The sequence below is a fragment of the Vicia villosa genome, linkage group LG6, assembly GCF_029867415.1.
Source record: "Vicia villosa cultivar HV-30 ecotype Madison, WI linkage group LG6, Vvil1.0, whole genome shotgun sequence".
Classification (NCBI taxonomy): Eukaryota; Viridiplantae; Streptophyta; class Magnoliopsida; order Fabales; family Fabaceae; genus Vicia; species Vicia villosa.
The window spans coordinates 130,406,740-130,478,828 of record NC_081185.1 but is presented as its reverse complement, the minus strand read 5'-3'; the positions used below and the strand labels follow the sequence as shown (position 1 = coordinate 130,478,828).

General features: G+C 30.8%; 3 protein-coding genes across 6 annotated transcripts; 1 reads left to right on the top strand and 2 right to left on the bottom strand.

Moving 5' to 3' along the window:
• Positions 1-23,948: 23,948 nt before the first annotated feature.
• Positions 23,949-26,838, bottom strand: LOC131610007 (probable auxin efflux carrier component 1b). The gene is made up of 6 exons (XM_058881858.1): positions 25,503-26,838; positions 24,986-25,262; positions 24,812-24,897; positions 24,566-24,723; positions 24,408-24,484; positions 23,949-24,307 (listed from the first exon to the last, which is right to left on the bottom strand). Exons 1-6 carry the CDS (start codon positions 26,620-26,622, stop codon positions 24,241-24,243), a joined length of 1,785 nt encoding a protein of 594 aa, XP_058737841.1. The 5' UTR covers positions 26,623-26,838; the 3' UTR covers positions 23,949-24,240.
• A 15,303-nt stretch (positions 26,839-42,141) lies between these two features.
• On the top strand, positions 42,142-43,362 carry LOC131614665 (uncharacterized mitochondrial protein AtMg00810-like). The gene has a single exon (XM_058886225.1). The coding sequence runs from the start codon at positions 42,142-42,144 to the stop codon at positions 43,360-43,362; it is 1,221 nt and encodes a 406-aa protein (XP_058742208.1).
• Positions 43,363-59,817: 16,455 nt separating this feature from the next.
• On the bottom strand, positions 59,818-61,681 carry LOC131612382 (receptor-like kinase TMK3). 4 transcript variants are annotated; one of them, XM_058884180.1, is made up of 3 exons: positions 61,275-61,681; positions 60,648-60,993; positions 59,818-60,555 (listed from the first exon to the last, which is right to left on the bottom strand). In XM_058884180.1, the coding sequence occupies exon 3, from the start codon at positions 60,500-60,502 to the stop codon at positions 60,047-60,049; it is 456 nt and encodes a 151-aa protein (XP_058740163.1). In that variant the 5' UTR covers positions 60,503-60,555; positions 60,648-60,993; positions 61,275-61,681; the 3' UTR covers positions 59,818-60,046. The 4 variants fall into 3 exon arrangements, 3 of the variants coding, with proteins under 3 accessions (XP_058740163.1, XP_058740164.1, XP_058740162.1); XM_058884181.1 differs by having other exon boundaries at positions 61,430-61,681; XR_009287362.1 differs by lacking the exon at positions 61,275-61,681 and having other exon boundaries at positions 60,648-61,268.
• Positions 61,682-72,089: the final 10,408 nt, after the last annotated feature.

Sequence of the window (72,089 nt, the reverse complement as noted above, 5' to 3'; positions counted from 1 at the left end):
GAAATGCGGAAGATATCGCCTTGTGAAAACCTAATCTGCAAGTTCTTCCACACACCAGAGGCATTATCGATCCATAACACTGATTTAGCAATTTGCTCTGAAATCGATCGTGGAATCCATGCAAGAACCATCGTATTACATCGAATCCATGGTGAGTACAAAGGATCGGATACTGGTGGCTTGGGAAATGTACCGTCGATGAACTTCTCCTTGTTCTTGGAGATCAGAGCGATCTGCATCGATCGCGCCCAGGTATGATAATTTTTGTCCGTGAGAAGAGGTGAAACAAGAACGAGTGAAGGATTCTCGTTCGGATGTAGATAAAACGGATTCGCAGAATTGGTAGTATAGTCGGCGTAGCTCTGGTTCGCCATGAATGAAAGGAAGAAGAAGAAGTGTGATTCAAAAGAGAAAAAAAGAGAAAACGAAAGGAAAGAATCAAAGAGAAGAAAGAATCAATGGCTACCAGAGCTATATATGCTCTGATACCATGTCAATAATGGCCATGAGAACACACCAGCAAGGTGAAGAAGCCATGAACATCCAAGAAAGGTTCATTGAACAAGATGAAAGAAAGAGTAAAGTTTTCTGTTATTCAATGAATCAAGTAGTTACAGATAAGAGAGTGTGAACTCTATATATACAACCAATGACTAAATGCCAGCAAGGCATAAAGTACTAACTAACTAACTAACTTATCTAAGCTGACTCATGTATATACATCAATAAAATAAGCTATATACAAATAGTATGCTAATAACACCCTATAAACTAAAATTCTAATTGAAACAGTTAGCTGCAGCATGCGCAGAATCAAGAAAGCCAACAAACCAAATCGAGTAGCATCACCCTGCGCACTATTTTAGTCGGAGTACACAGTACACATATGCGGTACACATCCTTCAAGAAAAAAACCCAGAAAAATGGTTACATATTATCTTCTCAGGCTAGGCTCAAGCTCATGAAAGCATATCAAAGATACTCATTTGTAAACTGAATTAATTGGATAATGAAGAAGTTGTGGAAGAGTGTCTTAAGGTTATCATTGTTGAGAAGAAAATCAACTCTAATTTTGAATGTCCTCAAGTTCCTCTACACCGATACTAGAGCTGTCAAAATGGGCTACCCGGCCTTAAACGGGCCGACTCTGATGGCCCTGGATTTTTTAGGGCTGATACCCTATGTTAAATGGGCTCGAGTATTACTACCCGAGTCTGGCCCTAGATGAGTTTCGGGCTACCCGGCCTTAAATGGATTTTTTTATTTAAAAAAATTAAAATAAAAACTTCATAATATTTATTATAAATTAAATTAAAATTATATTATTTTAATCATAATACATTTTTAAGTTCTATATTATCTGTTATAAATACTATAATGTGTTTCTAAATACAATATATGTTTAAATTGTATGAAATAATACTTGAATAGTTAACATAAGAGGGAAACTAATATAATACGATGAAAGAATGTTTATTATACTAATGTTTAATATTTAAAAGAGAAAGATTTAATAGAATAAAGATAAAATTTAGTGAGGTGGAAAAAATGAATGTGCTATTTGGAATAAGACAATATAAATATTAATATATATTTTTTAAACTTTCTAATTATGCGGGTCTGATGGGCTACCCACGGTCCATATGGGCTAGCCCTAATGTGCAGCGGGCATTTTAGGGCTGGGCTAAAAAGGCCCTGAAAAATATGGGCTCTAATTTTAAGGCTCGAGCCCTGTGATTTTACGGGCTTGGCGAGCCGGTCCATACGGGCTAGCCCATTTTGACAGCTCTAACCGATACCATCCAATCCAATATTAACAAGAGAATAAGTCGATAAGGTTGACGTGACAACTAGGAATTTGGGTTGCGTCGTGTTGGACCTAATTCGTTTTGATTTTAATGGGGCTGTTCTTTGTTCAATTCACAATTTCATTATCAAAATTGAACTTAACCAACTCGCTCATTTATAATTTGAGTTGGATTCATGGATTGTGTGAAAACTAAAAATAAATAAATAAAATCTAATTCTAAAAAAATGTAACAAAATTTAATACAATTGCACAAATTTCTGATATTTAAATTAGATAAAAACACATAATATAATATGATTTCTAATAAATTTATCCATATACCAACACTTAATAGTAGTAGCAAAATTTACAAAACACATAATTTCATAAAAAATTAAAAGTTGGAAATGATACAACAAAAAATAAGCAATAATATTGTCTTTAATTTGCATAAATTTACTAACCCAATATTAATCTAGTAGTATTGGTAGTGAATGACAAATTAAGAAAAAAAAATACTAGTTAGTATTAATTTTTCTTTTTCATTTAAATAATAGTAAGAAAATAAATAAAATTACAAAAAGTTACTAATGTCACATTAAGGAATTGAATGAGATGGCAGGCAGACCCAAACCCGCGGGGTCCACCTGCACCCGATTCCGAGTCAACGGATGAAAATTCAAGTTGATTGGATTCAGGTGCCAACCAATATTTCAGGTGCGGGTTTGGGTAGTGTGAAACCCGCACCCGAAACCCGTAACCACACCCGCTTAGACCTGAAATTATATAAGTGCCCCTAACTGTATATATAATTCTACGTTGTATTTTAATGTTGTTGTTGTATTTTATGCTCCAAAATATATTTTAATTCTACGGTGTTTTTTCACCCGTTTGGATTGATGGAAAATTTCAATGTTGTCGTATTTTATGTGTTTTGCTGCGGGTTCGGGTTCAGATGAAAAAACTCGAACCCAACGGGTGTGGGCGTAGGTACTATTTTTCCACACAAATAGCCTTTGGATTTGAGTTCGGGTGGTGATTTCGGGTGCGCGTTTGGGTAGTGTAAAACCCGCACCCAACCCTACCCGTTGTCATTCCTAGAATTGGGTCAAAGGGTCTACGAATTCAAACTCAATATCTTAACCAAAGCAATATCTTAAACTAAATAAAAAAACTAACATCTTCATGCTTTCATTTTGTGTCTTTGTGCACTTTTCTTTTAAAACCTTTTTAGAAAGGAAGAACAGGAGTCCATATTCTTGCAGTGATCCAAACCTTAAGATGATGCAAATAAACACTCCCTCAACTTGTGGATGGCAATTGGTGTTTTTCACTCAAATGGGACAAAATGTCTTTTCTATTAAAAACTAACAAAACAAACTTCTACGTTTCCTTTTGACCAGAACTACAAATACTCTGACTTCCCTATTGCGCAGAAGGGGTATGTAGGTACAAGATGCAATGTCTTGCCAAGCACACAAAAATATTAAAAATAATTTATTTTCTCATGTCATCAATCTTTTTGCAAATTTTAACCCTTTAGCTAAAAACGCAAATTTTCAAAAGGTTTACATGGAGTACCATGGATGTGAGGGGTGTTAATACCTTCCCCTTGCATAACCAACCTCTGTATCCAGGTCCTTTCCATTGTTGAATTTTATCGATATTTTCCCTTTCCCTTGGAAACAATAAAGTTTAGTGGCAACTCTTGCTTTGTGAGTTAAGTTAATCAATAGCTTAATCTCAAACCCCCCGACAGAAGATAGATTGTATAGTCAAAGTTTATATGTTTTTTCGCTGAATTGTTGTAACATGTTAACATAGTGGAAGATACAAAATTTTGATTATTTATCATCGAATACAGGAGTATAAGCCTGCAAGGACGATAACATCAAACCAGTATTTATCCTAGTGCTCTCTCTCTCTCTCTCTTATTTAGAATTGCATGCTTGTGTTCGTTGTTGATATTCATCGTTTAATCTAGATCGCTACTTCATAAGTTTAATGCAATCATAGTCTTAATTTGTAAAAATTTAGATTTGATTAGAATTGGATTTATAAACAACCGATTTATTGATTAATCTGTAAATACTTGATATTAGTTTGGCTTTTAATTTGATGAATTATAAAGTGCATCAAACAGCTTGTTTGAAGCTTTGACTTTTATTCAATATATAGTATATATCTACATTCCTTGCCTTTTGTATTTATGTGAGGGTCGGCCCAATTAATTTAGAGGTCATGTTTTATTTTTAAAAATGGACGTAAATTTTGAAAATAAAATAAAATTTTAATAATTAAAAAATAACACATAAAAAATACAATTGTATTTTAATCAAACAAAATACTAAAAAAATTCAAACTATTGTTTAATTTATAAATGTTTTTATATAAATTTTGTGTTTCAAATTTTTTTTATTTTTAAATATTTTTTACTTAATTATAAAAAAAAAAAGTGGGCCCCCTAAAATTTTAGGTTTGGTGTGGTAGTGCTCTGTGGGGTCAGTATAGTTTATGTAATACGCAATCGTCTTCCAATATATAAAAACCATCTCAAAATAAGTTTTCGCCATAATCTTTTCCGCTTGCATAATCTAATTTTTTAAATAAAAAAGGACGAAATTTTTTAATTGTCAATTCAACCCCCTTCTAGACAAATTACTCCATATTCAAACAAACAAATCTTACCGTTGAAGATGTTTTACTTGTTGAAGGTTTAAATCACAATTTACTTAGTATTGGGTGACAAAGTTAAAAAAAATAGTGTTTGACTATTCTATATACATTATTGTAAATTTTGAAAATATACAAACTAGTTGTATTTGTAAAAAAAATTGGAAATACTTATATATATGATGCTCACAGAAAGTAACTAAGAAAGTCTTAATAAGACGTTTTATAAAAATATAACAGAATGTTCTTTAGGTGTACCTACGAAACATTTTGTTTTTAACATGTTCCGTAGATATATCTACAGAACATTTCCTGAATTGAATTAATTTGAATTTTTCCAACGTTCATTGTGTTTTTAATGCTTCCGTAGATAAGGCTCAAAACTTAGCAAAAAGATATGTGTTTCTTGAAATGCATCTCCATAATTAGGAGGCATAATTGGAATTTTGGCAGGTGTCTAAGCATATCAAGGGGTGGATTGAGATATTTCCTTAGTAAAATAGCTCGAGTAGTAAGGGTCTGTATGGTAAAAATAGCAGTTGACTGATAAGTTAGCTGATAGCTTATAGCTTATAGCTGATGGCTAATGACTGATAACTTATAGCTTATGATTGATGGTTGAGACTGATAACTCATAAGCTAATTGAAGTGTTTGGTAAAATTAACGGTTTCAAATAACTTATAAATGTAAAATGACATAAAAGATATTTAATAAATAATTATTTAATTTAAAATTAAAATAAATTATAAAGGTTAAAAATGAGTTTACGCTAAAATAATAAGGAGAAAAAAGAAAAGAAAAATAATAAGTTATAAGCTAAAACGTTATTTGAAACAGCACCTGGAAAATAAACTATAAGTTAGTAAAATAAACTATAAGTTAGTGATAAAAAGATCGTTACTAAATAAGTCTAAATTGTCGTGTGAGCTTATGAGCTTTAACATATAAGACATAAGCTCAAAATTATGCCTTTTCAAACATAACCTAAATTTAAATCTTTTAGTTTTGTTTGTAGCCCAATGTTTCATTATCCTCTTCTTTCTCGAAGGATAGTTGCAATAGGCTTTTTTTTTTTCTTTTCCAATAATTACACTATTAAATGATTCTTACATGTTCATCAAAATATCACACTTGCGACTGAATCTTGATTTACTCTAATATTTTGGTAAAGTTTTCTCTATTTAAGGAAAGAGAAAAAAGTGCAAGAGAAGTGTGATACTTCTTTTGTTTGGTCATAAAAAAGAAAAGAGAAGAGAGATGCAAAAAAAATTTATATATATATATATATATATATATATATATATATATATATATATATATATATATATATATATATATATATATATATATATATATATATATATATGAGGAGGGATCAAATTACACCCGAAGAGTTACACCACGAGTTACACTCGTTCAATAACTACATCTCGAAATAATATTTTTTAAATTCAACCGTTGGATTGAAACATAATATCATATAGATCATACCTATAAAGTTTGAGCTTAATCTATAATGATTTACTATATCATCAAGATATCCAAAGATTAACGTCAAAATGAGCTTTCCTATAACGTTAATTTTGATGTTATTCAATGACATAGTAAATCATTATAGATTAAGCTCAAACTTTATAGGTATGATCTATATGATATTATGTTTCAATCCAACGGTTGAATTTAAAAAATATTATTTCGAGATGTAGTTATTGAACGAGTGTAACTCGTGGTGTAACTCTTCGGGTGTAATTTGATCTCTCCTCTATATATATATATATATATATATATATATATATATATATGTATATATATATATGTATATATATATATGTATATATATATATGTATATATATATATATATATATATATATATATATATATATATATATATATATATATATATATATATATATATATATATATATATATATATATATATATATATGAGGAGCTGGGATCAAATTACACCAATATATTACACTGATAGTTACACATATTTATAACCTTTGATACTATTTCCACTCTAATAAATCATAATTCCCTATTCTCATAAATAAAATAGATTTTTCACATTTTTTATAACTATCAAATTATTATACTTCATTTAAAAAAATTATAATGCTAAATATTTTTGAAAAAAAATCATGATTCTAAGTTTGAAATTTTTTTTTTAAAAATTTCTATTTTTTTAATTTTATTAAAAAAAATTAAAAAACTTTGAATCATGATTTTTTTACACTTATAATTACACTCATTTATAATCTTTCATATTATTTTAATCCAATGGTTAGAAACAACTAGTTGGTGACTCATGATTCTTACTTAAAATAGTTTTTTCTACTTTTGGTAATAAATAATTTTTATCTTATCAAATCACAATTATTTTTATAAAATTAAATAAATCTCTCCAACTTTTTCTAACACATAGATAAATTTTATTTTTATAAAAAATACGTGATTCTAAATATTTCTAAAAAATAAGATTAATCTTTATAAAAAATAACATATTCTTATTTTAAAACAAAATTCACGTTTTTATTTTCTTTAAAAAAATCATATTCAAGTAATTAAAGTAAATAATAAAACTGTTTCAATTTTAAATAGAATAAAAAATAATGTTCAAAATGTGCATAAATAATTAAATAATGAATAATGAGCACATAAATATGTAAAAATCAAAAATATATATAATATTTTTTAAATGTTTAAAAACGATTACAAAAGTTTATCAATTTCATTGTTCACTTTATATAATATTTTTGGGTTAATCATTAATCCTTGCTTGTTTTTATATTTATTGTTTATATAGTGTATATAAAGTATATATAATATAAGTTTGTTTAAATAAAAAAATTGTTTAAAGATTAGAAAAAATATTTTTTTTATTTAAACATAACGTTTATTATTTATAACTATTAAAAAATGTATAATTTGAAAATAAAAAATAAAAAAAGTTAATAGAATATAATTTTTCTTTATTATCAAAATTTTAATTTTTTTAAAATTGAGATAAACCAATATTTAATAAAAAATAACATTTCCTACAAATAAATATTAAAAATCACGTATTATTAAGAAAAATTAATATAAATTACGTGATTTTTATTAATATTTATTATAATACATTATTTTAATTATTTATGAAGAAAAATATAATTTTTTAATCCAAGAAAAGTGTATTCATTATTTGAAATAAATTTCACAATTATTTAAAATACGATTATATTTTTTTTCACAATAAAATTATTATGCTAATTATTAATTTTTAATTTTTGTATATTTTTCATACACACTATGTGAATTATTTTATATTATATTTAAAAATGAAACAACTTTATTATTTATATTAAGTGAATTCAATATGATTAAATTGAAATAAAATTAAAAAAAATAGCAATTTTTTTAAAAAAAATTTCAAACTTTGAATCATGATTTTTTTTTAAAAATATTTAGCATTATGATTTTTTTAAATGAAGTATAATTTGATAGTTATAAAAAATGTGAAAATCTATTTTATTTATAAGAATAGGGAATTATGATTTATCAGAGTAGAAATTATATATTACCAAAAATAGGAGAAAACTATTTTAAGTAAGAATCATGAGTCACTCACTAGTTGTTTCTAACCATTATATATATATATATATATATATATATATATATATATATATATATATATATATATATATATATATATATATATATATATATATATATATATATATATATATATATATATATATATATATATATGAGGAGTTGGGATCAAATTACACCAATATGTTACACTAATAGTTACACATAATTATAACCTTTGATACTATTTTGATCTAATGGTTAGAAACAACTAGTGAGTCACTCATGATTCTTACTTAAAATAGTTTTCTCCTATTTTTGGTAATATATAATTTCCACTCTAATAAATCATAATTCCCTATTCTCATAAATAAAATAGATTTTTCACATTTTTTATAACTATCAAATTATACTTCATTTAAAAAAATTATAATGCTAAATATTTTTGAAAAAAAATCATGATTCAAAGTTTGAAATTTTTTTAAAAACATTCTATTTTTTTAATTTTATTAAAAAATATTAAAAACTTTGAATCATGATTTTTTTACACTTATAATTACACTCATTTATAACCTTTCATATTATTTTAATCCAATGGTTAGAAACAACTAGTTGGTGATTCATGATTCTTACTTAAAATAGTTTTTTCTACTTTTGGTAATAAATAGTTTTTATCTTATCAAATCACAATTCATTTTTATAAAATTAAATAAATCTCTCCAACTTTTTCTAACACATAGATAAATTTTATTTTTATAAAAAATACGTGATTCTAAATATTTCTAAAAAATCAAGATTAATCTTTATAAAAAATAACATATTCTTATTTTAAAACAAAATTCACGTTTTTATTTTCTTTAAAAAAAATCATATTCAAGTAATTAAAGTAAATAATAAAACTGTTTCAATTTTAAATAGAATAAAAAATAATGTTCAAAATGTGCATAAATAATTAAATAATGAATTATGAGCACATAAAGATGTAAAAATAAAAAATATATATAATATTTTTTTTTAACTGTTTAAAAACGATTACAAAAATTTATCAATTTCATTGTTCACTTTATATAATATTTTTGGGTTAATCATTAATCCTTGCTAGTTTTTATATTTATTGTTTATATAGTGTATATAAAGTATATATAATATAAGTTTGTTTAAATAAAAAAATTGTTTAAAGGTTAGAAAAAATATTTTTTATTTAAATATAACGTTTATTATTTATAAATATTAAAAAATGTATAGTTTGAAAATAAAAAAATAAAAAAGTTAATAGAATATAATTTTTCTTTTTTATCAAAATTGTCATTTTTTTAAAATTGTGATAAACCATTATTTAATAAAAAATAACATTTCCTACAAATAAATATTAAAAATCACGTATTATTAAGAAAAATTAATATAAATTACATGATTTTTATTAATATTTATTATAATACATTATTTTTATTATTTATGAAGAAAAATATAATTTTTTAATCAAAGAAACGTGTATCATTATTTGAAACAAATTTCACAATTATTTAAAATACGATTATATTTTTTTTCACAATAAAATTATTATGCTAATTATTAATTTTTAAGTTTTTGTATATTTTTTATACACACTATGTGAATTATTTTATATTATATTTAAAAGTGAAACAACTTTATTATTTATATTAAGTGAATTCAATATGATTAAATTGAAATAAAATTAAAAAAAATAGAAATTTTTTATAAAAAAATTTCAAACTTTGAATCATGATTTTTTTTTAAAAATATTTAGCATTATGATTTTTTTAAATGAAGTATAATTTGATAGTTATAAAAAATGTGAAAATCTATTTTATTTATAAGAATAGGGAATTATGATTTATTAGAGTGGAAATTATATATTACCAAAAATAGGAGAAAACTATATTAAGTTATAATAACTTACTCCACATCTTGACCATTAATTCTTTTCAATCTAATGGTTAAAAATAATAAGGAATAGTTTTCTCTTTCCACATTTAATGACTTATTATTTTTAACCATTAGATTAAAAAGAATTAATGGTCAAGATGTGGAGTAAGTTATTATCACTTACTCTTGGAGTCAATATAACCCTCCTCATATATTTCAAACTATTTGATGACCCTGTGTTATTATATGACTAGTATTTTCGACAGAATTGGCGGAAGAATTAGCAAAAATCAAATAAATATGTGTGAAAAAATTGAACGAAGTTGGAATTCATTGAATTTTAGACACGGTTTTTGCAGCATTTAAAAAATTTGCCTACTTTTTGAGGGGTTCCGATTTTGAGCTAGAAAATGATGGACAAGAGCTTTTGGGGTACGATTTTGAAGAGTATTAGAATCATTGGAGAGCTTATTTTCCATAGATTTTGATGAAGAATTCTTATCAATTCATGGTAATTGTTAAATTCTCTATGCATAGCGAAGTTATTTTAGATTAGGTCTTTTGAGATGAATTTTTATTTACTTTGTTGGATCATATGACTGTTTGAGATTAATTTAAAACATTTTATGTTATTATCATTATTTAATTGTTGTTGATCTTAATGTTTTTTGTGTGTTGATGAACACCCAAACTGATATCAGATGAGTAGCGATTATTGACCGTATAACTCTACTGATCTAATGTAGCGCAGATATTCAACTTTGTAATTAACTAGGAATAGGTAATTATAAGTTGTGGCTATTGAATTAAAGAACGTAGCACACTTTATTTAACTCTGAATTGCTCTAAGAAATTAGGGAATTATTGTGTAAATTAGTTAGTTGTACACCAAAGAATTGGGTACAATGGTCTAGTTAATTCGTCGTAAGATGATAATGTAATGGCAACTCATTTAATACACAGTTCATCAACAAGTATAATTAAAGGGTTCGACATAAAAGATCTTATCGTCTTTCATTATCGAACTTTACTCCGACAAAATTCTCATCTTATTTTTGTAATTGAATCATTGTTAAAACCCCTTCTTTGCTATTACTTTTGCATCGCATTGTTGTTACCTCGTGAAATTTTCAATCCATGTGAAGACGAATTAATTTTATTACTCGACGAGACTAGTGCACTTACTAGAATTGTCATTACTATCCAACTTTCAAACAAAAAAATGGACTAGTTTCGTTAATTGGCGCTTACTCCTATATTTAAATAGGAAACGCTAGTTGAATTGGCAACTTTTTTTTTTTGTTAAGTGTGGATTTCAGATTTGATATTACTTGCAGATTTTCCTACATAAAATTATATATTTTTTAGTAGATAACACTATGTGTAGGTAAATTCGCAGGTAATATCAAACTTATAAGAAAATCCACAAGTAAATTAGTTGGAAAATTCAAGAGTAATGTCAAATATGTAAGAAAATCTACCTATAATATAAATAAAATTAAAAATAAATAAATACATAGTGTCAATTCAATTGGTGACTCGTCTCCTATTTAAATATAGAAGCAATGTCAATTGATGTATTTACTTCAATTCTTTTGTTTGACAGTTGATAGTTTGAGATATATGAAAAAATTTATTATTTTAAAATATAAATTGAAAAAAATGAATATTAAGATTAAAAAAATTAGATATTAAATTTGTTTATAGTAACCTAAACCATGATTTTATCTCAAATTATTTCCATTCTACCGTATAAGTGGCAATCAAAGATTTGATTTATTTCAAAACTATAAATTAAAATTAATTTAAAAATTAAAAGTAATTAACATATTTAATTAAATGAATAAAAAAGATAATTATGTAATTGAAATAAAAATGAGTATAAATTATATTAAATTTTAGGGTTAATAGTAGTTTATCCCGTGTAATATGAGTGTGTTTCAGTTTACCCCACCGTTGTCAAAGGTAGAGCTGTCAAAATGGGCTAGCTCATATGGGCCGGTCCGCCAAGCCCGAAAAATCATAGGTCTCGGGCCTTAAAATTAGAGCCCATATTTTTCAGAGCCTTTTTAGCCCAACCCTAGAAAACCCGCTACCCATTAGGGCTAGCCCATATGGACCGTGGGTAGCCCATTAGACCAGCATAATTAGAAAATTAAAAAGTATATATTAATATTTATATTGTCTTATTCCAAATAGCACATTCATTTTTCCCACCTCACTAAATTTTATCTCTATTCTATTAAATCTTTCTCTTTTAAATATTAAACATTAATATAATAAACATTCTTTCATCGTATTATATTAGTTTTCCTCTTATGTTAACTATTCAAGTATTATTTCATACAATTTAGACATATATTGTATTTAGAAACACATTATAGTATTTATAACAGATAATATAGTACTTAAAAATGTATTATGGTTAAAATAATATAATTTTTAATTTAATTTATAATAAATATTATGAAGTTTTTATTTTAATTTTTTTAAATAAAAAAGTCTATTTAGGGCCGGGTAGCCCGAAACCCATCTAGGTCCGGGCTCTAGTAGTAATTCTCGAGCCCATTTAACACAGGGTCTTTTTGGCTCAGCTCTAAAAAGCTCAGGATCCATCAGGGTCGGCCCATTTAGGGTCGGATAGCCCATTTTAACAGCTCTAGTCAAACGCAGGTTTTGGCAACGGTTTTTTTGAAAAAACCGTTGTCAAAAGGTAGGGAGGGAGAAAAGCAACATTCGCTAACATTACAGAGGTGAATTATTATTAACCCTAAATTTTATGAGTCTTTTTTAATCTAGTGATATATTTTATTTTTAAAATTATCAATATTTTTTTATTTATGTTATTTTTTTATATTAAATCATATATAAATATATTTTATTTTATATATATTTCTCTCTTTGCATTCTATTTTTCATTTTTTCTTCTCTCTTCGCATTCTCTTTTTCATTTCTTTCTCTTTTCATAATTTTTCTATTTTTATGTAGTTTAATAACTAAAATTTCATCTTTTAAAAATAAATAAATAAAATGTTGCATATTCAAAACCACATTTCTACGATCGGATGTTTATGTCTAGTTATCAACTATCTGACTTAACGAACACTACACTGTTAAAAAATTATATGTAATATTATTCGAAACTTAATTTTAATTCACAACTGAACACTTCCTCAAAAAGTATGTGCATTATTATAGAACAAAAATATTGTAACCTTATGCGAAGAGAGAAATATATAAAAACTAACCATGGTGACTCAAGGATGTGGAAAGAGATTGTCAAGTTGTTGCCAGAACTACAGCAGTGGGTCTTTTGGGACATTAGCAATGGAAATAGTGTCAACATTTGGCAGGACTCGTGGGTGAAGTCGGGTTGTGTCAATTAGACCATGATTACAGATTTGCAAATTCCTCATTTGAGTTATGTTGCGAATCTGCTGAACAATTACCAAGAGTGGAATATTGGCCTCATGCGAAACATCTTTAGCAAGGATACCGTGGAGGAAATTATTGCTATTCATCCACCTAGAAGCTGCCATGGTGGTGATGTCTGCTTATGGAATGGAACTCATAATGAGAGCTTTTCGATTTCCAGCGCTTACAACATTCCTAGTGGTGATTTGCAGGTGGATATAGTTGATAAAGATTGGAAGAACATTTGGAGTCTTAAGGTGCCAGAAAGAATTAAATCCTTAATTTGGATGGCCAAACACGAAAAGCTCTTGACCAACGCCTATCTCATCCGTCTCTCTCTAGCCGGTCCTAGTTGCGATGTTTGTCTTGGTTTTTCAGAAGATATTTCTCATGCCTTGCGGGACTGCAGCGTGGCTATAGAAGTCTGGGTTCAGCTGGTTAGTAATTGTCATCTAGCTGAATTTTTTGGCAGCAACTTTCGGGATTGGATTACCAGTAACTTGAATAATAAATTTCTCTCGAAAGAGTACACTTTTGCGAGGGAATTGTGGGCTACCACTAGCCACTCGCTATGGTTTTGGAGAAATCAAAGGAAGCATGACGAGCATTTTGGTATGCCTAGCAATCTCCCTATTATGTTGTGCAACAAAGTTAAGATCTACCTTGCAGCGATTGATCTTGGCTGGGAAATTAGTGCGAAGAATCAAGAGGTGAAACACATAAGGTGGAATATGCCCCCTGTTGGTTGCATTTGTGTTAACGTCGATGTGGCAGTCAATGGTTCGCTTCAAGCCTCTCATGGAGGTATCCTCAGGAGTCACAATGACACGCGGCGTAGAGGTTTTTCTAAATTCCTTGGCAAGTGTAGCATAGAAGTTGCTGAAACCTAGGGGGTTATAAAAGGTATCAAAGTCGCTATTAGCAAAGGATTCAGAAGATTAGAAATTCAATCAAATAGTAAACTTGTTATAGACAAAATGAAGAGGAAGAAGTGCCTCGTGAGAGCTATGACATGATTGTTTTTCCAAATTATAAGATTGTTGGTGGATGAGATTGTGATCTTCATATTTATGATGATTACCCGAAAAAAAATTATAATTACTTTGTTAATAATTTATCAGGGATTTCTACCCCGCATTTTGTTTTCTTGTAATAAAAAAAATTATAACATTTCAAAATATAACTTTAACCTAACTGACTCACCTTAACTCTGACCATCACACCACAAATTCAAATTTGGCACATGATGTGATACACATCATTGAAAACACACTATAAAATATTTGGGAAATAAAAATGGTTTCATCATTATTTTCACAAACCTATGATAGTTTATTCAGCCTTTCTCACTTGAGCTAATCACAAAAAAAGGCAAAAAAAAGTTTAAAGGCACTTTAAATTTAAATATATGTCCTTGTCAAATATATATAGTAGTAGTATATATGTAGCAGCACGACAGACAATATATACTAGTTGCTTTGATTTCGATTGGTGTCATATGCCCATATAAAAAGCACTTTTTATTTGATCACTTTCAGCTATCATTGACTGAATTTGCGGGTTTGAGGTGGAATTACATAATTGAATATTGCTCTATACTATTGTTGTTTCTTGAATTCAGCCTTGCTTTAACACAGAAAATGCGGCATTTTAAAATGATGCCTCATCATTTAAGTGTGGCCACCGTGACCTTACTCAAGAGGGCGAATTGAGAATTTTCTTACCAATTAATAATCATCTTACCGACCTTTATTTATAGTGTCTTGCTAACCAGTGCCCTTGTCCCTTAGGGTAATGGTTAAGCATTTTAAAAAAAGAAAATATTTTATAAAAAATTTAATATTTCAATTTTCGAGACATTAAATATGCAGATTATCGAAATAAATTTACTATTTTGAAATGCTTAACAATTGTCCTAAGGACACTATTTAACATTTTTCTTATTTATATTATTATAATTGTAAATTGGGTCGGGTCACTCCAACCCACTTCGACTGGTTAACCAAAATTATTTAGGAAATTTCCTTTTTCCACTCTAATATATTAACTCTAGATGAAAATTTAAAATGTCATATATTTTTGAACGTATACTTTCTCTATTTTATTTAATTTTAATTTAGAGATAGATCTTTAAAATTAAGTTTAGTATGATATATATATATATATATATATATATATATATATATATATATATATATATATATATATATATATATATATATATATTACTTCAAATAAAAACATAAATAGACACGACTAAAAATTCACGTTTTTCTTGTAGAAAATAATATCCAGAAATACCTGTGGATTTTTCTGTTAAAATATTCAACGAAAATTTATTTCTTGCGGATAAACTATTGGCAACAAAATCCGTAAGAATTTCTGTAGTTTTAACTGCGGAAATTACGTGTGAGTAAAACCGCGAAAAATTTCGCTTAAAACCAATTTTCAATTATGTGCTTAAGACTCAGAAATACTAGTACCTGGGAATTTTGCTACAATTTTACCTGAAGATTTTACTCCGACATTTGTTGCAGATTTATCTACGAGATATATTTAATTATTTTTTGTAAAGATTTATTAAAAAAATATATATTAAAAATAATTATAACATGTCCCTCAACATTTTCTAATTTGTATTACCTAATCTCTTTCTGAATCAAGTATATATAATTCATATAAAAATTTTAAATTTCGTATAAATATTTCACCAAAATTTTCAACAATTATATTTTCGAAAACTATAAATACTTTTTCCTTAATACAATACTTTATAACTTTGTAATAAGAAATAACATATATTTATAGATTTTCCTATAAATTCTTCAATAGATTTTCCACTATGTTAAAAAAATTAGGTTAAGAAATTACAATGCTTTTCTATATTTCTTATGAACTAGATCGTAAACCCGTGCGATGCGCGGGTGTTTGAAAATTAAAATTTCTAATATTTATTAAAATTTGATATTTAGTTTATTATTTATTTGATAATTTTTGTAGATTTATTTTATTTACATATTAAATTGTATAAGATATTATATTATATAAGATAAATAATTTATTTGACATTTTTTGTAGGTTTTTTTTATATTAAATTGTATAATTGTAAAAGATATTATATTATATTAAATTTAAATATATAATTATATTACTTTAACTCAAATCTGCGGGTAAATCTGCAGGAAAATCGTGTATTTGTAGTAGTAAAAGGCATTAAATAGATGCATTGATAATCATAACAACTTGATATTACATTTAAACACACAAAATTACATAGGTAATTGATAATCGAAAAATTAACATTACACATTGTTATAAACAGGTAGTTTCGGACGTTGCAACATGTTGATAATATCTTTGGAGGATCTTGAAACTTTCCACCCACTTCAATCAGACCCTTTATTTTATATCAACAAAAAGTACTTCACATAACCTCTAATTTTGCATCTGTCTTCATTTTGAAGTTGGTGAATTGTAACTTCTTATCGTTGTCAAACGAGGGTGAACGATACTCTATCTTGACAACGCGTCGATTTTCTAGATATCGCATGAGCGTGTTCAATTTGGATATCAGATCGGCGCGAGTTATGTCCTCGCAAACTCTAAACTGAAGTGGCGGCTTCTCACCATTGAAATACACAAATGCAAGGTGATGTATTCATTTTCTGATATCGGGTGTTTTTGTAGAAAAAATGAGATGAGAAACACCCTATTTATACAAGGCTTATATCACTTTGGACATTAGAAACCTTATCCTATCATCAGAGAAATTTTCGAAGAAGCATTTTTGGGTAAACCCTTTTATTTTACAAAAAAAAAGGTTAATTCGGATATACACATCCGAAAATATCGTTGGGTTGTTTTAATTACATTAGGGTTTATCTGAATATGCATATCAGAAATAAACCACACACCATAAACAAACAAGAAACTTCAAAATATAAATCGAAGTTGCAAATCTTAAAAAGAGTAAAAAACTGTCACCATTTGCGCCATAATTACGGAAAATATATTACTTATGTATTAAATCGTATCAAGATAACATCGTTGACGATAATACATTCAAAAAAAATGAATCGATTACAATCTAAAATGCATCAGCGCATATATCTACGACTGATTCCTCATTCGACTTTTCCTTATTGGATTCTCTTTCAAGTTTGCTCAAATTGGTGAATTCTTCCATCCTTTCCAAAAATTGATTCGGCCAAGTTTCTGCCTCTTTTGTGGAATGTGTCTTCCACTCAACAATGTACTTGGTATAGGACACCCCAGTTTCAAATAAACCTTAACAAAATGTAGCAATTTCGAAAGCCACCCTATACACATGATGCGTCCGGAAGGATCTTTGGATGGACCACTACGAAGTGGAAAAAATGTCTCTGAGAAACCATATCTTATCAGATCATTACACATTATGTCATATGCATTTGCTATTAGGTGGCTCATTTCACGGAAGCGCGTCCATTTTGAAACGGTGCGGGACCGCTAACACAAGGAGTAAGATCATCTTGAAGTGCATCAAAATGTTTTTTTTTCGTATAACATTGTGTAGAATTCCCTATTCGACGTCAAGTCTTTCAAAAGAGTTTGGCGGACAAGAAAGTGATTCTCCTCTCCTTTACCAAGCAAGCTGGGTACGACCTAAAAAACGCAATTACCATCATCCTTTACATTTACAATATGCTCAATGTGTTTCTACTTAAAAAGCTGCATTTCTTCAATGAAGAGGCATCGACGACGAAGGAGGTGGTTTGCTAATGCAAGCACCCTTGTACACATTTTTTTTGAGATTTTGGAGTTGGAGAATCCGGGAAATGTGAATCAACGTGTTCAAAGTATGAAGGAGACCGTTTTGTTGAATGGCCATCTTGTGTCGATTTGACTTTTTTAGGGGCACCTTTGGTTTTAACCGGTTTCGAAGGAGGTTTCAAATTTGTAGTTTCTGAATAAGAATCTTCCTCAGCGGCTCTTTGATGTGCAGTTTCATGGTGTCATCAGCTTTATCAAATCTGTCTTGGATTATTTCTTATTCATTCGTAATAGTTATACCTGCTTTACCACTTTTCGTCACACTATCGTCATCAAATCGATGTCTTTTCCAGTGATTGTAGATTTCATCCATACTTATCGAGAATGAAGCTTCAAAAAAATTTGAAATGTGACAAGCACATGGAAGACCGTAAGTCTTCCTGAGTGTACATCCACACTTAAAACTATTTGAACCTATCTTCTCAACTCACTTCGCTTCGTGAAAAATGAAATTCAATTTCGCCCAAGATACGTTGTCAACCAGCTGCGAATAGAGGGTGTTATATTTGAATCTGTGTTCTAACACGGTAATGCTCCGACAAAAAGTTGTTTTTATTTCATTATGTTGGTTTTGGAGCATTTGGTTCACGTTGTCCCGCTCTCTTCAAAAATCACACTTACTATCACCCAACCATTTCTTCAATGGCGAATATGCAGACTCCACTCTGTTGGTCGTTGTGTTAACGAGGTGTCTGACATGTTCGGTACAAGAAGAGTACTCTCAATGTATTTTAGGAAATCTGGATATTGGAATACACTCCGAAATTGCATTACAGAGGCAACATACAAGTGTTTCGTGGATGAATTTAATATATTATTCCATGCATCCATTATATTTTCCACCACCATATTTGGTTTGACCATTTTTCCGTCTTCACCCTTTATTTGTTTGGTGCCAACCGCGGGTTTGAGCTGACTTCTCGCATTTTTTTATGTGATATCAGAAAAGTAATGCATAAGATGTCGAAACACCTTTGTCACTGATTTCATCAATGTGGTGTCTTGATTAGTGACAATTAACTTCGCTGTATTTTCTTGGTCCTTCAATAAGGTCTTGTACATTTAAAATGCCCATGTAGCGTTGTCCTCTTTTTCGGATTCCAAAATTGCAAATCCCAACAAAAAGTCTTACTTGTTGATGTAACACCAACAATTTCCAAAACCGTGATCCTTTACTTGTTGGTTTTATATGTTGAGTCAATTATGAGAATGGTGTGAAATGTGTTGATAAACTTGATACTTTTAGGATGAGGCCAAAATATTTCACGAATAGTGACTTTATCATCACAAACCTTGTACGTAGAAACATAGTGGTTGCCATCCAATAGCTTCAAAAGTTGTTGCATTTTGGATCTCAGACCTCTTATCGCCATATTATTTTGATAATGAGTATAGCACACTTGCTTGATATTTGAAGCACTTCAGGTCGTGTCTGTCAGATCAGCTAGTATGTTTTTAGGTGCCACGCTAATTAAAGACATATCCTAAACATTTTCCTTCTCCACCGGTTTAAGGCAATATATGATGGGATGAGCGACTAGCTTGGATTGTAATGCTTGATTATGTAAACCAGAAATCACATTAAATTTCCATGTATCATTTGCCTTACGGTATCCACACAATTTAAATGGGCACTCACATTTCCTTGATCATGTGCCATCTCGTTTCAAACATACATACCACTTCTCTCGCATCTCAAGGTAACAAATGCTTGCCTTCGGCTAGAACCGTGTCGGACCTTCCGATTACAATGCCAAACCCCAATTTCCCGGCCACCATACGGATCCATTAAAGCATATGTTCACGAGCAGTATACAGTTGTTCATTTGTAAAGTGTTGACCAACATCTATCTTGACGTCAACTGGTCTAACATCGTCCATCACCTCATTCGATTTAACATCGATCGGAACAGGTACGTAGCAGGTGAATTATGAGATGCATCTCTGGACTCAATGAATATTTTTTCAGCTCAAAAATAAGATTAATACAATCAATCAGGAATAAATGAGTAAATTTTACCTTAAATTGCAATTTCTCTTCAGCTCCCTTTAATTGAGAATGAAAGTTTTTTAAGGGTTTTGAGTGATGATCATGCAAGGTGGTGATATATTCATTTTTCCACTTGATATTTTCGAAGAGAGTACTCATTATAAACTTAGTTAAGTGTTGTTTAAGATATGTGATATTGCATCTCGAATTGGGTGGATTAATGTAGACTTTATCTCTGGGTCGATATTTTTGAACATTTGTTTCGTTTTAATCATGTTTTGCAAGATAGGTTGAGGCCTAGTTTAGAATAATAATTTGGTTGTTGTTCAAAATGTTTGATTTACTTGTAATGATATCCTCTTTGATGATGGATGAAAGGGGTTTCAGGAAATGTCTTAGTGATTAAATTGTTTTCTTAAGATTGGTTTAAAGTTAGATTTAAGAACATTCTTTTTTGTTGAAAGGAAAATTGATTATAAAATCTTATATTGTCATAATTGAGTATTCTTTATAACTCTTTATAACTCGTTTTTAATAGTATTTTGCTTATTAAAAAAAAAACTCCCTCTGTCCCAAAATAAGTGTCGCATTTGATAAAATTATTTGTCCCAAAATAAGTGTCGCTTTAAGTTTCCAATGCAATTTTAATTTTTATCTTTCAATTATGCCCTCTAATTAATACTCTTAATTTATTGTTCTTTCACTTTACATTTATGATCATTCAAATACACCAATAATAAACGGGGATAGTTTTGTAAAAACATTACTCTCTCTTTTATTTATCACATTTTCTTAATGAGCAGTGCTATATGTCGCGAGAGTTATATGCCGCGAATTTCACGAATACGATTAATTTGTCGTGCTACATGATAATGCACTATGTTTACAATTTATCCACACTACACAACTATTACTATCTACATAGAATATGTATTACTTTTAGACTCACTTGTTTCATCTTGAGGCTGAAACATAGAAAATAATATACTTTGAAATATACTATCATTATTTATTAGCTAAAATATGACATATGCATAAGATTTATGGTGGTATCATCCTATACAAGAAATACAATGAACAATCACATAAACATACATTGCAGTTATTCGCGATGAAATCACGAATTTTTATTCGTGATATTTAGCATTTTCCTTTCTTAATATGTGTGAAATGATCAACTATGACATATATTATAGGACGGAGAGAGTACTATTTAACCACATAATAGAGCAATACAAGTCTTACCCCATAGAATATATAGTCACGATAAAGATGTCAACACACATGAAAAATATACTTTTCATCCAATATTTAGTAAATCAAAATTGTATGAGTCATTTAATATAGAGCAGAAGTCCGTAGGCGTGTAGCAGAAGAAGTAACAGCATCACAGAAGCATTAGCGAGATAGGTTTAGATTAGACAAATATGAAAGCTTGTTTGAAAAAAGGGAAACACAGCCCAAATTTCAGTATTTATTGATGCAGTGCAATAAGTGCTCCTTCCTAGTAGTCTCTACTCTATCAAAGCCAAAGTGGTTGGGCAAAAAGGTGAACACAGCACCTATTTGTATCGTAACCAATGAATGAAAACCCAAATTTAAGAACAAGTAACGTGTGATTGTACCCTAAATCAAAGAGCGGCTGCGCATTACTGTAGTTGCTTGCTGCTGCCACCAATTCCTTAATAATGACTTCCTTACACATTACACTAGCTTTGTGCTATTGCTTCAATTCCCAATCATGCTATAAATAAATTAAGGAAACCTTAACAATGTCCCTAAGGTCAATTATACTTCTAAGATAGAGTATGTTTATTTTGCTTCTCCTCTAATTATGTAATTATAGTGTCTTAAAACATTGTATTTTTATTATATGTTTATAAAAATTTGAAAGTAATATAGAGAATAATAATTAAATGATATAATTGAAAAAATTGTAATTTTTAGTAGTATATTGAAAAGATTTCAAAATAATTTTTATTTGTTAAAATAACACTATTTTGAAAGGGATAGAGTATATTTTAATATTATTTTTCTTTTTTAAAATCTTTTCTATTGAAGTTTTATTAGTTGCATTGATCTTTGAGAATTTTCTATATTGCTTTATTGTGGTAAAGTATATCTTTCAATATGCTTATGATATTCTTTGTTAGATTTTTTTGAATATTCTTAGTCGGATCTTATCTGTGCTTCTATTTATTCTCTTCTCGCAAATAATAGTTCACTCAATTTAAAATATATTTGCAAACAGTTTGAGGCTTAAGTCAGTGATTGTCGTATATAAGAGATATAAAATTTTAGAAAATTTTATGTGTATCTTGATTTGATATTTGTGGTCATTTATGTAGAGACTTTATTAGATTTTTGCAGACGTTTAACCCTTAATTCAACTATTATCGTCATGGCAAACAAATATTGAAATATAATTTATTCTATTATTTAGCAATCTTGCTTCAATTATTTTTCTAGATTATCTGCTTTTCTATGGTGGAAATTAATATCTTTCTAATTTCCCATCATTTTAACTAAAGGGTGTGAAAATTAACTCCTTACCTTCCATCCTAGAAAAAAAACATTAGACACATTATTCCACCTATTCACCCGAAACATATTTACGATATAAAACCTTAAACCACAATATCTTGATCAACTTTTAATATTTAATTGCATTTCTCTAAGATAATTCCTCATCCTACGCATCTCTAGTCCTTCTTAATAATGATTGAAGCTAACCACGAATGCACATAATGAATCCTTTTTTTTTATATATAACTTATGCACATAATAAATCTTACAATGCTCACAATTCACATGCACTCTTTTTTCAAAAAAAAAAATATAGAATGAATTAACTAAATAAATGATATGCATGGGAGCCTTGAAGAAAGAGAAAGAAATCAATTACACCAATATAATCGACAAGGATAACTTGAACAAAATATGACTACCCTTTAAAGACATTTCTAACAAAATAACATTTTTCATTCAAATTATCATTTGATTGAGTCTAAAAAGAAAATCTACTAAGATTTCTATCGATATAGAGAGATCAAGATATTTTAAATGACCTGATCAACCCTACAATGAAGAATATTAGTCGTCTCATTCAGCCAAGAGTCTAATACATTAACACCCGACAATAAACTGATTTATAAGCTCAAAGAGAAGTAGATTTTATTGCACTAAACCCTTGAAGCATTTCAAATGATTCCACCAAAGCCAATTCATATTGGAATGCCATTGCAACTCTTATCTACATTAATAGTAGTGCAAAGGTTTGCTAAGTTGAGATGGTTAATGTATTTGTGAATGGATAAAGCAAGTGTCTAATGGTTTGCTAAGTTGAGTGAGTTAATGTAATTGTGAATAGATTTGCTTAAGCAAGTTTGTAGTCGAGGTTTGATCTACTAGTCATTAAAATTTTATAATTTTTTATCACAAAAGAGTAAATGAAAGGAAAAAGATATTAAAAAGACATCTACAATCTATTTATTATTTGTACATATTTGTTTTTAAATTATATTAACAAAGGAGTTTACTTTTTTATCATTCATCATAACATGTGTATATAATTAATATAGACTGATAGACAGAAAGAAAAAAACAATGTGGAGGACAGCTAGTGCCCTCTACTAGCTAGTAGTACTAGTACTCATGTTAAAAACAAAAAACATCAAAGGGGACAACCCAACATAAGTTCCTGTTTGGTTTCCCCACTTTCTTACTTTCCATTGAGTTAATATTTGAGATTCACACTCACCTTTGTGCTCCTTTTGCCCTATAAAATATAAAAAGTGTCGACAACTATAAAACAACTTTCACTTTCCTCTTTTCTCATTAATCCAAGCAAAACATGCAAAAGTTGGGTTCACAGTAAAAAAAAGGCTTTAAAAAACCATTACAACTTTTTTTCCCTCTTTCTAGTACTACCTAACTAGCTTTAGCACTAAAGATACTTCTCTTCCCAACTTCCAAATTTCTACATTGTTAGATCATAAATACCCCCAAAAAACACTAAAATAAAGTTATATTTATGTAACATCCTAATCCACTTCAATATTAGTCTTCTTTTCTTCAAACTTCAAATTCTTCATACTTCAAAGTCCCAACAAAATGTAGTAAACTAGTGTAATTGGAAGAGCAATTAGCATTCCAAATATAACCCTGCAAAAACATAATAAAATATTCAACATAAAAAAACAATACTTTGACAACATTTATGAAGCTAAGTGCATAAAGTGAAGAGAAGAATAAGAATTCAAACCCAGTGCTAAGAATGTCAGGATGAACATTGTATTCCTTGGCAAACACAAAAGGGACAATTCCTTGGGGAAGAGCAGCCTAGAAAAACACAACATAAACATAAATTCATTGAATCAAAAAATTTAAGAACAAGAAAATTTTAGGTTTTGTTTTTAGTACCTGTACAATTGCAATGTGTAACAGTACTCCCCTGAGACCTACAATAATGGAAGAAACAGCCATGACAGCCGGGCCGGTAAGGAAACGAACCGCCATTGCGAAAGAAGCAACCGTGTTTCCACACGCAATAATCCGTGGCTGCAACGCCATGAACAACCCTACAAATCAACCAAGAATTTCAAATCATCAATCACTAAACACACAACTAGTCCTCAAAAACTTATGTAGGTTAAATACGAAACATACCGAGACTAAACATAGCCATTCCGAGACCAGCATCAGATAAAATTGCTATTGATTTAGCAACAATAGCAGGCATCACAACATTCCACCTGCAACAAACAAACATGAAAGGTCAAAACTTGCACAACAAATGAACAAAACAAATCAAAAAACATAAAAGTGAATGTTACTACATACTTGAAACAGACCAAAGACCAAATGAGACCAATTAAGCTTGAATAAGTATTAGGATTCCGAATCAATTTTCTCCACACCATAATCAAAATGAGTCTTGTCATAACACTTGTAGGAGGCATGTTTGTAGGCTTAGATTCAACTTGAGATCCATCTTTTGGATGAAGCTCAGTAGTTGAGCTTGAACCAAGCTTGGATAACACAGGTCCATCTTTGTCCACACCATTAGCAACAGTTCTATTTCCGAAGCTAAACTCATCATGACCAAATTCTTCATAATCTAACAACAACCATTCAAAAAACATGAGTAAAATAAAAATGACACATTATTGAATGTAGATACAAACAAAAAAACATATAACCCCACTTAGGCTAAGGTAAATCCAACAACAACCCATATTTAGAAGAGACAATAATTCATTAGGAACAAGCAATAACAACTAAGAAAAACATGTCAAAAAACAAACCACCTAAACATTAAAAAAGTCAAAAGAGGGAAATTTGAGTCTAAAAACCAAACCTTTTTGGTGAGCTACCCCATTAAGATGTTCATTCCCATACTCTCCAGCACCTCTAAAGACATGAATTCCACCTTCAGAAACAGGTGAAGCACTTGAACTCCAAACAAACATATGAAGATCTTTTCCACCATCACCACCACCACCATGGCCCTTTTTCTTATTAGCCACAGGTGAAAAAATTCCAGCACTATGAGGAGTAGGGTACCCATTTCCACCATTCACATTATTACCACCACCATTGACTCTACCAACACCACTTTCCTCATCAAAACCCAAACTTCCAAAGTTAGATTGCCTGGGACTCACGTTTCTCCCATTCACCATTGAGTAAAAATCAGTATGGTTAAAACTAGACCCTCTTGGTGTAGGATTTCTAGAAGATTGAAGAGAGTAAATCTCAGCATTTGTTAGATTAGAAGGCCTTGGTGTCAAAGAAACACCAGAGTTAACACCATGAGAACGCCTAGAGAAAATCTCACTCCTTGAACTTGTTGATTTTCTTACTTTAACATGAAGCTTCCCATCTTCACCAACTTCAGCTTCAGTCTGAAGAGGCTCTTTCCCATCCAAAGAAAGAACATCAGAATCAACTTTGAAGGAGATAATAGACCCAGCTGTATCAGGAAACTGTTCTCCAATGAGAATCCTAGCACCCCTATACTCAAACAGAAACAACATCAATGTATACCAAATGATACATTGAAGAACAACGATTTGAACCATGAGGGTGCCAGAATCATCACCATACATTCCTTTCAACAAAGGAATCCCCATGACAAGAGTGTTTGGAAGAGTAGACAGTGAGAAGAGTGTTATGGACCATTCTAACGACCCTCTTGAGCTTACTCTTGACCAAATGAATAAGATGGTTAAGATGATGAGTTTCTGAAGTGAATCAGCTGCTATGAATTTGTAGTTCATGGCGTAAGGATTGTTGGTTGAGATGAAGTGGAATGAGAGAAGTGGAACTGCGAAAAGTGCTACAAAACGGTTTATTCCTGAACATTGGTCTGGTGTGAAGATTTTCCACCATTTTACTGAACCGTAAGCAAGGATCATGGCTACATAGAGTGGAACTACAGCTGTGAGGACATGGTATAAGTCTAAAGCGCTTATCATTTTGATGTTGGTGTGAAGTTTTAGATGAAGCTCTATGAGTTGAAAAAGAGAGAAGGTGAGAAAGTACAAATGATTCTTTGAGTTGAAGTTCTATGAGGTAATAAGAAACATTGTTTGTAGTTGTGTGAAGAAGAAGCAGAAGAGGATGAAGGGGTTTTGGTTTTGTGGGATTGTGATGGAAGAGGACAAGGATATGGTAAAAAGGTTGGGACTTTTTATAAGTCTTTTCAGTTGTTGTAAAGACTGAAACAACCTCTACCTTTCTTCAATTTTATATTTTTTATTCTGAATGCATTTAAGGGTATCATTAAATTCATGGAGTATGTATGATGGAATGTAATAAAATGAACTAGGTGTCTATTGTCGTCTATTGAATATACATATGTATACATAACAAAATTTTGTTGTTTCTGTTTACGTTTTAGGGATACTGTTTTTTTCCAAAGCTCCTCAATTCTCACCAAATATATGAAATCTTTCATAGTTGGTATGTTCTTTCTATTTTGTTTTATCATTTAATTATGTTTGTTTACTTATTCTTCATTCTTAGTGCATGTTTGATTTGGCTTTTGAAAAGGCCAAAAGCAATTCTAGAGGTGTAGAATTAATTCTGTGTGATTTTAAGATGTTTGGTTTGACAAAAGTAGAATTGATTCTGTCTCCAGAATTGATTCTACTTGAAGCTAGAATTTGTAGCTTCTGCCTCCAGAATTGATTCTGGATGATTTTTACAGTGTAATTTATTATTCAACTCACTTTTACAAAAATGTATCCAAACATAAATCAATTCTGTTAAACTCAATTCTGCTAGAATCAATTCTACCAAACTCAATTCTACTAGAATCAATTATGTCCACCGCCAATCCAAACACACCCTAATTGTAGTGGTATTATTTTTACGACATTGGTGATGCTTTACAAGACAAATTATCTCTTTTTAAGTTACTTTGCCCAATTTTCTCTCCATCATTATTAGTTTATCGGAGGGAAGATATAACAAACTTTATCGATTGTCTCTAAGAGATCATTAATGTAAGAAAATTGATATTATTCGACTCTTTGTGTGAATAGGTGTAATGGGTAAAATGGTAAAACACACTATTCTAAATACGCACATAAATAGGATTGTACTCGAAAGATTTTCATGGGTCAATACTATTTACTTAGGAATTCAGCCCATGTGCTCCGACCCATAGGAGTCGTGATCTAATGAAATGGTCACAAATCTAGGCAGACCTTCTGGCGATTGGATTATCGAATATTCGTCTTCTTCGAGTTGAATTTGTTCTAACTACCTTCACCCTTGTTTCCCTATGTACGATATAGTCTTTAGGTAAATGAAAATTTATATTCCTTTTTCGAGGTTTGAGAAACATATCTTGTGGTACCTTAAAGTGGCATCGTCGCAAATGCACCATAACTGTGTTGACATTTATTTGTGCATGTCATATAATGTGTCGATATCTCGATGTTCAAGAGTAAGTTCATGACCTTTTTCTCCCTATTTTATATTATTTGGGAGTCAGCCTCGATCACACAAAGGTTGATTTCATTCAAATAAACTCCCAAGACGTTTGAAAATTTTATTGAATTTATTAAGAACTTCAAATTCTAGCTTCTGATTGTGCGGCCCAGAACTAATAATGATCATTTGGCTAATGTAAGGCTAGTCAAAAGATGACACCTAACTTTGATATGCCTCTATGTGAAGTGTGCTTCCCTCGTAGTCGGATCCAAACACACTTTCAAAAATCTCAAACAGAGTTTTTGTCTAGTGAGGCAGACTTAAATGAGCTGTAAAAGAAGTGTTTAGTTCGTATTAGAGCATCTGTTTCTAATTTTGACAAGGCCATTAATGTTAACAGAAAAAATGGAGGTCAATATAAAGGATATATAAAAGATATCAAGTGATCACCTCCATATAGCGAGATTACTGAAATCTTTGGTTTGTTTTGCAGACTGGTAACTTAATTTTTACTCATGCCTCTTTATTTTAGCTAATTGCTTTTATTTTTATCTATGTAGATAGTATAGCCAAATATAGTAAGCACAAAGCTTACAAGAAGAACATATATCCTCTTGAGGTTGAGGTCGGTTATATTGAGATTGAGGTTACTTGGACCAATTCTTTTGCTAATATTGGTGGACCTTCAACAATTTCAATCTCCCATATCGCCCAATATGCTTTTTTGCATGTTTTATAAATCGGATCGGACATCAAACGGGTGAAGGTACTGGGTAATTGGTTTATTGGTCGAACCACTGGGTCACTGGTCGAACTGCATGACTAAACCGGATAACTAGGTTGAATAGACTGTTCGATATAACAAAACTATATAGGTATAAAATATGACGAACATGATGATTTAGTCTCGACAATATATAACTGGCACTTAAATTTTTTAAAAATATCATATCCTAAATAAATTTACAAATTCATAATTTAAATTAAAATTTTAAACATAGGTATCACACATAATAAAATAGTACAAAACTACAAAGTATATATTTGCAAACAAAATTTAATCGCAAAATAATCTAACTGAATAAAATATAATAAAGTAACTCTATTGTCTACTAAATTTAATTTCAAAGAAAAAATTAAATCATCTGCAACAAAATTAACCGCATCCGTAACATCTTTATTTTATTTTTTATTTTTTTATTTTTATTTTTCATTAAAATAATTAAAATGATTTTGTTTTAAGTTTTTAAAATTAAAAAATTAAAAATGTATTTAAACCACTGGTTCTGGAAAACCTCCGGTTTTATCGGTTTACACCGGTTCAATGACATAACCGATCCAGCAATTGAACCAGACCGGTTATTTGGTCGGTTCCCGGTTCAATTGGTCCGACCGTCCGGTCTGGTCCAATTTTTAAAACACTGTTTTTTTGTCTATTCAGAACGCGAATTTTACATCATATGCTTGTTATATTTGTGGATGAAATGACTTTTGTTAATTGTGTTAGTTGAAAAACGATGTCCAATTATAAAAAGAAATTGATTTATAAAAATGTTTAACTTAATTTTATCATTTAAATAGAGATTAAATAGAGACTTAATTGAAAGAAAGAATGAAGAAGATATGAAGAGAAAGAAATAAGGCGTAAAGAAAGTAAAGCGATGGAAAATAAAGAGATTAGGAAAAAAATATCATGCACCTGAAATTTATATAGATCCGGCTTAACCACTTGGCATACTCTTGTCCTCAAGAGTTTCATCTTGAGAGTTTCACTAGAGATGTAAGTTTTTCACAAGTTATGATCATAGACCTTCTTACAACCAAACAGATATTCTAATTGATTAATCTCACGAATCAAACAAGAGATTTTAATAGTATAATCTCCAAACTAAATAAGAGATCTTAGCAGACTAATCTCCAAACTAAATAGAGCTTTAATCGGCTTAGCTCAATAACAAAATAGAGATTTTAACTGGTTAATCTCAAGAACCAAACAATAACTTCTTTTAAAGATATTACACAAAAGACAACACCCTCTTAAATAAATTACAATAATAACGCTGCACCAGAAGAGCAAGATCTCACATATATTTTTCACTCTCAAAACACTAAGGAAACTTCGGTGAGGAATAGAAAATAATGAAGCAGAAGAGAGTAGAAAGTGAGAAATAATAGTTCTAAATTTGATTTCCTGGTGTAAAGTGGAATGATGATAAGCCCTTTATTTATAGGAAGATAAATTATCAAAAAGAAAAGGATCCATGGGCATTTTTATTGACTTAATTGATTAACTCTAGCTGTTAATCGATTATGAGCTCTCAAAAGACGCCAACCCTAAATCCAAAAAGTAAACCCTAATGACGATTATGTGATTTAATCAATTAAGAGTATTTCGAAATGATTAAGGAGTCTTTTTCCCTGCCCTAATCGATTGGACTAAGTCCTTAATTGAATATGCTATGTAAAATACTTCTCAATTTATTAGGGACACACCTTGACCAACTCCACATAAGCCTTGATGGTTTTTCGATATATTTTAAGGTATTTTAGTAAATTGAGAAAGGCTTGAGAGTGTGTGTGCGATCTACCTTGGTAATTCGAGAAATACTCTCATACCTTTACACTAAACTAATCACTCAAACACAGGATCAGACGAGCTTTTACACTTTATGTTTTCCACAACCTTAAAACTTTAAGTTCCCTAGCGCGATTCATCATTTTTCAGTACTTCATTTGGAACTTAACTCTTATAGTTAATGAGGCTTGATATAGCTTCTTTGGCATACACCATCATTACAGATTGTTGGACATGAGATCATCAAAGACTTCATAAAATGTTGCTTGAAATTAGGTGTTGTCATTATTGAATTGGTATTTTACATCTTGATCTCACGAAGAGCATCTTGATCTCAGAAAGAACATCTTGATCATATAATAACATCACGATCATTGTTGCTTCTTAACAAATGAATACTTAAAATAATGTTGTTTGACATATGATACGTGTTGCCATCATAAAAATCATCATGATCATCTAATAGTGGTAGATAATTGTACCTACAAACACATGGATCCACATTCTCCCCAATTTTAAAGGGGAAAAAGACACTGAATCTTAATATTTCAAAGTGGGGGTCCAACAATTTTTTTTACAGGGGGATAAACCGAATCTCGCCTACATTACAGGGGTATCATATATTTAACCCTTTAAAAATGATACAAACTTAATATTAACTTGAATGGGAAATATTCAAATACAAAGAATAAATAATTTACATGAAATTTAACATTCTCATAAAACAGGAAACAAACATGGAGCAAGACAATAATTCGTTGTTATTAACATCATCATTTGATATTTCTTTCTCAATTGCTTGTTTTCTTAAGAAAGGAAACTTCTTTGGATATACCTTTAAGGGATATGGGGTTCTATTAGGAGATTAAAAGAAAAGCTTAGATCATCCATTTAGTAGGCAACTCTTAAGGAGTCTCGACGTCACTTGTTTCCATATTCGTTGGAATATGCTCTAAATCTTCATCGATGATTTGGATCTTAATCTTTTTTAGAGACTTTTGTCAAACAGAATAGAAGATGAATATGAGGGTTCATCTTTCACATTAATTCTAAATTTGAGTAATATATTGGTGATCGAACTCCTATAGGGTAGCCATGAAGAGCTTCACCTTTTGCAGTTAAACATATGTCACATCACTTCATATTTCCAACTGGTTTGATAGTTATGAGTTAACATTCTCATGGTCACAATGTCTTCCTTTATGAGTTATTCGTGATGTTTTTTCCCTACAAATAACACATGATTCATTAGGTGGTGCACACCGTAAAAAATTGCTTTCAATAATCACACTTTAATCGGAAGCTTATGATCTCTCAATGGGTTGATAAGGAGACTTGGAATAGCAATAAAGAGATCAAAATTTTGAGAGTCTAAAGGAGCATCGATGATTTATGTTCTTCCATATGTAGGTTGATTACACAATTTCGTCAGGTCCTCCATAGAGATAAAAAGATTGGTCTTGCGCACGTCTGATGCAAAACACTAATCTTCAAATTTAAGATTTTCATAGAAAATTCTAACAATCCTTTGATAACAGGTTATGGTTTCTTGGAAAATAAATCCTTGAACATTCATTGACAAACAACATCATAGATGATGAACTCTCCAAAAATTAGGAACCTCAAAATATCTGTTTGGTTTCAATAGAAATATATAACTCATTAATATATAATGTTAGTTGCGATTTTTAACAACAATATTATATTGGCCGAGTGGAAAGACGTATGTTTTGCAAGCTAAAGGGGCGGATTTCAAATCCCAATATTTTATTTTATTTTTAATTATTTACATTAACATTACTCTTTTAAATTATATTTCAATCTTATTTTAAATCGTTAAATATTTTAACATTTTTTAGATGTTTATTAATTAAAATACTTTGTATTAATTTGCAAAAAAATGTTTAAATAATTGTTTTCATTTATCAAACCATATGAATTTTTCACAAATAAAATAATTTTAAAAATAAAATGAAAGAAGACTTTTTCGAATTTATTGTGTTCTATTTATTAGGGTCTAATTTTAAAAAATTAAAGCATGACCTCAAAATTAGGGATGGCAACTAGACCCAAACCCGCGGAGCCCACCCGCACCCGAACCCGAGTCAACGGGTGAAAACTCGAGTTGACTGAATTTGGGTTCGGGTGTCACTCGATATTTCGGGTTCGGGTTTGGGTAGTGTGAAACCCGCACCCGAAACCCGGAATCATACCCGCTTATATATATATATATATATATATATATATATATATATATATATATATATATATATATATATATATATATATATATATATATTGTGGAAAGTTGTAGGAAAAATGTATTTTGTGTATTTTATTACGGGTCGGGTTTGGGTGAAAAAACCCGAAATTCAATGGATGTAGGCGTGGGTGTTGTTTTGCCACCCGAATAATATTTGAATTTGGGTTTAGATTCGGGTGCCGATCTAGGTCGTGTGAAACTCGCACCCGACCCGACCCGTGGTCATTCCTGCTCAAAATTGATTGTGTTTCACAAATGATAAATATGCCATAGTGAAATTGGATCATCCCCGGCTATAACTATTATGCCATCTCTCCAATTTACAATTCAATGGTTACAAATTCATAAAATAAATTAATTAAAATACAACCATTTAAGAAGAGAGAAAAATAATGTGAAGGAAGCTTTTAACGGAAATACTAACGTTACATCTTCTGTAGCTTTTCAATTTCATTTTCATTTTTAAATTTCCAACTACACATTCATTATTGCCAAAAAAAACTTCACAAAGAAAATTTCCAGAAACTTATCAAATAGCTTGACCCATTTCATCAACAAAATTTCCATAAACTTATTGTGCATACAAGGTTAGTTTTAATAAATTTTGCTTTTTATTTGTGAGTTAATATTATGAATATAATATACTAACTTGTAAAACTTTCATTGTCATGAACAAATTATAAATATTTCATAGTTATAAGATATTTTTTACACTAAAAGTATATGTTTATAGACTAATAATTTAATTAGTCATTCAAGTTATATTTTTTAAATTTTTAGAAATCATAAACAATTTGCATAATTTTTGTGTGTGTAGAAAATTGCAAACCAAGGTTAAAAACTATTTTTGATAGCATGGAAGATGCTTTGAAGTTTTGGGTTATTATGGCAGAAAAGTTGGAATTGAGGTGAGGAAACAATTTTTTACAAAAACAATAATGGTATAATTATTTTTACAAGTTTGTTTGTTGTAAAGAAGGTATGCGAAAACTAGATAAACGAGATTACAAAACAATTAGTCCAAGGCCGGAGACTGGAACAAATTGTCAAGCATGGTTAGGAATTAAGAATATGGATGGTAAATTTATGGCAAATGTTAAAAGGGTAAGTATTTCCTTTATCGTTTTTACAGGGATTAGTGCAATACTACTATCGTTCAACAGTTAAAGGTGTTTTGAGTAGGGGTGGCAAACGGGCATGCCCGCCCCGTTTAGGTTCCCCCCGCAAAACCGCAAGAAAACGGGGTGGGTGGGACGGTCATAGTAGAGGGTGCGAGCCTAAAACTTTGGCCCGCCCCGCAAAAAAATGAGGGCGGGTGGGTTAAGCCCGCGGGCACCGCACTTTTTAAGCCTAAAAATGAAAAATTTATGTTAAGTTTGGTGCCCGCACAAAAAACAGGGTGGGGCGGGACGATCACACTATAGGGTGAGGGCCTAAAACCTTGGTCTGTCCCGCACAAAAGTACGGGCAAAACGGGCATATCCAACAGGCCGGGTCCGTTTTGCCACCACTAGTTTTGAGTTAAGGTTTTGTAAGAGTTTGGTGACATAAAATGTAGATTGCATAAAAAGTAAACAAATATAGTAAACTAGGGTTTAAAAACGATTTGAGAAAATTGTGCCAAGATTAGTTTTCATTAGCTTGCTTCATACGTACTCGAATAATCATGAGTATGAACTTATTAATGATTAATACAACCACGTATCCTCTCGATTCTGTTTATCTCCAAAGCAATATCGTGAATATTATCATATTAACTATTAGATGATCTCTCATACCAACAATCAACATGATAATCTTAAAAGCTTGATACAATTGATTATCAACTCACAAATCTATCTCTAGAGTTTGTTTATTGATAGATGAATATATGTTAGGTCAAAGTTTGAAACATATCTCTCAATAGTGATTCAAAACAACAAAAAGAACATGAATAACAAGATATTCACCATATATTAATCATCAACCAAGTTCATACACAAAAGATTAAAAGAAATACATATTTACAAGTTAACTACCTCTAATCTTGAAACATAAAGGGGTTTAGCTCTCCATAGCTATGGAAGCTTCAACAACAAGGAACATAACAAGATTCACTAGCATCAAACTCAAAGAAGATGAAGAAGGATGCTTGGGAAATCTTGAGTTTCTTCTTGAACTTTGGTTTTCTCTACTTTCTTCTCTTGCCCTAGGTTGTTGTTATGAGAAAGTATGGTGGATGAAAGGATAAGAACCAAAAAAATATCTTCCAAGTGGCTAAAATTACAAGTTCCATAAAATAAGTTCGCTTAGCGGCCTTGGTCCGCTAAGCGGACTTCCCAAAATATCTGAAAAGCAAACAGACTCCGCTTAGCGAGATTGGTCCACTAAACGGACACCAAAATTGGTCTTGCCTCTGTTTCACGTTTAGAAAAGCGCGCTTGAAGCTAGGTTAATGAAATTCACCTCCGCTAAGCGGACTTCAAAGTTTATTTCACTTCTGACATTTTCAGCTAGCCAACTTGGAGGTCGCTTAGCGGACTTGCTGATTTCCAACTTCTTCATTTTGCTTCCAAGCCTCCTCTAAGTGAATTCTTTCCACACTTTCCATTCCAATCATGCCTAAAGCTTAAAGACCTATAAAAAAACAAATAAAAGTCAAGAAACCTAATATTTACAATCAAAACAAAATTTTATTTATTTACAAAAGTATTATGCATAATTAAATTAAAACTTGGGAAAAGAGTTCAAGAATACTACAAAACTATGAACAAAATAGGTACAAATTGGATTCTAACAGCAGAACATAATCACAATTTACATTGACAAGAAACAACTCATATGTTGTCATCTCAAAGGAAAGTCTCTCAAGTTATATGTTAACAGATTGATCTAGCCGATGACGTAGGATTACAACAAAGGAAGTCATTTAACTTGATAAGTAAAGAAGTGGGAGGTAGGACTAATTTGGGATTTATCCATCTTGATCAAAATAATTATCTTCGGAAAAAATGCAAAGAAGTATGGTACATGGATAAGCACGTTAACTATTGCAATATTTTGAAAGAAAGTCTATGAAAAGTCCAACTTTTTATCAAGCATATCAAATGGATGTTGAAGAATAAATCACCAATGTGTTTTAGGCAGATGTAATTATGCTAATGGATTATGAATATTTTGGTAATGTGATTTCTCTTTATTCAACATATTGCACAAAATAGTTTACATAAACGACTTGCAGTTTTCTCAGGGTTTAACCACCATCGAAAAGTATTGATTATTGGAGTTGTATTATTATATGATGAAACAATTGAGTCATACAAGTGGTCCTTGATGCCTTTTTAGAGGCTCATAAATAGAAAATGCCACAAACATTTTTTATTGATCAAGATCATGCAATGGAAAGAGCACTAATGAAGGTAATGCATGGAGCTTATCATGGCTTATGTACTTGGAACTTGATGAAAAATTGCATAAAGCACTTAGGAAATTTTATGAAAGATAGATCTCATTTTCTCAATGACTTTAAGAAGCGCATGTATGAATATAAAGATCAATTTAAAGAAGGTTGCAGAAATCTCCTTGCAAAATATGATGTCAAAGAAAACACTTAGTTGCAAATATGGCACACTATGAAAGAGAAGTGGGCATCATGTTGCATGAAGAAAGTTCTTACATTTATAGGGATGAGAAACACTCAACTTAGTGAAAGCGTGAATGTGGGTATGAAAGGCTTTATGAATGTGAACTTGGATATAATCAATTTTTTTAAGCGCTTTGAGGTTGTTGTGGAAGAAAAAAGATATAGTGAATTAAAGTGTGAATGTGAAGCGCGAAAAATGATTCCAAGATTAAGGAATTCATATTCAAAAATCTTGCAACAAGTGTATGAGATTTATACTCGTTGTATTTTTGATCAATTCCAACACAAGTATGAGTTGTTTGAAACATGCTCTGTAAAAAATATTGATATTCAACCATCCTTAATTGATTGGGTTATTACCATGGAGAGTAATTTAGGCGAGTGAAAAGTGTCATTTGATTTGAATAAGAATTCAATTTGTTGCTCTTGGTGTAAGTTTGATACTTTTTACATACTTTGTTATCATTGTTTAAGACTGTTTATTCACTGTTAAATGTGATAGTCAAAGTGATATACACCTATCGAAGAACTCACCGGCCATATCATGAGTGAACCAAGCATTTCGATGTGAGGTTGCATTTCGTCAGAGGAGTAATCAAGCATGGAGAAGTCCAAGTGATGGAGGTTTCGACAGATCACAATGTTGTTGATATGATCACCAAGACATTGTCGAGTTGCAAGTTTTTCCACTATATGCAGTTGATAAAGCTGCATGACAAAAGCTAGTTCGTTCTTTGATATTAGAGTTTGTTCAAAGGTGGAGATTTGTGAGATATTGGATCAAACTCTAGTGGGTCAAAGAGTAGCTTCAGGTTCGATAGAGGTTAACATGCAGTCGAAGGTCGCTCACATGGTAGTGTCAAATACCTACATACTGTAGTCAAAGTGTGTTATAATATGTGGGGGTAAAAATGCTATGGGTGTTAGTATTTCGAATTAGGCTTGTTTGTTATGTCCAATTGTTTAAATTAGCTTGTACCCTAAGTTAGCTTGTAATGGGTATTTATGAAAAAGCTCGTTAGTTTAGTATGTTAGGTTTATTATAAATAGCATACTAGTCTCTCGTCATTGCATACTGCAAATCCTAATTTAGGGCGAGAGAGTTATATGTTATTTTTGTAACACTTGTAATCTTGATTCAAAGAGAAAGTAAAGAATAGCAGTTATAACCAATTCCTTGTTGTTCCCCATATAAAAATGACACAAACTTAATATTAACTTGAATGGGAAAGATTCAAATACAAATAATAAATAATTTGCATGAAATTTAACATTCTCATAAAATAGGAAACAAACATGGAGCAAGACAACCATTCGTTGTTATTAACATCGTCATTTGATATTTCTTTCTCAATTGCTTATTTTCTTAAGAAAGGAAACTGCTCTGGATATACTTTGAAAGGATATAGGGTTCTCTTAGGAGCTTGAGAGAAAAGATTAGATCATTCATTAAGTAGGTAACTCTTGAGGAGCTCGACGTCATTTGTTTCCATAACCGTTGGAATATGCTCCAAATCTTCATCGATGATTTAGATCTTAATCTTTTTTAGATACTTTGGTCCAAACATAATAGAAGATGAATACGAGGGTTCGTCTTTTACATTAATTCCAAATTTAAGTAATATATTGGTGATCGAACTCATATTGGGTAGCCATTGTAACACCCTTTTTCTAACCCCATATTATAACATACAATTCACAAAATAAGCATGCATAAAGGAATATGGTGCTACATGTTGATTTCCACAAATGAAAATCTCAAACAACAAATAAACATTCATAATATGCAAAGATCATATTGTAACACGATGATGTAAATCTCATGCTTCTATATATTATGCATAAACGCTTGCGGAAAACAAAAGAATTGCTATCACATAATTTCAATGAATATGTCCCATACCATATTCATCTACCAATTCAAAATAACATTAATATCTATGCTACTTGAATTTACAAATCTAGGCTACAAGGTCTTTAAACAACATATCCAAATGTTAACACATACATCCAAAATATTCAACAAACATAAAGATAGCAAGGTTCAAAACATAAGCATAAATCAATACAAAAATCCCCCCAAGTGTTACATGACTAGAGCATATGACTCGCTACCTAATCAATACACACTCGGAAGCTTTGCGGCTAACCACGAACAAGCTACTAAGCGTCTGAACCTGCACGTTACCAACAAAGGGAAACATTCAAACAGAAGGGTGAGAATTCAAATTATTATAGAAAACATAATAATCGGAAATGCAACACATAAACAAGTAATTCATTCATCAATTCACCACTCTTCATAAAATAAGCGATTCATATATCATATATCAATCATCACACAAAACAATCACACGAATACAAAACACTCACATATCACATAATGCAACTCAAATGTAACAATGTGACTCGATGCATGTGGTACCATGTGCACCTCACGTTTCACCGCTTTTCGATTCACTATCTCGAATCCAAGTCACGCTTCCGATCCGGACAAGATCAAAGCCACAATTATGAACCCAAAGTTTCATAACTTCTATTTTCAATCAAGGATCAAAGTCAACCATGTGAATTCAAGTTTCACCGCCTATATTTCAAATCCAAATATGAATGCATGTACAATTATCCCAACACATATGCAATTATGATTATCCAAACAAATCTTAACATACCGCATACCACAATAATTCACACATTGAATTATCCGCCAATTGGTCAAGATTCACATACCAAATAACAATTACAACAAAGCACAACAACTATCATGTGTCTAATCACAACATCATGAATATATATCCACATATCATGTCAACAATTGTTATTCGCCACATACCAAAACATAACGCACACAAAGACAATTACATGTTATTTCACATAACAAAATCATAATTAATCAAGCAAGTGCGAATCAATATTATCCTATCATATAAAACATCACAATAGCTTCCTAACGCTTCAAACAGCGATAAAAAGGAGTTACGAATCAAAAGATACAACATTTTAAAGTTTGGAAAAAATTTCATATAGTAAAGTCTGCTTAGCGGGCGTCAAGCGCGCTTATGGAAATCAAAATCCAATAACCTCGCTTAAAGCGGCTAAAAATATGAGCTAACATTTTCGCAGGTCCGCTTAGCGAGCCTTCACTTTTTTTTCAAAAACAAACAGCATCCGCTTAGCGGGCCAGGGGCCGCTTAATGGACATGTGATTTTGCAGAAAAAATCAACAAACTCAAAACTGCAAAAATCACATCCCACTACTCAAAATCACTTGCAGTCATCAATAACCAGCAAATACAACTAGTATTCATCATTATTAAACAACATTCATCATCAAAATCATGTTTAATCATACAAATCCATAGAAATTAGCATAAATCCTATATTTATAGGTTTTCATGAAATTGCAAAGATGAAGAGAATTCACACAACCAACACATTACCCAATCATATAGACTATAAGAACTTGGATTCTAACTCTTACCTCTAGTTTAAATCCACCCTCTTGATGAAAATCTACAAATTCCCTCTTTGTTCTTCTCTTGCCTCTTTCTCTTCTTGCTATATTTTCTCTTTTCTAAATCTAGGTTATCTCACAAATTTCTTTATTAACTCTTAATTGTTATTGGGCTTAACCCATCCAGTTATCCTTTGTAATTCATTTAGGCCCATTAACTAATTTACTATATTTCTATCAATTTCTAATTAGCTAAATTAACACATTAGCACATAATTAAATAATTATCACTCAAACAATAATTAAATAAAACACACAAACATCAAACAACTCTAATTAAATAAATATCCAATAAAAATAGGATGTTACAGCCATGATGAGCTTCACCTTTTGTAGTTAAACATATGTCACATCACTTCATATTCTCAATTGGTTTGATATTTATGAGTTAACATTCACATGGTCACAATGTCTTCCTTTACGAGTTCTTCATGATGTTTTTTCCCAAAAATAACACATGATTCATTAGGTGGTGCACAACGTAAAAAATTGCTTTCAATAAACACACTTTTATCGGAAGCTTGTGATCTCTCAATGGGTTGATAAGGAGACTTAGAATATTAATAAAGAAATCAAAATTTTGAGAGGATGAAGGAGCATCGATGATTTAGGTTCTTCCATATGTACGTTGATTAAACAATTTCGTAAGGTCCTCCATAGAGATAAAAAGATTGGTCTTGCGCACTTCTAATGCAAAAGACCAATATTCCAATTTAAGATTTTCATAGAAAATTCTAACAAGCCTTTGATATACAGGTTTTGGTTTCTTGGAAAATGAATCCTTGAACATTCATTGACAAACAACATCGTAGATAATGAACTCTCCAAAAATTATTGACCTCAAAATATCCGCTTGGTCTCAATAGAAATATATAACTCATTAATATATAATGCTAGCTGCAACTTTTAACAACAATTTTATATTGGTTGAGTGGAAAGACGTATGTTTTGTAAGCTAAAGGTGGCGGGTTTCTAATCCCAATATTTAATGTTTTTTTTAATTATGTATAGTAACATTATTCTTTTAAATTATATTTCAATCTTATTTTAAATCGTTAAATAATTTAACATTTTTAGATGTTTATTAATTAAAATAATTTGTATTAATATTGCAAAAAAATGTTTAAATAATTACTTTCATTTATCAAATCATATGATTTTTTTACAAATAAAATAATTTTAAAAATAAAATGAAAGAAGACTTTTTCGAATTTTGTTGTGTTTCTATTTATCAGAGCCTAATTTTAAAAAATTAAAACATGACCTCCAAATTGTTTAGGACGACCCTGCGTGTTTCAAGAGACTAATGTTTTGAGATCGTTTTTTTCTTAAATACGACGGTCACACTCACCTTGCGAGGTATTTAGGCCTTTTCTTTTCTTAGACAGCCCTTCTTATATATCCTTCGTTTATTGATTGTCAATACAATCTTGGAATAAATCTAAAACTTTATCAAGCATATCAAATGGACGTTGAAGAACAAATCACCAATGCGTTTTGGGCAGATGCAATTATGCATTTATGCGAATGGATTATGAATATTTTGGTGATGTGATTTCTCTTTATCAAACATATTGCACAAATAGTTAGGGGTGTTCGCGGACCGGTTTGGTTCGGTTTTGAGAGAATCTGATACCCAAACTAATTGAAAAAAATGGATTAGTTTGGTTTGGATTTTAATATTTTTCACATAAAACCCAAACCAAACCGATCCGAAAAACAACAGATTGGTTTGAATTGAATTGATCGGGTATATAAAAATAAATATACAAAAATATTTTTAAAACATAATTTATCTACACACAAGTAAAGTAAGTATTGAGAACTGTTAAGAAGTGTGGTTGGGCCTAACTCAACCCTACAAAACCGGCTTGAAGGGTGAGGATTGCCCCCACTTATAAGGACATGTTCAGGCCATATATTGTCCGATGTGGGACTCTTAACACACCCCCTCACGCCCAAGACTAGACAACTGGAGCGTAGAAATAAATGGTGGGTGGCCCGATAGCGAAAACCATAGAAGGTGAAGAATGCCTTCTAAAGGATTGTAGCAGCTTCTAAAGGATGGTTCCTTCATCAAATGGATGTGAAGAATGCCTTCCTTCATGGTGACTTGGCAGAAGATATCTATATGACTCCTCCTCCAGGCTTGTTCTCCTCTTCTGCTGGTGTATGCAAACTAAATCGTTCCTTATATGGTTTGCGACAAGCTCCTCGGGCATGGTTTGAGAAATTTCGATCAACTCTTATTGGATTCTCTTTTACCCAGAGTCATTATGATACTTCTTTATTTATTCATCGCACGGATGTTGGCATTGTTCTTCTTCTTATTTATGTTGACGACATGGTCATTACAGGATCTGATCAAGCATCTATTCAAAAACTTAAAGATCAGCTCCAAGCTGCCTTTCATATGAAAGATCTAGGATGTCTTCATTACTTCTTGGGCTTGGAGGTTCACTCTAACTCCAAAGGGATTTTTGTTAATCAACACAAATATACTGAAGATTTAATATATATGGCTGGCCTTCACTCTGCTGTCCCAGTGGATACTCCTCTTGAAGTAAATGTTAAATACCATCGTGACGAAGGTGATATCTTGCCCGATCCTTTGAAGTATCGCCAATTGGTGGGTAGCCTTAATTATTTGACTATTACACGTCCAGATATTTCTTTTGCGGTACAACAAGTTAGTCAATTCATGCACACTCCTCGCCACCTTCACTTGAATGCTGTTCGTCGTATCATCCGTTACTTGAAAGGTACCTCTAATCGAGGCTTATTTTTCCCTTCCAATTTGTCTCTTACTTTATTGGCCTATAGTGATGCGGATTGGGCGGGTTGTCCAGACACTAGGAGGTCTGTTTCGGGTTGGTGTATGTTTCTTGGTTCTGCTTTGATTTCTTGGAAGAGTAAAAAGCAAGCTCGAGTTTCCAAATCATCCACTGAGTCGGAATATCGAGCCATGTCTACAGCTTGCTCTGAGATTATTTGGCTTCGTGGTTTGTTGGCTGAACTGGGCATTCCTCAGGGCACTCCGACACCTCTCTATGCTGACAACACCAGTGCCATTCAGCTTGCTGCTAATCCGGTTTTTCATGAGCGCAGTAAGCATATTGAGGTAGACTGCCACTCCATTCGCGAGGCTCTCGATGATCATGTTATATCGCTTCCTCATGTCAGCTCACAACTTCAACTTGCAGATATCTTTACGAAAGCTGTTCCTCGTCCCCGCCACCAATTTCTACTGTGCAAATTGATGCTTCTTGATCAGCCGCATCAATTTGAGGGGGGATGTTAGTCAATGATATTATTGTCATTAATGTGATGCATAGAATCAGCTTATTAATAATAAAAATTGTATATATTTGTAATTCCTATTTAACTTGTATAAATTAGGAATTAGTTGATATAACTTATTAGTAGCTGTAATGATGATTGTAATATATATACCAGTGCATACAATGAAAGAGGGCAAGAAGCCAGAATTTATTGACAAGAACATGACATACATATCTTTAAACAACTTATGACTAACATAGTCATATAGTTGTTATATTCCACTTAAATATTCAATAACACAGCAGTTTTACCATCATGTTTTCTTTATGTTTCATCATTGATTGTGGTTTTGATTAATAAGAATGATAACGTTGGTATTGATAATCTCCGCCGACATCCGTTTCTTCTTTTATTAAAAAATGTTAAGACGCAAAATCTTGGATTTTTTTTCATTATATACTGTTGGTACTTGGTACTAATTTGGTACTAGTACATGGTAGTAACTATTAAGACTCACTCATGAACCATGATACTAAATTGATATGTTTTTTTCAATTTTCCTTGGTAAGTGCTAATATCATTATTCATTCTATAAAAATTAATAAATATATTGATATATTAATTAAATAATTTAATTTTAATTTGTTTGGGTTGGGCTTACGGGTAGTAAATTAGAAATCTGTTGCCCAAACCAATTAACATCAGGTTTCATTGGTTCGGTTCGGTTTTTGCCCGAACTGAAAAAATGCCCAACCCGAACATATTGGTTTGGTTTGGATTCCGGTTTGGTTCGGATTTGCCCGGACCAATGAACACCCCTACAAATAGTTTATATAGGCCACTTACAGTATTCTCAGAGTTTAACCACCATCGGAAAGTAGTGATTTTTGGAGCTGTATTATTATATGATGAAACAATTGAGTCATACAAGTGGCTCCTTGAGACCTTTTTAGAGGCTCATAAATAGAAAATTCCACAAACAGTTTTTACTGATCAAGATCATGCAATGGCAAGAGCACTAATGGAGGTAATACATGGAACTTATCATGGCTTATGTACTTGGCACTTGATGCAAAATTGAATCAAGCACTTAGGAAATTTTATGAAAGATAAATCTCATTTTCGTAGTGACTTTAAGAAGTGCATGTATGAATATGAAAATGAAGATCAATTTGAAGAAGGTTGGAGAAATCTCCTAGTAAAATATGATGTCAAAGAAAACACTAAGTTGCAAATAGTGCACACTATAAAAGAGAAGTGGGCTTCATGTTACATGAAGAAAATTCTTGCATTAGGGATGAGAATAACTCAACTTAGTGAAATCGTGAATGTGGGTATGAAAGGCTTTATGAATGTGAACTTGGGTATAATCAAATTTTTTAAGCGCTTCGAGGATGTTGTGGAAGAAAAACGATATAGTGAATTTAAGTGTAAATGTGAAGAGGGACAAAAGATTCCAAGACTAAGGAACTCATATTCAAAAATCTTGCAACAAGTGTATGAGATTTATAATCCTAGTATTTTTGATCAATTCCAACACGGGTATGAGTTGTTTGAAATATGCTCTGTGAAAAATATTGATATTCAGCCATCCTTAATTGATTGGGTTATTACCATGGAGAGTAATTTTGTCGAGTGACAAGTTTCATTTGATTTGAATAAGAATTCAATTTGTTGCTCTTGTTGTAAGTTTGCTACTTTTGACATACTTTATTGTCACTATTTAAGACTATTTATTCACATGGATGTCAAATCAGTGCTAGAATATTATATCTTAAAAAGGTGGATAAAGTTAGCTTGAAGTAAAACTTCATGCAATGTTAATGTTAGCTATGTGGTGGAATATGTTGATTTATCCCTAGCTCAACGCTACAAGAATATTTGTCCTCGCCTTATTAGGAAAGCCACTAAAGCATGTAGAAATCCATAAGCATTCAGTTTTCTTTGCAAAATCACTAATGAATTGGATAGACACGTACTCGAGTTTTAAGACAATCCAATAAATAGTTCTCAAGTGGATGAGTTTATTGGTGGAGTTAAAGAGTCTACTAGCAACCATGATGATTTGAAACAACCAAAGGGATTCAAAAAGAGAGAAGGCAAAAATACTTCAAAACTTCCAAAAGGTTGGGTAGAGTGTCAACCACCCAAAAGAAATAAAATATTGGCTCTAAAGTTTCACAAATTCAGGTATTATTTAATTATTTAATTCAATTGTAGTCTTTTGTCGATTAAATAAATTCATAATTTATATTCTTTTATGTCATGCAGCATAATAAGGGGCGTGATTAACAACTTGATAGAAAAGAAAAAAGACGATGACATAGGTGATTCATAAACACAACTTCAATATGTGGTGTCCAATAAAGTGCATCTATTTGGCTCAATAATTCTTACAACATACCATCCACGGTAAGTAGATCTCAATTTGAGTATATAAATGTACCAAAAAGTATTTAAGGTATGTTTGGATTGATGAAATAGGATGAAATGGAGCGGGATGGAATATAATAAGGTTATGTTCCTTCGTTTGGATTGATTAAAAATGTTTGGAATGGAGCGGTATCGGATGGAATGCATTTCATCCTATTCTATCACTTTCCATCATTTTTTGTACCCTCCAATTTATGCGGGATGCCAAAATTGCTCTATTCTAATTGTTTACGGTGGAATTTCGTAAACAAGCGCTGGTCCTCCAAAATGATAGATATCTTGGTTACTCGCAAGATCGACTAGATTGATCCTAGGATCCTAGGACATAGTCTATATTTCGAGATTTTAATGATTGAGTTGTGTTCAATTTTGGTTTAGTTTCGTGTTTGGTTCAAGAATAAAATAGATGAGTTTAAAAGTAAAAGGTAAAGTGCAGGAACGATAAAAAGATAAAGTACAGAAATGAAACAAGGATATTGACTCGAACGTGATAAAGAAAAGTAAAGACTTTAATGAATGTAAATCTGCATTGATAAACTGTAAAGTAATTCGATTAACATAAGTTGGTGATTCACACGTACATTATCAGCTTTCGTTTCTCGATTAACTTGGTACTTTGAGTATGATTGAGTTTTGTGCAGATTTGAACACCCTTAAAAACTAACGTTAAGACCTTAATTTATACTATTTCGACCCTAACGACCTTTTCCTAATGGAGTGCCACGTTTTCGCCTACATGTTCCTCGATCTTCCAAGACTTCCACGTGTCCTTTTGGATAAGATAGATCATTTGAATTCAAAATCTTCCTCCACTCGAGGCGCCAAAATGCAATCAACGTGGTTGTCAAAGCTTACTTTCCAAATGCTCCAAAATATTCTAAGTCTTTTATCCTTCGCTTTCGAAGATATTTGACTAAAGTTTGCTTCGATGAAGTAAAACCCCATTTTTTTCACACAAAAAGAGAATCTCGAATGGCCCTTAAAGCCACGTTTCATGCTTCCCTTCGAGGTATGTCCTTTACAACCATATCTTCCTTCCCTTGTTGAAATCTTCAGCTAACACCAATATGAAGTACCCAGACAATGGAATGACATATTTATTCCAGTTCCGCTCCATTCCATTCTGGTCCGTTCTTTTTATTGTAACCAAACATAGCCTTAGTTATTGAGTGATTTTATGTTTTGTGCAAGAAAATAATAACACGAGTCAATTTGGTACCATTAGTTTTACTAGATTATTGATGGTAAATTTTAACAATTTTATAAATTTTAATTTCTATCGAGGTGACTTTTTTCATATCTATATTTAAATTATTAACTTATATCCTTTGAATTATAGAAAACTCTTCTTGGAGATGCTATAACATTGGACATTTCATAGAGAAGTGAAGAATTATGAATTTCCTGCTACATGTTAATACGTGTGGTCTGTATTTATACCAGTAATGTGTTGGTATGTATTTTATAAGAGTAATATTTTCTTTTGTGAAAGATTTTTTAATTTCATGCAGAAAGAATGAATTTATTAGATTGTTTTTAATGGCAATTCTTATTTATAGAAGTTGGGTATATGATTCTATCTTATTATAATAAATTTTTGCTAGTTTTCTTGATTGATAAAAAATATTAGGATAAATGTCTACCATTTTAATTTTAGATTATAGACACTCTTTAAAAATTGGTGGCATGTTGATTTTTTACTGGTTAATGAATTTCCTGTTACCATTAGGGATGGGAATAGGCTGAGCCGAGTTAGACTTTGTCAAACCTGAGTCTGGCCTGTCAAAAATTTAAAAGTCTAAGTCTGGCTTATGGTCTATCAAAGGCTTATTTTTAGGCCTAAGCCTGGCCTTTTCAAAAGCCTATTTGGCCTAAGAGCCTACATAAAAGTCTATTTTATTTGAGCATTTTTAAATAAGAAACTTAACTAATTTTTAAATAGACTAACAAATTAAAAGATCAACAAGACAAAATACTTATTTGCGTTGACTTATTCAAGTTTATCTATTAACATAAATTTTTTAATACTATTTGCTTGAGAGAACTTAAGAAAACAACTTATGACATTATTTATAAAGTTTTTGCAGTTAATTTTCATCCATTCATTAAAATGACAAAACTTGATTTTTGTATTTTAATTCAAAGTATGGATATAATATTATAATTATAATTAAATTATTCATATATATTTAAATAAGTCAGCCTACTAGACTTAAGAGGGTTTTTGTATAGCTTGTGGCCTAGTACTTTTTAGCTAAACAGGGTTTTAAAAAAGCCTAGGCCTTTTCTATTTGAAAAAAAAAAGTTTGACCTAGGTCGCCTCTGTAGGCTAGACCGTAGGCCCTGTTAGTCGGTTTGGCCTATTTCCACCCCTAACCACCATCAACATTAATAATTAATGGCATGTTGATTTATTAATGTTGATGTTAGCATGAAATTTATAAAAGTTTACTTTTTAAATTTTAATTAATATAATCAAATTATATGAAATTAAAATTTATTGATTCATCAATAAATTTAAAAATTAATATTTTTCTTATATTAAGGACCAGAAAGAATAAATGACTAATATCAAATGAGTTAATTTCTTGAATTTATAATTGAAAAAATTAACGCTAAATTAATTTATAAATTTGATATAAAAATATTTATTTTTTTATTAAAACAATTATAATACAATGGAGGAAAAAATGATAACCTTTAAGTTTAATTATAAGCTACTTGAATTATAGTTTATAAAAAAATTACAACTTAATAAAAATGAGTTATAAAGTTGTAAAAAATTACCGGCTATAAATGAGTGTTTTTTTTTAGATAAATGAGCTAATAATTTAAATCATAATCTCCAAGTTCAAAAAAATTTCTATCAAAAAAGTTCTACACTTAATAGTTTTTATCAACTGATGGCAAATAAACTACTTGATTAAATTGTAGTGTTTAGTAAAATTAACCATTGAATTAACATATAACTATGAAATCATCTAAACAAATGTATATAATTAATATTAAATTTTTTCAATCAAAATAATAAAATATTTTAAAATTAGTTTATTAAAAAATCTATATGCAAGTAAAAATATATATAAGTTTATGAAAAAATATTATTACTAAAATATTCATAATCTCTTGAAAGTTGAAATATTAGGTGTGTTAAGGACTTATTTACAAAAAGGTTTACGAACCGATACTCATTACTGAGACAGAAAGAACATGTTTTCTTCCTCACACTTTCTATTCTCTTTCGATTGGTTTTTAATTTATTTGATATCTTTTTGCTGCTACTGCGTGGGAGAGAGAATGATTTTGATGAGAGGGAAAGTGCAGATAAAGAAGATGAAAAAGTTGTAAAGATTCTTTTTCACCTTTTTGCAGTTTTTTATGCTGTCCTGTTGTTTCTTGCACATGATATGCAAACCCAAACACAGGTTGGATTTGATAAAGAGAAATCCAAAAGGAACATTTTTCAGTGCTTTTTTCGTTTTTATTGTTTCGTTTTTGTGTCGAGAGAGAGAGGGAGTAAACAATAAAGTGAAGTATTTTTTCTGGGAATGAATGAGAATAAACCTTTTTTTGCAAGTTAGAGATATTTGAACAAGTGGTGGATAGCTGGTGGCACTAGTAGAAGATGTTGGTTATGATAACAGTGATGATTCAAATTTCAATGAGCACTATTGGTCTGATAAAAGCATGAGTAAGGTGTGTAAAATGAAATGTAACAGATGAAGCACTATTAGTATTATCCATACATAGCCACGAATATGGATACGTCAATGAAAAACGATACTATAGTAGTAGTATGTATTATGAAATAATTAAATGGTTTAAGTCACATTAAAAATTTATGTAAACACTATCAAAGTTAGTTGGAGTTAATTAACTGTTATGGTTGTAATTTGTAATATGGCTAGTTGATAATTCTCAATATGATTGTATATATTTATCTGTCACTTGTAACTAGTCAATTTAATTAATATAAAGTATATTGAAAAATTGTTATTTCGTTAAACATCATTTTAGAAAAATTATTATACTACTAAAGAAATTATTGATTGAGTTGCATACTATTTGGTAGTTCTTTTTAAAACGCTTTGTGCACTATACAAAATTATGTAAACATATTATGAATCATGAAATCTCTAAGGTAAAATATTTCAAATTGTAGTGTATTCTTTTGCACTATAGACATTGTGTTAAAAAGCATCATTAAATAATAGTCATTAGACCATTATTAATAATTTCCCGAAGGTTAATTAATTCTTCAAAGGGGATTTTAAAAAGATACTCGTAAAGTTTAACCCAAAAAAAATGAACGAGTTTCAAAAGTTCAAAGAGCCGAGAGGAGAGTGAGCAGGAAAAGCGTGAAGTATTTGCGTGATTTGAGAAATGACTTATGGTCTCTAATCTAGCCCATGAACCAACAAACTATAGCATTTGACCATTATGGAGAGTTTTGGGGGTGGATGTTTGATAAGTGGTTTTCCATGGTCTTTTCTAGTTGATTTGCTTTCGTATTTTACCATTTTTTCCCCATACTTTTTGCTTCTTTTTATTGTATTTTATGCTTTGGTTGTATGCTTTTGTTATTTTTTAGGTTTCAATTAGTATCCGAGCGAATGAGGAGCGAAACTGGAGAAAAAGTCTAAAGTTAAAAAATTCCAGTACAAAAACCAGAGGGTTGTTAAGGGCCGTCGTAGCACATGCTACACCCGTAGCAGCCAATGCCCTAGGCCCCAAGTCTTTGATTATACGCCATACTATTTCCAGAGGCCTCCTACAGTCACCTCTATCAGGCAAGCGAGCTTCCATCTTTTTATTTTCTTTTTCGTCGCAATTCTATATTATTTTGGGGTTTTGGCACTTTTTAATTTGATTCTCCAGTGATGTAATTGACATTAAACCTTGAGATTTATTTCACTATTAAGATTTGCTATAGAAAGTCATAGGTAGTTTTGAGTTTTTATTCAGATTTTGTCAGATTTTCTTTCATGTACTTTATTTTCACCGCTTTATACAAGTCTCCATTGGAGCACCCAATTCATTTTATTAAAGCTTTTTTCTTTTGTTATTTAGGTTTTTATTAATCGTTTTATTTATCATTATTATTTTTTTTACCGTTAATAAGAGTTTTCTTGAAGATTTATCCTATATGGTACAAAGGATGGAGACACAACCAAAATCCTTATGCTTTATCATAAATATTCATTGTAGCATGACACTTCATTGCTCTATCAAACTCACAATTTTGTAACTCGTGGTTCTCTTTTTAGATATGATACATTTCATGAACTTTGCATAAGTAGGCATTTGTCTTATATTGCTTAAACAAACTGAATTTTGATTTGTAGCTTTTTAAAAATTTCAAACAATTTACAACTTCATCTTTTGGTTTCTTTAATCTCCGCGGACAAAGGACTCTTATCTCAACCTTTAGCAATTTTTCTTTCTCTTGTACAATTGGCTACTCGGCCACATTCTTATTTGTTTCAACAGGATCACAAACTTAGGAAGTCGGGAGGTGTTGTATTATCACTTGGTGTACATTTGAATGGTCATGCTTCAAGAACCTTCTAAATTTTGGTGATAACTACATTCACGCTGTTATACTCTCTAGAATTTGTGACGATGTTGCTTGAAATACTTTCTATAGTTTATTGTGAGATGGGTTAGGCTATATGAACGACTTGGATATATAGATTTTTTATTGAGGTCGCAACACTCACTTTATTATTTCTTGATTCTTCTAAAAATATGCTTTCTTTTGTGGAGGTCCGAGTTGATTTGGTTAACCTCTTTGTAATTTCAAGAAAAGTTCATATGATTCATCCATGATGCACTATAAGTACTAGATCAAGGGTTGTTTTGATGATGACCAATTTGGCTATTGAGAAAATTCGCCGACTCCATCTATTTTGCAACACTTAAATGAGCTTCACCATGCATGGCTATGTGAGGTGCTCAACATACTTCACAAACTATTGTTAAACTTGATCCATTTGGGTATTAAGTGCTTCCATCCTTTTGTCCATCATGGTTGTCCCTTGTTCTTCCATTTGATTTTGTGTCCTATATTAACATTAGATTAATCACACCTTCTATTATGACAATGGTGCAAAGGGTGGGGAAATGCTTTAAGTGCTTGTTGGCATCTTAATTTAACCATCCTTTAATTTTTTATGACAAATAATTTTCTCTTTCTCACACTTAGGGTTTTGTTTTTAGCCTTCTTAAATCTCTCCTAACAATATCGCTAATTCTTTTCATCTTCTTCGCATACATCTCACACCTTCTTCTCTAATCTCTTATCTCTTATGATCTTTTTTCATCTTCTCATTTTCATGTTACTGTTTTCTCTTTCAATTTTGTTCTTATCGCATCTCTTCTTCTCTAGTCTCTCGTCTCTTTTATTTTTTCTTTTTCATCTTCCATAATGTCTCATCTCCTCTGTCTTTTCTGTTTCATTATAATATTTTTAATATTGTTTTATGCTACTGTTTTATTTTTTATTTCACTTTTGTCTAATATAATTTTCGCATATAATATGAGAAGTTGTTGTCAAAATATGATGAATTATTGTTGTTATTTGTTAATGTATGAATGACCAAACACAAAGTTATGTTATTCTCTAAATGTGTATGTATGAGTCAATAAAATTCTTATAAAAAATAGAACTAACCGAATCAATCCATACCTCATTGGTTTGATTTGGTTTAGCTTTATTTCTAAAAGTCAACCAAATCAAACCGAACCACGCATTTTTTTATCTTGCGGTTTAAATGAGTTTTAGCGTCAAAACCGCCCAAATTGCACCACGAACACCCCCTTTATGCATAGATAGCCCAACTTATAAGGTTTCATAGGTAAAATGGACTATTTAAAAGTTTTAATGCAGAACAAATTTTTAAATAGACTTTTAAATCAAATCAACCACTTAAAAAGTCAAGACAAACTAAAAAATAAAGTACTCCCTCCGTCTCATAATAAGTGTCTCATTTGCATTTTTTTCTTGTCTCAAATTAATTGTCCATTTACAATTCCAATGCATCAATCATTATTATTTTTCTACTATTATACCCCTATTTATTAACTTTCACGTTATTCAACTACTATTAATAGGGGTATTCTAGTAAATAACATTAATTTTTTACTAAAACCGACACATTCAATCATTTTCTTAAAAATCGCACATTGCTCAAATAAGACATTTATTATGAAACGGATGGAGTATATAATAAGACGTAGACCAGACCAAACTTAGGTCTTAAAAATATATCGCAAATCAAACTCATAATTTCTAAGATGGGAAAAGATATTTGTACACTGATAGTGTACACTACACCGTATAAGTATATATTTAATATACTATTTCTATTATTTTAATAATTTATATTTTCTTGAGTTTTGTGCTTCCAATATTTTGTTTTATTGTTTGATACGGTGTACGTACGGTGTATATGAAAGTTGGTGTACAAATAGCACACCTGTTTAACATATACTGAAATTTCTTATCATGCAAAAATGGATGATACTCCTAGATAGAAGTGGCATTGAGTCATAGGAATGGCTAGGTAGATTTTTCTTGGCAATACTCCACAAGATCCAGACAGATTAACGTTATTCTTGGATATGATAGAGTGGCCTTGACCGACAGAAACTTAGAGATGTCTGGATTATGTGATTGGACGGTGACCATTGCATTTTTTGAAGTTGGAAAGAAAAACAGTTCCTCTGAATGCTGGCGTCGCATCGCGTCGAGCGCATATTGCTTTTTGATTCGGCAATGGAAGAAATCAGAAACAACTCAGTGCCACAATTTTTGGCTTTAATCTCATTCATAAGTAAGCGTATATTGATTTAATCAATGCTTCATTGCTTCTGCCCGTAACACTAATACGTCACACTCATAATGTAGAGTAGTAGAATTATTCACATTCTCTCACCCAGAGATAGTCACATTCAAGGAAAATACTTACGTAGAAACAGACATAACACCCGTATCCATGCAAGTATTTCTCCACATTCAATGCCATTTAACCTTATTCTTGTTTCCTTTTGCTTTCTACCTGGGTTCTTGCATGGAATGGAATCAAAATTTATTCTCGTTTCGGTAGTAGCAAATCACAAATAGTTTTGGTTACTGCACTCATATATCACTATTTGTACTATTTTGTTAGATATAATAGAATTACGTAAATATTGTTTTATAAACAAAAATAATATTGATGTAGATATTTCATCCCTTAATACCAAAAAAGAACCATATTTGAACACCATCAAACAAGTGGACATTTAAATTTTTTTGAAAAATTAACAAAATTATGGGGTTCTTCAGCAATTTCAGGATTTCATCTATTCTTTTAACGATGATATTAAATTAAATAAAAATTTTCTCTCTAAAAAATAGATTATTTATATGATCGTTTGATCAAGTATTATTAACGGTTGAAATTTTGTGTCAAATTAAACTTTGACATATTGGTGACATTTGATCTTATACAAGACAAAATCAAATGACACCAAAGTGTCAAACTTAGTAACATGGCACCTCTGATAACTTTTCACCCCATGTCCGTATAATAAAATTCATCGTTGAGTTGAAAGCTATTATCATATAGATCACATCTTTAAAATTTCACATCAATAAAAAATTATTTGATAGGTTAAAGAGAATGATCAAAATTAATGATTTTCATGAAGTTTTGTAAGACTTTATAGTTTTTGTGCATCTTGTTGACATGTAAGATGATTTCCTATTGATGTTAAATTTTATAGACATGATCTATATGATAATGGTTTTCAATCTAACGATGAATTTTAGTATACGAACATGGGGTGAAGAGTTATCGAAGGTGTCATGTTACTATGTTTGACACCTGACACCAGTTGTAAGTCTACAAGTTTTACATCAAATCTCAATCGTTAATAGGACAAAATCAAACGATCATATAAGTAGCCTATTTTTTAGGAGGAAAAAGAATCATATAATATTTTTTAATTTTTTAATTTAATTCAATATAACCGTTTGATTCAATATTGTTAATGATTGAGATTTGGTGTAAAACTTTGAGACCTACACTTGGTGTCAATTAATTCTCTCTCTCTCTCTCTCTCTCTCTCTCTCTCTCTCTCTATATATATATATATATATATATATATATATATATATATATTTATTTATATATATATATATATATATATATATATATATATATATATATATATATATATATATATATATAATGAGGGTTATATTTACTCAAAGAGTAAGTTATTATAACTTACTCCACATCTTGACCATTTATTATTTTCAATCTAATGGTTAAAAATAATAAGTAATTAAATGTGGAGAGAGAAAACTATTCCTTATTATTTTTAACCATTAGATCGAAAAGAATTGATGGTCAAGATGTGGAGTAGGTTATAATAACTTACTCTTGGAGTAAATATAACCCTCCTCTCTCTCTCTCTCTCTCTCTCTCTCTATATATATATATATATATATATATATATATATATATATATATATATATATATATATATATATATAAACTGAGAACTTTTAATAATAACCATTGGATTTGAATTAATGGCTCAGATTTACCTCATATTTTAAAATATTTAATTAATGTTTAAGTGAACAGGATATTTATGTAATATGTATTTAAAATATGAGGTAAATTTGAGAATTCAAATCCAATAGTTATTATTAAAAGTTCTCAATTCTCATTATAGCCAAACTTCTCATTTGATATGTCCCATATATATTAGGGGCGTGTTTTGGAGCCCAGAACTTGTTAGTGAAGAAGTTGTTGCTGACCTTGTTGTTAACTTCTTAGAAGTGGTTATACAACTTGTTCAAAGTTCATCGAGCTGCTTCTAGATGGGATTGTGCGACTAAAGTGTATATGCTGATGTTGGTGGGTTCCACCATTTTTGCCGACAAAACTTATACGCTTGTCGAGACACGATATCTATTATTATTTACGGACTTGAATAAATGTAAGGCTAACAGTTGGGGAGCAGTTGCGTTGGTTACCCTCTACAGATATATTGGAGATGCATCATGTTTAGTTGCAAACAGTTCGATGGATATCGTACTCTACTACAGATATTTATTTTAATTTAGTATATTTATTTTTATTAAATTTGTTTATTAAAAGTAATAATTTTGTAATAGTGTTGGATCCATGAGTATTTTCCAACGCTTCAAAAAAAGAAGAGAATTGGAAATTAGTTGATAATTTTAGACATCCTAGAGTATGATATGGTCGTACAGGCAATGAGTACTCAGGGTGGATGAGTTGAGACATATTTTGGACAAGTTGACCCCTACTAACATCATAAGGCGCCCATTCGAGGATTATAGAGTATGACACCAATTTGACAAGATATGTCTGTACAGGGGTGTCTGAAGTGGGGTGACACAGTTGTTCCATATTTGTCTAGCACGTGTATATGTTAGTTTGGATACAGGCAGTATGTTCCACCCCACCTCCTGACTATATGATGGCTGATGATATTGATGTTGAGTAAATTGGTTACCATTAAAGCGTTGTTGATGTGATCCACCCGACAACATTGGCCACCACTCCATATGAGACAAATATTGGATACTTAGAGTGATATTATCATGTGTACATCCTTGGTTGGTACCTCCCACACGTAATATGCCAAGAGAGGTGCTAGTTCCTGCTTATAAAGAAGGACCATATGATTCGAGGTGGGCTCATGTTTCCACCTTGCTTCATCGTTATCTCCGACATGTTGGTGTTGACGAAGATGACCCACAATTTGCATAAACCTTCCATCTAGACCCGTCTTTCGCTAGAGTCGACCTGATTTTGAATGGACATCCATATTTCTTAGTCGCACTTTGTGTTCCACTATTTGTATCCATGTATTTTCCACCTTTACACAACCAAATATTACTTTGTTACTTCTCCCTCTCTTTCCTGTTTCGGTGTCTGAAAGAGTGATAATAACAATTACTTTATTTTTTATTCCAACCTCTTTAATCCACCTTATCACCTCTTCTCCTTTATCGAATCTTTGAACAGTTGAGAATGCATAAGATGTATCTACACATGTTTGATTTTTATCGCATATTCGTAGAGGAATTTCCATCCCTGACATAAAATAAATGTAAAAAAAAAATTAAAAAATGCAAACAGAAAAGTGTTATGGTACACAAAAAGCATAAATCGGATGACTTGCAAAAAAAGTTCCTGTACACAAAAACTTAAAAACCATAACACATTTGTCAAGTGTTTTGGTCAATTAAAAATTTTCATCCAAAATCAAAACTCTTTTTGCAAGTATTTCGGAAGTCATTTAACTACAAAATCGGATATCTTATTTAAAGTGTTTCGGTTCAGAAAAAATACATATCAAAAGTCATTTTCTAAGTCTTCCGGTATAGATACTTAGGGGGTACAATTTTCAGAAGTCTAAAATGAATAGTAAAAACTAAAATGGTAAATTAGTTAAAAACATGCAAGGATAAATTTGCCATTTCTTAAAAATTATAGGCGTATAAAGATAAGTGGCATAAGGAAAATTTTCTATCACAGGTTATGATGTGTTGACCTGAGTCCGGTGAGTCTGGCCCGCTTTACTCCATAAATAACCTGCAAGCCTTAAGAAAATAAAAAAAATCATATTGTTAATCATTTTTAATTAAAATTTATAGTATTTATGTGGTTGATAATAAATCATATTTTAAAATAATTTTAATCTATATTTTAAATCAATTATTTGTAGTATTTATGTGGTTGATAATTATATTTATTTTATAAATAAGTTTTATCTTGAACAAATTATAGAATAAAAGTGTAGTTAATTTTAAAAATAAACTTTAAACAATATATGAATGAAACTGTAAATCCGTAAATTTAACCAGCATATATGTCATAGTATAAATCTAAATGATCAAACTCACACGAGGCAAAATTTAAATGAATAAAAATAAATAGTTTAAAATTCGTGCGAACAACATGCTAAATAGATTGGTTAATTTGCGGATATATATATATATATATATATATATATATATATATATATATATATATATATATATATATATATATATATATATATATATATATGAGACGACTCAAGTGAGAATACTTAGTTATTATGTGAAATGAGAACAATGAATCATGACCATTGAATCTTGATTTTGTTGATTTTAATGAACTGGATTGATTTCTCTTTATATATATATATATATATATATATATATATATATGAAGAAAAGAATACTAATATATCACACTTTGAAAAAAAATTCCAGAATGTCATGCTTTTAAAATAAACCCGACTATCCATGAGAGTTGAGATGGACCAATGAAAGAAATTATTTTTATGTGTAAGTTTGGTCATTCACTGGCCGAACGATTTATTAAGTTGGTTAATAGGATACGTGACTTAACAAGTGTATAATTTCAAATAATTTTTCAAATTTTAAATAGCGATAATACTAATTAAGTCGGTTAAAAGAAGACATGACTTAACAAGTGTATAATTTCAAATAATTTTTCAAATTTTAAATTACAACCGGACTTATTAAGTCGGTTGACAGGAAGCCTGACTTAAAAACTAAAAAAGAATCAATTTAATAAGTTGTTCGGCCAATAAATAACCGAACCTATTAATATTTTGATTTGAATATTAAAAATAAAAATTTTCTTTCAAAGTATAACATATTAATATATTTTTTTAAATTGTCACATTTGAATAAAAATATAACGAACAATTATACTATTTAAAATCAAGAAAGGCTCACTCTTATGGCGCCGTCTAAGGTGGGAGACCTTCATAGGTCTCTCATGTGAGAGACTAATTTTTTATTTTTTTTTTGGGCTCAAATGAATAAGGACCATTAGATTAGGATTAGGTTAGGTGTCTACACTATCAACCAATGCACTATCACACACAATATCACTACCCTCCCTTACACATTCTCCTCTCTCTCCATCTCTCACATCTTCTCTTTTCTTCTTCATTTTCTACCACTGTACTTCTTCATTCTTATTTTTTTTCTGCAGCCTTTAATTAGTAATTAAATACATGTCAAATATTTGTGGTCATAAACATAATTAAATAAACATAATTAAATATGAGACATATATTTATTACTATTAAATAAATAAATAAGAAATAATTTGACCTATATTTATTATGTTATTAACAATAATTAATTCCACCTATTTCTCTTACAAATATATTTCGCTTTTTTTTTTTACATATTTATTAATAATATTTTAAATCAATTTATTATATTTATATGTTTTTAAACATATTAATTCACTCATAATAAGATTACAATAAATAATTGTTAATTTCTATTTAAGATAGTATTTAATTCGGTCAAAAAAACATATAGTATTTAATTTTTAGATTAATATTATTTTAATTTTAATTTAATTATAAGAAAAAGTGTGTTTTTTTTCAAATACGGAAAAACTGTGATATTTTTCAGTGAGTATAATGATGTTTAATACTAGTATTCAAGATATTTTGGTAATCAAACAAAACAGAATACGAATCTAAAAAATATTTTTCAAACATAATGTATAAAACTTAAGTGTTTAAATAACTTTTTTCTTAGTAAAACCAATGAAATAATTGATATTCAATGTATCTAATTTTTTTATTTTGAACCACCAACAGCTAAGCACGAGCCTTCAATTTATTGTATTTTAAGGATTGGTCATTTCTATTAAATACTTTTACACACTCACCGATTTGGACCCAATTCTATAATCTATAATAATAATAATAATAATAATAATAATAATAATAATAATAATAATAATAATAATAATAATAATAATAATAATAATAATAATAATAATAATATAACAAATATAATTTTTGTTGCCTCTATTTTCCAGCACACAGATGTGACATTGTAACTGTATACTTGGGGACCTAGTTCATTCACCAACAAGACAACATTTTCATGAACCTTATAAATGCAGAAATGACATTTACAATGCAGTATGTTGTGCATTCACCAACAAAACATTGAAACACTTATAAATGAATGAACAAATTACAAGCATTCTCATTGATTGTTTCTCCACTATCTACAACCATTAACACTTCAATGTATCACATAGTAGAAATTACAAACATTCTCACATTTTGCCTTAGCATTTTTTTAGACAGAAAGAGCATCATAGCATGCTATCTACACCTAAGAAAAGATTAAAAAAAAACTAAATAAATAAAATAGCAACATTCAACAAAGCGACAAGCAACCATTTGTTTCACCGGCCATCCGCCGAAGTAAAAGAATCCGCAAATCCAGTAGGTCTCGCGGGGATACTACTCTTACTGTCTTCTAAGTCCATATAACTTGTGTCTTTTCCTTCCGCCTCCTGCCAACCCTTCACCATTTGGTTAAGTGGAAGACTATAGTCAATGCCGGAATACTCGTCGGGGTCGTCGTCAAACGGTTTCCATTTTTCAACGAGTGGTGCGAGGACGTTGACAGCATGGCCCATTTCTGGCCTTTGGTTTGATTCTCTAGCTGTGCAGTGGCCGGCTAGCTCTGCGATAATTGAGACGCTCTCGAATGTTTCGTCGGTTATTTCGAGAGTTGGGTCAATTGCAGCCATTAGTTTATTCTTATCGGATTTTATATTCCAGAACCATGCTGCTAAGTATTGGCTTTCCTCGGGTCTATCCTCGTCGAGTGCCATCAATCCAGACAACAGCTCCATTAACACGACTCCGAAACTGAAAACATCTACTTTGGTTGTGATTTTTCCTGTCACTGAATATATATATAACAAAAAAACTGAGGATTAGTAATAAAATTTATCGGTTTTCTTGAAATGTATAAAAAAACCTGAAAAAAATAATCACCTGCATATTCAGGAGCCAAGTATCCAAAAGTCCCAGCAAGTTTAGTCACTACAGATTTTTCGCCATTAGGTGCGAGTTTTACCAATCCGAACAATACGCGTAAAGCGGAATCAACAGAAAAGCAGCAGCCGCAACACCAGCAATGGGAGCTACAATCAAAACCACGTTTTTCCTTTTGGATTTCTTCGTTTCAACCGAATCACTCGAACTTGAATCCGACCCTCCCTTCGTATCATCACTCGTACTCCCCGATCCACCCGACGTACTGTTTTTCCCAGAGGAAGGACCTTTCGCTCCACCACCATTCAACAAAGAATTCCCATCAACCATAGGTTTCAACCCATTTCTAAAAACCGGCAAAGGAGGAGAAATATCATTATCACTCAGATCCAACAACTTCAGATTCATCAAACTAGTCCAATTACTAGGCACAACACCATTTATATGATTACCCTCCAATCTAATATCAACCAAAGAACCTAAATTCGCAACAGAAGGACTCAAACTACCACTAATCTTAAAACGCGGCAAATTAATCATCGAAACTTTCCCATCAGCAAGTGATGAGCAAAACAAGTGATTTACTACAATTTAAACCAAATAGAACAATAGATGAATTATCACTACCTATTCTTCAGGGTTAACACAATCAGCATCTGGATCTTGATCCATAACCACCAAATTCCGCCCCTATAGTTTTGTTCCTCAATATTATTAGACCAAAAAATTAATTATTTTGCAGGCCAATGTGAGATGAATTAGGGTTCTAGGTTAAAACTTACCCAAATTCTTCGCGGACACCCCAGTCTTCAAAATCTTTCTGAAAGTGTCCAAGAACATCTTGATATTTGTCATTCTTGAGTAAAAAACAAATTCACAAATCATCGGGAAAAAATGTAACAGATCATCTTAGAAGCCATAGCAATTCTTAGAGAAGGTAGTATTAAGAGAGAGGGAGCTTTGAGAGAGATAAAATAGAATAGAAAGAATGTGAAGATATCAAATTAGAGAGAAAGTGAATATTAGAGAGGGGTACATAAAATTCTGAAATTCTTATTTTTATATAATTTAATTTTTTTTGTTTAAGCTGAAAATAGAAGAGGGAAAGTTTTGGAAAATGAGAGGGAATGGAAAAAAATTGTGGGAAACCTTTAGCATATAAGAGGGAAAGGAAAATAATTTCTAAAATTTCAATTTTTTCAAAATTTATTAATAAATTTATACAATATATATATATATATATATATATATATATATATATATATATATATATATGAGGAGGAATCAAATTACATCAATGAGTTACACTAGTTATTACAGTCATTTATAACCTTTGATTTGTTTTAAATTCAATGGCTATTAAAAGGTAGCTTGATAAAATATTGACTTTCCCCACATAATTAAATCATTCCATATATAGATATTCTATGCACTCTATAATTAATAAAATATTCTTTCACAAAAATATTTTATATATATACTTATATGTATGGCATAATTAAAATAATATTTATATATTAATAAAAAATTATTTCTCTCAAGGGATTAATAAATTTCATATAGATAAAAAGAAATGCTTAAAAATATTTTTATTTTTAATAAAATATGATTCTAAATATTTTTTAAGAAAATCATGATTCTTAATAAAAAATAATTTCTTCTTATTTTAAATAAATTTATTTTTTCATTTAAATTAAATTATATTCTATTTATTTAAAATAAATGATAGAGTCTAATTACTAGAAACTCATAGTTTAATTTAAGTAAATAGAATTTTGTATTTAAATTCAAAATGAAATTGATTAAAACAAACATGAAAAAATTAAATTAGTATATTAAAACAAACATGAAAAAATAAAAATATATTTAGAATCAAGTTTTATTCAAAACTATTAATTTTTAAACATTTATTTTAGTATATGAAATTAATTAGTGGCTTGAGAGAAAGAAATAATTTTTTAATATATAGATATACATTTAATTTATTCTATTAGCAATTAAATTGTTTTAAATTCATTATTAATTATAATTTTCTTTTAATCAGAATTAAATTATTTGCACTCGTTATTTTTATATTATTTTATTATTACTCCATAATCTATTTAAAAATGTAACAATTTTATCAAATCAAATGGCTACTTACAACAATGAGTACAAAATAATATCAAAATGTAACTACTGTACGAAATAATAATAATAAAATAATGTTTACAAAATAATTTAATTAATTATGATCAGAAGAAAGTTATAATAAATAATGAGTATAAAGTAATTTAATTGTGAATAGAAAAAATTAAAATGTATATCTATATACTAATACTTTATTCTAAAATAATCAGAAGAAAGTCACTAATCAATTCTATAAATTTAAAATAAATGTTTAAAAAATAATATTTTGAAATAAAACTTTATTCTAAATATTTTTTAAGAAATGTATGATTCTTGAATTATTTTCTTGTTATAAATGACCACTTAATAACTCCATGATTCTAATTTAATGGTTATAAATGACCACTTAATAATTCCATGATTATTTTAAAAAATAGTCTCTCCCAATTTTGGTAACAAATAATTTTTAGTTTATCAAATCATAATACCTTATCATAAAATAAAATATATTTTTTATTATTTTTAAAAACTCAAATTATTCTTCATTTTAAAAAATGTGATTCCTAAAATAAGTAATTATGATGCTAAATATTTCAATAAAAAAAATCATGATTCTTAATTAAAAAATCAATTTACTCTCAATTTAAAAAAATTCATTATTTTTTATTAAAATGAAATTATATTTTTAACAACATTTTATTTTATTTTTTAAAGATTACATGTTATTTACTTTTTCTTAATAATATTTGTCACAAATACATAATTCGACATCATCAGTTGAATCCCTGACATGGTAGACACATAGTTCGACATCATCAGTTGAATCCGTGACATGGTAGGAACATAGTTTGACATCATCAGTTGAACTCCTGACATGTTTCAAACATAGTTCGACATCATCATTTGAATCCCTGACATGGTTCACACATAGTTCGACATCATCAGTTGAATTCCTGACATGTTTCAAACATAGTTCGACATCATCAGTTGAAACCCTGACATGGTTCACACATATTTCGACATCATCAGTTGAATCCCTGACATGGTAGACACATAGTTCGACATCATCAGTTGAATCCTTGACATATTTCACACATAGTTCGACATCATCAGTTGAATCCCTAACATCTTTCACACATAGTTCGACTTCATCAGTTGAATCCCTGACATGGTTCACACATAGTTCGACATCATGGGTTGAATCCCTGACATGGTTCACACATAGTTCGACATTATGGGTTGAATCCCTGACATGGTTCACACATAGTTAGACATCATCGGTTGAACCCCTGACATGTTTCACACATAGTTCGACATCATCAGTTGAATCCCCGACATGGTTCACATATAGTTCGACTTCATGGGTTGAATACCTGACATGGTTCACACATAGTTCGACATCATAAGTTGAATCCCTGACATGGTAGACACATAGTTCGACATCATCAATTGAATCCTTGACATGTTTCACACATAGTTCGACATCATCAGTTGAATCTCTGACATGGTAGACACATAGTTCGACATCATCAGTTGAATCCCTGACATGGTTCACACATAGTTCGACATCATCAGTTGAATCCCTGACATGGTTCACACATAGTTCGACATCATCAGTTGAATCCCTAACATGGTTCACACATAGTTCGACATCATGGGTTGAATCCCTGACATGGTTCACACATAGTTCGACATCATAAGTTGAATCCCTGACATGGTAGACACATAGTTCGACATCATCAATTTAATCCTTGACATGTTTCACACATAGTTCGACATCATCAGTTGAATCTCTGACATGGTAGACACATAGTTCGACATCATCAGTTGAATCCCTGACATGGTTCACACATAGTTCGACATCATCAGTTGAATCCCTGACATGGTTCACACATAGTTCGACATCATCAGTTGAATCCCTAACATGGTTCACACATAGTTCGACATCATGGGTTGAATCCCTGACATGGTTCACACATAGTTCGACCTCATGCGTTGAATCCCTGACATGTCTCACACATTGTTCGACAACATCAGTTGAATCCCTGACATGGTTCACACATAGTTCGACATCATGGGTTGAATCCCTGACATGGTAGACACATAGTTCGACATCATCGGTTGAACCCCTGACATGGTTCACACATAGTTTGACATCATCATTTGAATCCCTGACATGGTAGACACATAGTTCGACATCATCAGTTGAATCCGTGACATGGTAGACACATAGTTTGACATCATCAGTTGAATCCCTAACATGTTTCACACATAGTTCGACATCATCAGTTGAATTCCTGACATGTTTCAAACATAGTTCGACATCATCAGTTGAATCCCTGACATGGTTCACACATAGTTCGACATCATCAGTTGAATCCCTGACATGGTAGTCACATAGTTCGACATCATCAGTTGAATCCTTGACATATTTCACACATAGTTCGACATCATCAGTTGAATCCCTAACATCTTTCACACATACTTCGACTTCATCAGTTGAATCCCTGACATAGTTCACACATAGTTCGACATCATGGGTTGAATCCCTGACATGGTTCACACATAGTTCGACATTATGGGTTGAATCCTTGACATGGTTCACACATAGTTAGACATCATCGGTTGAACCCATGACATGTTTCACACATAGTTCGACATCATCAGTTGAATCCCTGACATGGTTCACACATAGTTCGACTTCATGGGTTGAATACCTGACATGGATCACACATAGTTCGACATCATCAGTTGAATCCCTGACATGGTAGACACATAGTTTGACATCATCAATTGAATCCTTGACATGTTTCACACATAGTTCGACATCATCAGTTGAATCTCTGACATGCTTCACACATAGTTCGACATCATCAGTTGAATCCCTGACATGGTTCACACATAGTTCGACATCATCAGTTGAATCCCTGACATGGTTCACACATAGTTCGACATCATCAGTTGAATCCCTAACATGGTTCACACATAGTTCGACATCATGGGTTGAATCCTTGACATGGTTCACACATAGTTCGACCTCATGCGTTGAATCCCTGACATGTTTCACACATAGTTCGACAACATCAGTTGAATCCCTGACATGGTTCACACATAGTTCGACATCATGGGTTGAATCCCTGACATGGTAGACACATAGTTCGACATCATCGGTTGAACCCCTGACATGGTTCACACATAGTTCGACATCATCAGTTGAATCTGTGACATGGTAGACACATAGTTTGACATCATCAGTTGAATCCCTCACATGGTTCACACATAGTTTACCATCATCAGTTGAATCCCTGACATGGTTCACACATAGTTTACCGTCATCAGTTGAATCCCTGACATGGTTCACACATAGTTGACCATCATCAGTTCATCTGTAACACGCTTCATACATAGTTTACCATAATCAGTTGAATCCATGACATGGTTCACACGTAGTTTATCATCATCAGTTGAATCCCTGACATGGTTCACACATAGTTTACCATCATCAATTGAATCCCTGACATGGTTAACACATAGTTTACCATCATAAATTGAATTCCTGAAATGGTTCACACATAGTTTACCATCATTAGTTGAATCCCTGACATGGTTAACACATAGTTGACCATCATCTATTCATCTGTAACATGGTTAACACATGGTTGACCATCATCAATTCATCTATATCATGCTTCACACATAGTCGAACATCGTCAGGTGACTCCTTGACATGGTTAACACATTGTTGACAATCATCAGTTCATCCCATACATGGTGAACACAAAGGTGACCATCATCAGTTCATCCCTCACATGGTTCACACATAGTTGAACATCATCAGTTGAATCCCTGACATGGTTTACACATAGTTTGACATCATCATTCGAATCCCTGACATGGTTCACACATAGTTCGGCATCATCAATTGAATCCCTGACATGGTTCACACATAATTCGACATCATGAGTTGAATCCCTGACATGGTTCATACATAGTTCGACATCATCAGTTGAATCCCTGACATGGATCACACATAGTTCGACATCATCAGTTGAATCCCTGACATGGTTCACACAGTTCGACATTATCAGTTGAATTCCTGACATGGTTCACACATAGTTTGACATCATCAGTTGAATCCCTGACATGGTTCACACATAATCTGACATCATCAGTTGAATTCCTGACATGGTTCACACATAGTCTGACATCATCAGTTGAATCCCTGACATGGTTCACACATAGTCTGACATCATCAGTTTAATCCCTGACATGGTTCACACATAGTTTGACATCATCAGTTGAATCACTGACATGGTTCACACGTAGTTTACCATCATCAGTTGAATCCCTGACATGGTTCACACATAGTTTACCATCATCAGTTGAATCCCTGACTTGGTTTACACATAGTTTGATCATCAGTTGAATCCCTGACATGGTTCACACATAGTCTGACATCATCAGTTAAATCCCTGACATGGTTCACACATAGTTTGACATCATCAGTTGAATCCCTGACATGATTCACACATAGTTGGACATCATCAGTTGAATCCCTGACATGCTTCACACATAGTTCACCATCATCAGTTGAATCCCTTACATGGTTCACACATAGTTCGACATCATCAGTTGAATCCATGACATGGTTCACACATACTTTGATCGTCAGTTGAATCCCTGACATGGTTCACACATAGTTTGACATCATCAGTTGAATTCCTGACATGGTTCACATATAGTCTGACATCATCAGTTGAATCCCTAACATGGTTAACACATAGTTGACCATCATTAGTTCATCTGTAACACGCTTCGCACATAGTTGACCGTTATCAATTGACTCCTTGACATGGTTAACACATAGTTGACTGTCATCAATGCATCTGTTACACGCTTCACACATAGTTGACCATCATGAGTTGACTCCCTAACATGGTTAACACATAGTTGACCGTCATCAGCTCTTCTGTAACACGCTTCGCACATAGTTGACCATCATCAGTTGACTCCCTGACATGTTTATCACATAGTCGGACATCATCAGTTCATCTGTAACACGCTTCACACATAGTTTACCATCATCAGTTGACTCCCTGACATGGTTAACACATAGTTAACCATCATCAGTTCATCTGTAACACGCTTCACACATATTTGACCATCATCAGTTGAATCCCAGACATGGTTAACACATATTTTATCATCACCAGTTGAATTCCTGACATGGTTAACACATAATCGGACATCATCAATTCATCTGTAACACACTTCACACATAGTTTACCATCATCAATTGAATCCCTTATATGGGTAACACATAGTTGAGCGTCATCAGTTTATCTGTAACACGCTTCGCACATAGTTGACTGTCATTGACTCCCTGACATGGTTAACACATAGTTGACCGTCATTAATTCATTTGTAACACGCTTCACACATAGTTGACCATCATCAGTTGACTCTTCGACATGGTTAACACATACTTGACCGTTTTCAGCTCATCTGTAACACGCTTCGCACACAGTTGACCATCATCAGTTGACTCCCTTACATGGTTAACACATAGTCGGACATCATCAGTTCATTTGTAACACGCTTCACACATAGTTTATCATCATCAGTTGACTCCTTGACATGGTTAACACATAGTTGACACTCATCAGCTCATTTGTAACACGCTTCGCACATAGTTGACCATCATCAATTCTTTTGTAACATGGTTATTATTATTATTACTATTGTTATTGTTATTATTATTATTATTATTACTATTATTATTATTTTTGTTATTATTATTATTATTATTTTTATTATTATTATTATGACTATTATAACTATGTATTATTATTATTATTATTATTATTTTGGTTATTATTATTATTATTATTATTATTATAACTATGTGTTATTATTATTATAGTTTTTTTTATTATTATTAATATTATTATTATAGGTCAAAATAATTTATTTAAACGTGAAAATAACTTTTTTTTTAAATAAAAAAATTATAATTTAAAATAACGTGAGATTTCTAAATTTATACATAATTTATTTTTTAAATTAGAAAAAAACAAATTTAAAATTAACGTGAGATTTAATAAGTTAAACATAATTTATTTTTTAAATTAAAAAAATCAAATTTAAAATTTTACAAAATAGAATTAACGTTAGATTTATTTATTTAAACTTTATTTATTTTTTAAATTTTAAGAAAACATAAAGTTTTTAAATAAAAAATAATATTAATTATAATTTTAATGCAAATTTTAATTTTATACAGAATTTAACATTTCTTAGTTTTATAGCAAAATAAAGTTTTTATCATTTTTATGCTTGCAATGTCAAAATGATGCAGAATTAAAAAGGCCCATTTATCATGCTTTGCTTGCAACGATGTCAATTTATTAAGTATCATTTAATGCTAATCATTTGCTGACTTGCTTTTTCCTTTTTACTGTAGCAGCAGACATTGGGAACAGGTCTCTTACTTTATGGAGTGTTATTGTGTGTTGGGTGCACCCTACTATCATATGTTCAAATCTGATCCAATGGCATTATATTCATTTAAACCCAAAAAAAAAAAAAATTTGAAGTCTCTCACGGTGAGAGACCTAAACAGGTCTCTCACCCTAGCCTGAGCCCACTCTTATTTATTTGATTTGACTAGATTCTTAGAATGCTAGTAGAATGATGAATATTTTTTCAAAAATAGTAAGTTATTAAAATAATCCACTATTTGTCCCATAAAAATCTAATTGAAGTGACGAATGGTTTTTATTTTATTTTTAAAATAATCGTTTTTATATAACTTTTTGTTAAGTTTATAACAATAAAATAATACTTGTATAATTGGATTTTATAATATGATGAATGATATGTGAAGGAATTAAAATTAAAAGAGAAGAAAAAAAAGAGTGTGGCGTGGGAAGAGCAGAATTGTCAGGTAGCAAGAAAGTGTCTATTGGAAGGGAGGCATTGAAAATGACAGGGCAGCGAATTCTGTGCTTAATCGAACAATAACGTGTATAAAACGCCGTCGTTTTGACTCATATACGACACCATTGACAAACTTTAAAGACAGGTTGAAGTGCACCGCCGCCTATCATAAATATCGTCCCTGCTCTGATGCACTGCATCACTAATAACCACTCTATATTGCTCGGGGGAACAGCATTGTCTACCGTGGAGAAATAACTGGAGGAAATAATGTGAGATAATCTCAACCATCCATTTTTTTAAACGATGATTAAGTTTAGGGATGGCAAAATGAGTCCGGCGTATTGGGCATGTCCGTTTTGTCTGCATTTTTATGTAGGGCGCACTAAGGTTTTAGGACTTCACTATCTAATGTAACCGCACCACACCGCTCTATTTTTTATGCGGATTTTTGCGGGCTCGAACATTTATATAAATTTTATATTTTTAGACTTAAAAGGTGGAGGTATCCATGGGCTAAGACCGTCCCGCGCTCATTTTTTCGGGGCGTACCAAAATTGTAAGCCTACACCCTCAACTATGACAACTATGACCGCTTCGCTTCAATTATTTTTTTACGGGACAAACCTAAACGGATCAGGTATGCTTATTTAACACTCATAATGAAATCTATATACATATTTCACAAATGACTGCAATGATAGTACTACTCCGATTTAATAAGTAAGAAAATACAAATTTCACATTTAGTGAGAAACATAGTTAACTTAAATCCATTCGATTTTTTATTTTATTTTTGATAAGAGAGATAACACCAATTATCAATATACCCTCAATTAAATTGCCATTCACTAAAAATAATTAATTAATGCAAGGATAATGTTGGAATAAAGACATTAGATACATTTAAATTTGTTGACATTTGTTTATATTTAAAGTAAAAAATATTTTGAATACTTTTATTTGTAAATAAGATTGGAGCGACGTGATTTTAGAATGTAAAAAAATGCGATTATGGAAATCAGTGAAAATTGACAGGTTTGATGAAATAAAATGACAGAAAAATTTATCATTAATAATCTAGTAAAACTATGAGCGTTGGAAACAAAATGAAGCGGTTGTGAACTTGGCCGACACGCATATCATTTGATGTAATATTTTCTTATGTTAAAACCATAGAGAGCAATTTAACTTGAGAAATCAAAATTTATTTTGTTTAATAACATTAAAAAAACACACCTTTCCCCAAGGATCATTAATATTGGAAACAAATTGAACTGGTTGTGAACTTGATATACCGTACATGCTATTTGAAGCCATATTCTCCATATTTTGTGAAGTACTCTATACTTGAACTCAAGGTTGTCAGAATCGAGTTTTTACCTTAATTCGTTTTATCTAGGTAAAATCGAAACGTAAAATTGAAGCGTAAATCATAGAGTTTACCTCATATTAAAATTATATTAAATATATATATACGACATATATATAATAATATAATATTCTAAATGCATTAATTATTTAAAATTTTAACTTAATTATAAACAAAAATATATTATGTCATCATAATAAAGTGTAATATTCACAAACATGTATCAAACTACATAAATTGTTCACCAAATCATAAAATATAACATCCAAAAGATTATAAAAAAACAATAGTTTCATAAGTTTTTCAAATTCAAAAAAATAAATCTTTTCATCTTCTTCAATTTAATCAAAAGTTCAATCCTTCTACAACATCATCTTCATTAATTAGAACATTCATATTCGACTTGATTAAATCCATCTCCAAATGTTAATTTTTTTTAGTATTATAACCAAGATATGAATGTGAATAAAATTAAAAATTCAGAGAGAAAATTTATGGGCGAAAATATAATTTGTGATTTTTTACTTTGACAAAAAAAAAGTAAAATCAGGTCATAGAGTAAAATCCAACAATTTTACATGATTTTACACGATTTCACCGATTTTAAAAAGATTTAAATCACGTAAAATCGTTCCAGAGTACGATTTTACATAAAAAGGTTTTTACCTGCGATTTAACACGAAATGCTGACCTAAAAACGTGAAATCTATAGAATTTAGGTTTTAAATCGAGATTTTAACAACCTTGCTTGAACCCCTCTTTTCTTCATATCTTTGAACTCAAATTTACATTGCAACTCATTATATCTTTTATCATTGACCACTCTATCAAAGTGTTTGAAAAATTGGATAATGTCCGAGTCTGGCTTTAAGCAAGTTTTCAAATATGCATAGAAGCTTTCACTGAGTTGTGTGTACTTCTCATGCCAATAGTCATTGCATTTTTCATGTAGCATTTTGCACACTTCTCTTTTATTTTATACAAACTTGATATCCACCCACTTTTTGTAAAATTATAATCAT

Bases quoted from the DNA above. Each gene is read 5' to 3' on its own strand.
- LOC131610007 (XM_058881858.1), bottom strand. From the start codon at position 26,622: ATGATAAGCGCTTTAGACTTATACCATGTCCTCACAGCTGTAGTTCCA. The intron at 25,263-25,502 runs GTTTGGTTTTTA...GGTTGTTGTTAG, and splicing joins TGGGGTAGCTCACCAAAAAG to ATTATGAAGAATTTGGTCAT. The intron at 24,898-24,985 runs GTATGTAGTAAC...TGTTTGTTGCAG, and splicing joins TGGTCTTTGGTCTGTTTCAA to GTGGAATGTTGTGATGCCTG.
- LOC131614665 (XM_058886225.1), top strand. From the start codon at position 42,142: ATGGATGTGAAGAATGCCTTCCTTCATGGTGACTTGGCAGAAGATATC.
- LOC131612382 (XM_058884180.1), bottom strand. From the start codon at position 60,502: ATGGAGCTGTTGTCTGGATTGATGGCACTCGACGAGGATAGACCCGAG.